Source organism: Perna viridis, chromosome 14, assembly GCF_037379345.1.
Source record: "Perna viridis isolate PV_CMFRI_1.1 ecotype Kerala chromosome 14, ASM3737934v1, whole genome shotgun sequence".
In the NCBI taxonomy this organism is placed as follows: Eukaryota; Metazoa; Mollusca; class Bivalvia; order Mytilida; family Mytilidae; genus Perna; species Perna viridis.
In genome coordinates, this window is record NC_142458.1 from 9,770,905 (window position 1) to 9,842,993 (window position 72,089).

General features: G+C 32.3%; 2 protein-coding genes and 1 pseudogene across 3 annotated transcripts in view; all 3 read left to right on the forward strand.

Annotated features, from left to right (window-relative positions):
• Positions 1-2,657: 2,657 nt before the first annotated feature.
• On the forward strand, positions 2,658-22,458 carry LOC148598154 (heat shock 70 kDa protein 12A-like; annotated as a pseudogene).
• A 6,960-nt stretch (positions 22,459-29,418) lies between these two features.
• LOC148598155 (signal transducing adapter molecule 2-like) lies at positions 29,419-51,647 on the forward strand. The gene is made up of 16 exons (XM_088560651.1): positions 29,419-29,558; positions 32,463-32,547; positions 33,518-33,593; positions 34,265-34,363; positions 35,124-35,209; positions 36,924-36,990; positions 39,194-39,269; positions 40,047-40,177; positions 41,560-41,645; positions 42,864-42,958; positions 43,204-43,289; positions 44,700-44,790; positions 46,653-46,707; positions 47,277-47,445; positions 48,202-48,377; positions 49,559-51,647. The coding sequence occupies exons 1-16, from the start codon at positions 29,516-29,518 to the stop codon at positions 49,734-49,736; spliced, it is 1,599 nt and encodes a 532-aa protein (XP_088416777.1). The 5' UTR covers positions 29,419-29,515; the 3' UTR covers positions 49,737-51,647.
• A 12,300-nt stretch (positions 51,648-63,947) lies between these two features.
• The window catches only part of LOC148598156 (heat shock 70 kDa protein 12B-like), an 8,322-nt gene continuing 180 nt past the window's right edge, over positions 63,948-72,089 (forward strand). The window contains exons 1-5 of one of the 2 annotated variants that reach the window (XM_088561677.1): positions 63,948-64,032; positions 67,002-67,339; positions 68,371-68,589; positions 69,117-69,270; positions 71,105-72,089. The exon at positions 71,105-72,089 is cut by the window's right edge and continues 180 nt beyond it. In XM_088561677.1, the coding sequence (XP_088417803.1) occupies positions 67,031-67,339; positions 68,371-68,589; positions 69,117-69,270; positions 71,105-72,089 (1,667 nt within the window). In that variant the 5' untranslated portion in view covers positions 63,948-64,032; positions 67,002-67,030. Of the gene's footprint in view, positions 64,033-67,001; positions 67,340-67,377; positions 67,891-68,370; positions 68,590-69,116; positions 69,271-71,104 lie in introns of those variants that run through there. The other variant, XM_088561678.1, reaches the window with a different exon arrangement.

The window sequence follows — 72,089 nt, forward strand, 5'->3', positions numbered from 1 at the left end:
TAGAAGCTTCCCACGTAGTCTCTTTGGAGAAATTCACACAATTGATGGAACAAGAAAATTCAAGTTACTAGAAATCCAGAAGACTCTTACTGGTTGTGCATGCAGAAAGTGCTCCAAAACCCTTATGATACTGGTATACCAAATTTAATATTAACCTCAGCTAATTGGGTTTTGACGTTGGCGGTGCAGTAACAGTACCATCACAGCTATCTGTAAATGTACTAAAAAAATTGTTTAAGTGTATTAGGTAAAAAAAAAACTTGTTAAAGACGTCTATTGTTGAATAGATATTAATATTTAGATATTAATCTGTAAGAATCAGATAGTAGATGAAACATGGTATGAAACAAACCCACCATTTTGATAGTTTCATTTGACTATTTTCACCATCAGAATCAAAGAAAACAGAAAAAGATGTTCCATATCACATGCTGAACCATTGAGTTACAATTTCATTGAAATGCGGATAACTCCGTACAAAACCTCATTTTTCTAGGATTCTATTGAAAGATTTCTGCGCAACGCCAGTGATGCAGATATCAAATAATGGTATTTTCATATAGAGAAATTTTCCTTGAGTGATATTACATTGTCAGATCGGTGGGGTTTTGACATGCATGTTTCTGATTTTTCCAATTTTACCTGATTCTTTCAAACACCTACACTTAATAAAAGACAAATATGTGAAGATGACAATTGTTTTATGGACAGACAAATAAGTTGCTTTACCTTGACCCGAACACTGCTTCTTTATGTGGCCTTTCAAACACAAAAAAAATGATGCACATCCCTCAACTGATTACCGACACAAATCGACTTTTGCTTATTATTTAGCTTATGTTCAAATACCATTTCCCTTTATATACGTATTTTGCCGGGATTGTTATTGGCATAAAAGTTCTGATAATGTTCTTTGATCTCTTGATCTCAATTATCATTCTACGTGAAAAACCAGGAAATATAGAAAATGTTAATTTCTACAGTATTCACAAACCCCAAAATTGTGATAGATTTCAAAAGTTTGTCTGTTTTAAAGGATGAAAGCATGTTCTATTGTCCTCTGTTCGTTTGCTTTAATATTAAAAAGGGAGATTGAAAAGCATAACAAATGTATAGAAGTCTATTTCTGTCATCGTGATAAATAAATGTTGCGAAGAATTATCTCGAAAAGTCGTGATAATTTGGGTATTTTGTCGACATAAATGACAATTTTATCTCAAGAAGTCACGATAATTTTTCGCAATGGTTAAGATAATTATGTCGACCGTTCGAGTTAATTATCACGACTTATAGAGAGTCATGCCAATATGTAGCCTCGACATAAATATTTTTGCGATAGCTTTTTACCAAAATCACGACATTACAACTAATTGTTGTGAAAAAATGGAGACAAGTTATCTCAACTTGTCGTGAACGTATTGATATCTGTCGAAATAAACTATCGCAATTTTATAGTTTAAAGTTATGAAAATGCCAAGCAGTGTCAGCTACAAAATGTATACACTGTGATAAATCATATTGACTTTTTTGTGAAATAACTTGAATTGTTGACGTAATATTTCGACGAACGTGAAATTTTGTGGTAAGTTATCGTAACTTACCACGAAAAACTAGCTTTTGTCGAGATATAAAGTCAATAAGCTAAGTTAATTCACGAAAAAGTCAACATAATATATCGCAACTCACATGTTTTGTTGTTGACACTACTTGGCATTTTTTCAACTTTAAATTCTCAGATTGCGATAGTTTATGTCGACAGATATCTTAGACATCATAACTTTTACGACCAGTTGAGATAATATATCACGATTTGTCATGATAATTAGCACATAAAGTCGTTGTATTAGTATACAGTTGTCTTAATTTATCGTGAAAATATTTTATGTCAAAGGCACAAGTTGTCGTCGGTTCCCGATCTCAACTATTACGAAAAATTATCGTGACTTTTTGAGATAAAATTGTCATTTATGTCGACAAAATACCCAAATTATCACGACTTTTCGAGATAATTTTTCGCGACGTTTATTTATCACGATGACAGAAATAGACTTCTATTTATTTGCCTTTGTTACTTTGTATGTATGAGTTTAGTTACTTGATGGATTACATTCTTTTGATCACCGCTATAACCTTGGTTCCTTGAATACTCTTAAAGACCTTTTGTTGTTGTATATACTATTTTGTAAAGGTTTAACGATGGTACATTTGTTGCGTTTCACCAAATCTGTTAAATGACAAAAATTTATGTAATGGATTTTTCACTACAAGGCAGTGTCCAAAGAATGAAAATATCACTATACGTAGTGTCTTTGCTGAAACCATTTTGTTTATAAGAAGAATTCACAAAAGTATAATTTAAACCTTCATTTTATATGCAGCGCAAGTTAAGAACATCAATACTGAACAATTACATATATTTACTTCCTTATGATCAACGATTAATTCATAAATTGGGTCAAATGATATCCTCTTGTCAACTTATAAAGGCTTCGGGTCGGTACTGTTCGATTCTCCATTGCATTACTGACTAGTTGCAAAAATGTTTAAATACATATTTTTTTACACATCTAATTGGATCTAAATGCTTGGATTCTTTGCCAACTATCAGATCATTAATATCGTTCATTTCAACTATTTCTTTTTATTTCCCATTAAGAATGGCTACAAAAGATTATACTCTTGTGGCAGCTTTTGATTTCGGGACTACATACAGTAGATACGCATTTTCGTTCTTGCACGATTACAAGATTGATCCTCTTAAAATACTGGAATTGTGGTGGAAAACAACTTTTATCCTTAAAAGCTCCGACTTCCCTACTATTAAACGAAAATAAAGAGTTTGTGGCTTTCGGATATGATGCTGAGAATAAGTATGCTGAAATTGCTGTGGAGGATGAACAAAGCAGCTTCTATTACTTCAACAGGTTTAAAATTAATCTCCATAACAACAAGGTACGTGCAGAAAAAATTTAGAAAGTTAGAGAATCAACTACAAGAAAGCATAAATATGCTTTACATCAGAAGCTGTTTAAAGTATGTTTGATTTCCCGTTTTAATCCCCATATTGCCATTTATTATACGGATGTTCCTTCTGACTATTCCTTTTGACTTTTGCCGTTATTTTATGTTCGGAAATTTTGTTATTACGATTTTTTTTTATATGACTTTTCAAAATTGAATACTGTCTTTGTTGTATGTTATATGCGCTTCATAGGCAGGGGGAAATATTAGTCCTCACCTTTTATTTTCATCCACATAACAATTACCTTGTAATGGATTGCCTTTAGATTGGTATTTTTTATCTTTTAACCATCATTATCTTCCTTAAATGGATTATTGTTATTATCAGGTCTACCAACAATCGAGTTGATCCTATTTTGTCTCTTTTCATATTTTCATAAGTCGTGATATTGTTCGAAATGACACTGGGAGAAGCTTTGTTTAAACATTAATTTTGATATATATGGGCATTGTTTGTATGGAAATGGCATAATATAAGAAGATGCATGTAGCTGGCGATGATCGTGAACATTTAATTGGTGAAAAGTTTTAGGACAAATCATTTGGCCGTTTTAATTAACATCAAAAACAATTAATAAACCGTGTGATTTTTATATTTACAAAAAAAAAAAAACGAATTTAAGTGTATTTTCTGTTAAAGAACTCAAATACAAATAATTAAGAAATTTTAAAATGTCTGCCAATTCAAATTTTCGTTTACTCAAAATGAAAAAAAATCATTTTTATACCATTTATATTTTTTTACAGTTAGAAAAATCCAATATCTTGGTTTACAGCTCAAGTGTAAATATTGAAGGTCACTTATGAAATAGTGGAGCCCAGGGTCCTGAAACTTGATTCGATTATTACAAAAAGTTAGTTCTATGTTCGGAGAAGTATTTGAAAATAACAATAATTGTTCTTACAGCCTTTAAATCTTTGTTCCCGATATGATAATTAGTCAAATATCAATGATTAATTTTAATGTTTCATATATATGCAGTTATCTATATTATACATATATTATAGAACATATCGTCTACAATGGTAATTGATGATATTAGTGGTAAGGGAGTTTCTGCTTTGGTTGTATTCAGTAAGTCAATAAAGGCCCTCCAAAAACATTTGACCGACCAGCTCAAATTACGAGGAACAAGTATCAAGGATAACGAGATATTCTGGGTATTGACAGTTCCCGCCATATGGAGTGACAATGCAAAACAGTTTATGAGAGCAAGTGCTGTGGGGGTATAACAAGTTATGAAATGTCATGGAATTAAAAATGATTTCGATCTGATTTTTTACAATTTGTAATAGATCAATACACCAATAATTTAAAAGCAAGTCTTTAATTTCTGGATGCCAATAAAATTTTGCTGTTTGAATTTCATCAAACTGCTTACAGGTAAGTTACATATTTAAGCAATCAAATGCATACTGTACAATCGAGGTACAAAATGTAGTCATATCACATGTTTACTCTAAACACCCGGAAAGTTGTGAATGGCGTCTAAAGTACAGAAAATTCAGTGTTTCAAAAAATGTGCCATATTTATTATTCAGGGCAACATATTATAGATGATTATATGTTCCTTTACCATTTCTGAGAGAAAATTGAACGATTGGACAAATGCTTTAAATAAAAATCAATTACTAAAAATTTATCGTCATAAAGCGGTCGTATAGCTAACTGAAGTGATTGACCCTTACAATAAAAGAGAAACCAAACTTTCCTCCACCTTTACATTGCAATATATGAACAACGCACAAATAATAAAATTAAAACAGATTTTTCGCCATTAAGTTATCAGAAACTCATGAAGCAAAACATGAACAACGTATTTCGTGTTAAGAGTAATTCTATGCAATCTTTATATCAAGGCTGGCAGTTTATTTATTCAAATCTGCCTGCTCTTAGGAGACAATCAACATTGAAAATCCAATAGATTCTATTGTATTTGAGTGTCACTTACAGAGTTATCGCCCTTAAGTTTGAAATATACAATGCATTCTATATAATTGTTATCTCCTACGAACATGGGCTATATGAAAAACTATTGTGTTATAGCATACCAGTTCCGGATTGTATGAGTAATTACATTGTACTTGTACAATTTTCTCATCGGAAATAGAATAACTTGTACAAGGGCATTAGTTTGGAGTTAGGTCTAGAATGTTTGCATCCCTTATCTACTTATTAAAAGACAATGCGTGTCTAGCATATAAACTAGTGATGTATGGCCAATTGCCTCAGAAGATCAAAATCGCATTTTCATTTTATAAGTCAAATTTAAATCATACAGAATACATATATGTGGAAATGGAAATTTACTAATCCTAAGTGAATGATATGGAAACTTAAGCTATTCTTTAAAAGTTATTTGTAGAGAAAACACATTAGGCAATACAAAAAAGATAAGTAAGCAAATTGCACTATCAATTTTCGAAGCATGTTCACTGGCAATACGTGTGTCATTGTTTTGAAGGTAGGGGTAGTTTTGGCGTATTTTAGTGGTCTTCCAAAACCGCCAGAATCTAACTCCGCCACATTTTACTCTGGGCTTAAGTACTCAATTTATCACTTAGCATCCCCCAAAATTAGCAACACCAAACTCTGTATACCTTTTTATCTTAAAATCTCAAATTTACACCTGAAAATACAAGCCATAATAGGTATGTGCATCAAATATTTTTTTCTCGTCACAGTTAACAACAGAACAGCATACATTCAATTCCGATAAATCCGAGGCATCGGCTATGGAATAAATATCTGAATATTTGTAAGATACTATTATGTAAATTTGTTTTACGATAAGTCACTTAGCCGATTACCATGTTAAGTTTCATACAAAGAAGCAAATAAGTGAATGATTAATATACGGTACAGTATATTACATGTTTAAACCGAAGTTCTCCAAACCTTTCTCACAGGTAAATGCAATCACCATTCCTTTTTGATCTGTCTTTGCTCTTTTCACGTATCTTGTATATAATTCCCACTATGAAAAAGAGCGGGAAAAAATTCAAGACAGGAATTCTTAGTTTATACTAGAACAAGTTATTACTATTTCCGCTGTAAAATTCAAATGGAAAAGATAATAACTTGGAAGATATCTTAATACTAGTAATTACATTTAATACAAGTTATAACTGTACAAAATAATAATATGTGCATAATATATTATATAAAGTGTTTTTGTATACATCTCGCCCAGAAACCGATAACATTGCAAGCTTTTTAAAGGCATAAAGACCTTTAAGTTTGTACATGTATGTGAAAAAACGTGATAGAAACCATCATCAGTGCATAATTGTTTTTCGAAGCAAGCTGTTTCAACGTAAATAAAATTACAGTGTTTTGATGCAAATTCAACTTAAATCTGTGAAAGTAATAGTTATCCTTCTGGTTTCCTTTAATTGCAAAATCTGAATACTTGTGCTCCGCTTCAAAGCCAAATGCAACAAACTCCTTGCTTTTATCTAATAGCAGACATGTTGGTGTTTTCATCGAAAAAAGTTGTCTTCTCCCAGCATTCCACGCTTGGTTTGCACATATAATTGGTTAGTCTTTTATTAAGTCATTTTTAAAAGTCCAAAAATCAATAGCCGCTACAACCCAGTGGTCTTTAGAACCCATATGTTTGTATATAAATTAAACAACAGAAAAAAAAAAAAAAAAAAAAAAAAAAAAACAATATGTAAACATTGTCATTCAGTATTCAGAAACCTTAATACATGCTAGCAAATATATGTGGAAAGTTTGAAGAAATTATGTTTAATTACTTCTGCGTCTAAGAAATAGGCAAAATGTGTATAAAGTGTGGCACATAAAGGATTTTATTGCATTAACCAAGTATTTATACCGATAACCTTCAGCAATAACGATTTTAGTGTTTGTAAAATTTGCCTTTTTAAGGCATTGATAGGTCAAATTTAGCTTAATTGCACTATGGAAAAATAGCGGTAAAACTTTCCCGAACTTTTTTCTTATATAAGCAGTAAACAAAATATCACCAATGCTTCAGGATAAATTTCAATAGCTTTATAATTTTTTCTACGTGTATTTGAATATGTTTAAGGCAAAAAAGACCAATTTGAGAAAAAATGATGTGCCACTCATTGCCTGATTCTTAAACAGAAGTTAATTTTTTGAGTAATCAACAATGGCTTTGTTTTTTTTTAAATCAGAGAATATACCGACAACATTTGCAGACGCATTTTTGTGAATAAATGTCCTGTCGTTTTGTACATATGATTTAAATGTTGACACAAATTATAATGCATAGCGAGCTGCTTCATTGGGTGTAATAACTAGCGAAGCGAATTTGATTGCAAAATTGGAAGGCAAATAATGTTGGCTATTCAAATTTGACGGGTTCTTACATTATTTATACAAAGAGCTAACCTCTCATCGGCAGCAAAAGAACTGTGCGCTCCTAATCTAAGATCCTGGATCCGCCCCTGATCTGTATTGCATATTATTTTTTGTAAAGTCTCAAACCAGCGTGTTTATATAAGAAGATTTGAATTTTTGTTAAATTCACAATATATCGTTATTTGTGTTAATTCTACAAATGTATGTCTAAAAAATAGCATTTCAAACTTTAAATACGCACGGGTATTTCTCACCCTTTGTTTTAAGGTAATATTCTACACAAATCACAGAAAGCTCGATACTCACCCAATAAGTAAATTAAACCGTTGAATAGGCTCACTCGTAAGGGATGTAGTTAATGTTGTCAAATTGTTAAAGATAGCATGTTTTGTATGGACATTAATTCCCCCATGTACTACTTGACTTTTTTTTTCAAGCTGGAACCTTGAATCTGAATGTGCCTTTATTTATTGTCAATATCTTCCAACAGAAAAACTTCTGGGATCAGAACCAGGGTTCACGATAGCAGGTGCTGGTACACATTATATGGTGGTAGATGTTGGTGGTACAAATTTAATCATTAAGCTAGTTTCGACGTATAAATGCGGACGGTTTCTTATCTAAAGATGTTAAAGTTGGGAATTTTTTATACAAATAACAAGGAAATAATAGATATGCATTTCGTAGTGCAGCTACAAATGAATCACAAGATGATATCAATCTGTTTTATTCGATACGTGTGTGTTTTACTTTTTTTCCTTTGAATTGTATTCAGATACATATGGTACAGGTGTGAAAAACAGTCATTTTGATGTTATAGTTTTCATGTTTAATTTGGTTATTTTCACGATGGAGTTTATACATGTATGTCTTTCATTCAAAAAATTTTTGATCTATTTCGATTATTTGTTGAACATGACTTAAGTTCATACTCAGTTGCTGACTTTACTTTGCCCAACCATTTCATCTGGACCTAATCAAAACTTTCGGACTTGACTTTTTATGAGCAACTTGGAGAGTATTTCTAGAAAAGCAAAGGACGCTTACCCTACCGGTGCACCTGTTCCATGCTCCAGGTTTTTAGTGGAGTCCGAGTTGCTCATTTGTTTTGGTTGCTTTGTTTGTATATTTTGTTTGCTTCATGGTCTTTGTTGTGTATGTCTGTTTTCCATGTCTGGTCTTTGTCCCTGGATTACATTCTTTTGATTACCTCTATAACCTTGGTTCCCTTGATTACTCTTTCGTTAGAATACTTTTATTCCCGCTTACAAATTGTAATGTTGTTCAGTAAGGACTTATGATTATCAACCCCTAAACCGATATCTGTATCCAGCAATTAGTTTTTAGCTTATATTTGAAACTATTGTAAGGACTGGGGAAAATTCCTCCGAAGCAGCTCATGCATCCACCTCATGTTGGTAGGATCGCAATATTTTGCAATAGGCAATAAATATCCCATGGAAATATAACATTTTTATTTAATGCATTAAAGGAAAGTTGATTTTGACTGCACTGTAGCCAAATGTAGGCTGCAGTTTTACTATAAACGTGATTCGTGTTTATCAAATACAATTAATTTATTTTTCCTGGAGCAGGGCAAAAATTAAAAAAAGATATATATAATTGAGTAGAGAGTATCATTATTGTTACGCGCAGTATATTTGTAAAGTTCGATGGATTAGCGTGTTTGTAGACAATAACTATCCCGATGCACATCAAACGTGCTTTTCTGACTGTATGGGTCTTTTAGTGAGACCTATACGGACAGTCGTCATGCAAGTTGGCACAGTCATTTTTTATTCAGCTATATTAGTGTTACTAAATAATAATATATTTCGTAAAAACAGTCGAACCACGGTGTGTCGAACTCGAAAGAGCCGAAATCTCTGATAAATTGAACTTATTGTAAAGTCCTAAAAAGTTCCCCTTACACCAATACAATTTTACCTCGGATGACTCAAATGAATCAATACACGTATAACACGAGTTTTTTGCAATCAGTCCCCTCGATAGAGCGTCGAGGTTAATTTCTCGAAGTGAACAAATTAGTCGGAAAACTAATTGTGTTTTTCACAAACCATGATTGAAGTGTATTTTTACAACAATTAGCATGGCTTTTGAAATTATTTGTTGATTTGTGTACTTAATTAATAAAAAAAAGAGTGTGTAGTAAAAAGAAACGACGTCATCCCACTTGTCAATCACGACGACGTTGTTGGCGGTCTAGGAAAGACAGTAGAAATGGACGAAAGCAAATTTAGAAAGAAAGTTGTTGGTGTATGGGTATTCGGTGGCATCAAACGTGAGTCCAAGAAGTGCTTTTTCAACTGTGTTGCCGACAGAACAGCAAATACTCTTGTGTCATAAAAGATCACATTAAACCAGGTACAACAATAATCAGCGACTGCTGGAAAGCTTATAATTCTCTTGATAAAGAAGGATTTCAAAATCTGACTGTAAATCACTCAGTAATTTCGTGAATCCGGTGCTCTTACGAATACCATTGAATCTATATAGCGTGCCTTGAAAAAATTCTTACAAACCTACGGTACTAAAAAAAACTCTGTGTTAGAAAACTGTATTTGTTAGACTCCCAAGACCCATTTCTAAAATTTCTAAAACTTGTAAAAGGCAATCTTTAATTCATGTGAAAGACGTATTCAACCCTGAAAACATAAAAAAACGGAATTAATAATTAATTAATCTCCATGACCTGTTTTGCATGGCGCTGCGCCATATGTTACTTTCTTTGCGCCAAGAATACAACACAAGCGCCATGTGTTAATTTGTTGTGCGCCATCTATTTAGATTTACATCAAGCATTGTATTTCCCAATTACTCTTGCCTATTAATCACCTATACCTGTCATAAATTAATATGTCTGTTTATTATGAATGGTAATACGGTGTTTTGATTGTTAATTTCCGGGGGTTAATATATCAGGGAGTGAAACGGTTGTGTAAACAAGTCTCGGATCTGTAAAATTTGCTGTTATCACCGTCGGCAAAATCAATAAGAATCAAATAACCTGAATTATTTCTACTGTTTTCATTCAAATGAATAAAATTGGTTAAATTTGTTTTAATGAAATATAGAAAATGTCAAGCTTTGAATTCAATTTGATCGATTTGATAGCACAGGAAGTAAGACGATCTTCAATTTATACAACAATGTCTTAACGATGTCGGCATTTATCGGACAAAGAAAAGCAATCAAAATATGCTTAACGTACTTGAAGGCTGATAGATCGACTAAAAAAAAAACTGTAAAAGATGGTTTCTAGAAAAGCAGAGGACGCTTACCCTACCGGTGCACCTGGTCCATGCTCCCAGTTTTTAGTGGAGTCCGAGTTGTTCATTATAGCGTAATCAAAAGAATATAATCCAGAGACAATGATCAGACATGGAAAAACAGACATACACAACAAAGAACATAAATAACTAAAATCATACATACATAGTAACAAAAGCAAATCAGCAACTCCATTTAAAGATTGAGAGCATGGACTAGGTGCACCGGTAGGGTAAGCGTCCTTTGCCTTTCTACAAACAACCGCAGAGTTGCTCATAAAAAGTAAAGTTCGGGGTAGACGAAAGAGGAAAGCCAAACTATGACAAATTGAAAAATCATTTTTTTATGGCGCAGATGGATACACCGTAACGATCCACGAGTTCATGATGACGACCATAAAACTTCTGTAGTGATGACTTTAATCTTGTAGCAACATAACCCTGTTCCAGAAGCCTATTTGTTAGAGTTCTACCGCGATACAAAAAGTATGCGTAGTTTCGGCAAGCTCTGGCATAACGTATGAGTTGTGATATGAACACTCCATAAGCAGGTGCTGAAGTGATGTTGCCACAGATGAAAGGAGAGTTGACAATTCTGAATGAAAAATCACGTTTGTCGGAAAGTTTGTTCAATAATATTCCTTTTCCGTCGATTTCTAAGTGCAGGTCAATATATATGAGGCTGACTTCACAGTGTCTGTAGAATCCTTTATCTCAAGTTCTTTGCGGTAGATGCGATGTATCAAATCCCCGAAATTGGGGTTGTTTAAAGATAATACATCTATATAGATCTACATAGCGGAAACTGAGATTAAAGTATCTAGCTGAACGATATTGTTTCTTCCGAATCAGATCAGCTATCTTTTGTTCTCATGTTATCCACTTTCCTGTGTAGTCCTCAACGGCATCCATAAAAACTTTAAAGTTATAATTCCAATTTACTGAGCCTGGTTCACGGTACTTGGAACATTTAGAAAGGATATTACACAGAGATTCGTTAGCGATGTTAGTTATATCCCCCGTAACTACGTGACCGGAAGAACCATATTTGAAATGAGAGTTGTTTCAAGAAAAGTCATGTGGTTTAGCCTTGAAATTCTCAATCTCTAGGTTCTGCAATAGCCTTTTATAATTTAAATTTTTGATGCAATGTGTGAAGTGTAGAAATATGAAATAATTGGTATGGATTTGTCTTTGAAATATGGTGGAATTTTGTCGGTAATTTTTTTTTGTGATGGATGATGTTAACCAAATTAATTGCATCTATACCTTTGTTGACTTAAATTCTCCGTAACGACGTGACCAGAAGGACCATATTTGAATGAAGAGTTTTTGCAAGAAAAGTCCGGTGGTTTAGCCATAAAGTCCTCAATCTCGAGGTTCAGCAATAGACTGAAACTTGCGTCTTATCCTTTTGTCCCTATATGAACAGTAACATATGTTTAAACTAAAACTAACAAACTTTTAAGCTTTTATGAGAGGCATTTGTGTTTATTTTGAGAAGTTTCAAAGTAAAGTAACGTTGGGTTTATAAATGAGATCTTTTTCTCTGAGATAATTAATCCCATATTCATAAAACATCGTACCATGTAACATAACATAAAAACGAGATTCAGTTTCGACAAGTTTCTTCGTATTTCTAGCACTTGTCAGAACTTTGATAACTTAGATGAATCTTCATTTTTTTCTGGCTGTTAAAAGAGGAAAACTCGGAGGAAATGGAGAAAATCGGTACTTTTTTATCTAGATATATACTGTTATTATTTGATATCAACGTGTCTTTGTTATGGCTCTGGTTCTGATTGAGCATGATACAAGTATCATATTGTCTTTGAATAATTTTATACAATTTTACTTACACGAGGGAACCTTTAAAGTCTCTTAATTACACCTGTGATCATGTCGAATCAACTTCCCATTTTTGCTCTTTTGTCCATTACTTCACGAAATGAAGTTATATTTTCTATGGCACGTGATGTACCTATTACTGTAAATGTATTATTGTATGGCTCAAACGTTCTAAATGCTGAACAAAGCGTAGAATTTTTCATTAAGTGCAGAAGTTTATTATAAAAAGTAAAAGGTTAATAAGTGCTTGACTTCCAAGTATTGCATCTCTTCACTAGTTTTTTAATTCCATATTATTTTCTATACGTTTGTCTTATTTACTAGTAAGTTAAGAAAATCATTCCACATGCATCTTATTTATCAGAATATTCTTGTAAGTTTACTCTTAAGGACACGGAACTTTGCATAAGCTATTTAGCTTCTTTCCGAATCCTACCATGAGTTTGTATGTAAATGTGTATACTATATTTGCTTGTGCTTATATACTTGAATAAATATGTTTAAACTAAGAGGGAACACATACTTGATATCACTTAGTTTTTTCCCGAAAAGAATGTAATAATCCCAATCGTATTCAACGGGTGTCGGTTTAGTATTTTAGTATTTTAGCAACATTTTGTATTCAAAAAAGGTTGGATGCTTAAGCTGTCTTATGTTATAACTAGAATGATGTTACTAAACAGTTTATGAGATTTTTTATTTCCTAAACATAATGCCGCTGACAAGTATTGTATGTACATGTACAAAACTATTAAGCCTTAAAATGTATGTGATAATTTAAAATTCACATAAATTATAAATGAGGTAATGAAGACTGAATAATATTGTTGCATAAACCGTTGGCACACACCTTGAATTATTTCGCTGGTTGCGTAAATCTGTGGCGGATTCAGAGGGTTTACAGGGGTTAGAACCAACCTTTTTTATTGCAATATCTGTTAATTTTGTACAATTGGTTACACACGCGCAAATTATTGCCTAAAAATTTCTTTTTTTTTTCAAAACGACTGGATTTCCCATGATAGATCGATTGTACCATTTCGTGTACCGTGTGATTTCCGTGTACCGTATCCATTCCATAAACGTGTTCCGTTTAATTGAGAATGTTGATTAAATCGGTGAGTGTAACAACGCCACCATTTCATCAGTCATCCTTTCATATGTACATTTGGTAATAGTCCCGCTGCTGTAGGGCATCAAAATTTTGTCTCTCAACATATACGCTTTTCAAGCTATCATTATTATCAATTATTTCGGGCAAGTAACATAAGTAGTCATGAAGACAAGTCGTTACTGAAAAAGTTTTCAGGTGGTCAAAATTTGTCTTTTTATAATTGGATTTTCACATAATTTTCTACCACTTTTGCATTCTTACTTTATTTGTATAATGATACTTTGCTGAATCGAATAATATCGCCCAAGTAGAAGTTGGCAACAATTTACCGACAGTGTATCAGCATTTTTATTAACAAGATCATTTAATCCTTTCTATAAAATTTGTACTCTTGTGAAACTATTCCAAACTACGAACAGTCCAATCCTAAGTAAAAACTTTCCTAAGAAAATAAAAGAATACTAGATACACAGACTATGAACCGCAAAACCGTTAGAGCTATTTTCTGTTTTATATTGGTCATCGCATACCTTTTATACAGTCCAAAGTCAAGATGAAAGAAAAAAAAAGATTTCTTCGATCTTGGTTTCCGTTATGAAGAGTCTGTCTTGTATATGTTTATACATCACATCTATACCAAAAAGGTTAACGATAAATGACACTACAGACATTGTGAATTATTCCTCATATCTTAGGCTCTTATTAGAGATCGATAGTACAAAATGTAAGAGAAATTTCATGAACAGACTATACGGCATATTGTCAACTTTATTTCATCTGTGGCAACATACCTCCAACACCTTCGTATGGACCTCTCATGTCACAATTCATGTTATGCCAGAGCTTGTTAAAAAATACGCAGACGTTTTGTACTACGCTAGAAGCCTTACATATAGGGCTCATGAAAAGAAATGTGTTGCTATAAGATTAAATTTATCATCAAATTAGTGTTATGGTCGGCATCATGAAGACGTGGACTGTTATGATGTATCAATCTGCACCATTAGAACTTATTGGTTTCCCGTGTCTTTAATTTCATTGTCTATCCCGTCTACCTAAAACGTGACATTTAAGGGGGAACTTGTATGGAAAAACAGAAGAAACTTATCGTAACATTGCAACGTGAACAGGCTTCCAGTTATATATGAAGTCCGGGATGTTCAATCACTTTTGTCTATATTTATGTTTTACGTTATTATTCATCTTCTATGTTTCTTCCCCTGTTAAATGGTTATCCTTGAATAAATTACTTGTGTAACATTCAAATCCTGGGTTATTTCCCTTGACAAAAAAAACTTCTCAACATTCCGTGATTATATTTAATGTAAAGATTATTAGAACAAAGTTGTTTTTTTATAGATTAATATCATAACTCTGATGACCTGATTAGCTGATGTCAACGGTTTATATCTCTAATATTCACCCTTTTTCAATGTACGAATAAAACAGATGTTTTGTATTTATGTTGTAATATAAAGAAAATATTAGCCTCTATTATATTTCTTAATTTACATTTTTCTTTTAGATGGCTTTGTCCAGTTTGTCTTACTCTTATATTTTTGTGATGTTTGACCTGCTATTTGTCTGCTGTCTTTTTTCGACTTGTTTTGCATTCGTTTGAAATTTTATTCTTATTGCTCTTTTATTTCCATCAGTGGACCATAGTCCTCGTACAAATGTTTATTGGTGGTATGCTTGATATTACAGTGTACGAGAAATATTCAGAAGAAGAAATAAAGGCATTGACCATCGCAACTGGAAATGGCTATGGGGGTACTTTTGTAGATAAGAGATTCCTTCATTACAAAATGATTATCCAGAAGATTATTTAAACTTATTGAGAGGATTTGAGTCGAAAAGAGAACTATTAAAAAAGATACAACCGGCTCTGTATCTTTATCTTTTCCGTCTTGGACATTTGAAGAAAATGTGCAACTTTCTAAACATAAAGTTAGAAGAATTAGCAAATTCACATAATGGCGTTTCAATTAAACGCGATATACTTGAATTATACGCTAGTCAGATGAAAAATCTTTACAAACCAACAATCAATGGCATAATAGATTGCATTAGGATTGTTCCTGGACGAAAAGAAGCATCTCAAGTGTCTATTATAGTAGTTGTTGGTGGGTTTGCAGAATGCTCTCTTTTGCAAGACGAAATTCGAGAAAATTTTAACAACAAAGGTTTATCATTCCAGAAGACACAACACTGGCCGTCGTAAGAGGAGCTCTTTTGTATGGTCATAACCCAATGCGTGTTAAGGCCAGAGTAATGCGGTTTACGTACGGACTTCAGTGTTTTGAAACATTTGATGAAAGAAAACATGACAAAAAATATTTGATTAAAATTGATAAGGTCAAAAAATGTGACAAAATATTCAGTCTCCTTGTTAAAAAAGGCGATTACGAGTATAGACAAACAATTTCAAAAGAGTTATACACAGTTGAAACGAATCAAATAATGATGTCGTTTCCGATTTATAGGACATCCATATGTACAGCAAAATTAACAGATGATGAAGGATGTGAGTTGCTTGGAAAAGGGTGTATATTCTTTAAAGAAGTGCAAAAAACAAGGTATTGTTAATGTTGACTTAATCTTCGGTACTACACAACTTCAGCTGAAGGCAACTGATCGTAGTACAGGGAAAAGCAAGGCAAGCCATTTTATCACAATTTTTTTTTAAAATGGGGCATCTCATTGATCAGTAGATACTTACCTCCAGGGGGGGGTCCAGACGTAAAAAGTGAAAAAGCTAGCCTAGATCTAATGTAAAAGCAAACATTAAGCACATTACCCCTATGTGAGTACAATCTTGAATGAGAATAGTTGGTATTTGATTCTTTTTCTTACGTCGAGTTTTTGAATTGGAAAAAGACACATTTAACAGCTGATCACGACGTATCCATGCGGCCAGTAATACGTTACAACGAAGTATGAAATATAGGTCGCCTGAAGTAAGTCACGGAAAAAAACAAATAACATGAAATAATCAATCGCTGGTTATTCTCGTTGAAGTTAATATGTTAACAGAATTTTCAAACGTATATTAAAAAAATGTGAGGGTACATTTTTTTTTTTATAATTGTGCCATTACGGGAAAGTGCACTTGTTCTGTCTCTACCTGTGAATTAGATAAGAAATATTGAGTTTCTATGTCTCATTAGTGGAAAAAAATGTGTTGTGCTCAAAATTGCAATGTTGAATAAAACTGCCTTTCCAATAGTGATGCTTTGCATATAGTTTATAACAGAACAAATCGTTTTTCATCTAGCGTTTATGGGTTTTTCTGTCATAGCTTTTGTTTTATTGGAAAGAGTTCATTTCAATTTAGTATACATACAACGGACATAATATGCCATTGACATAACCGTGTACTCTAATATTAAAAAGTAATTTCTAAAACTTTTATTTCTCTCTCTTTGTTAAGGAATATCTACAACATATGACCATGACGAATCTGTTTTATTATCTCCCCTGACAGTTTGACTTGTCAATTGATGGCGCAAGTTTCTTCAGTTAACAGACAAAACTTATTTAAAAAATATTTCTCCGTGTAGAATTTAAGTTAAATGTCATGACTTTTTGTCTGAACGTTTCTTGCAACAATCACATATACATAAAAAGTATGAAGCTTAAGTACTTATACTGGTTATATCCATTCTTAAGCGCGCACGAGACCTTAGATGTTCAAGGTCATCCGTGTTTGTATTTTTTTCAATGCGCAGAACTTCTATTCAGCTTGTGTCAAGTAAAACTGTGTTGACTTGCGCACTAAATTTGAAATCAATTCAATATATAGCAATTACAGAATAAAAGAAACATCTTGCCTAATTTAAAACACTATTTCTATATATTTTATTCGGTAAAATATTCGTTATAGAAGTCTCTTGTAGAAAGATGAATCTAATTTATTCAACAGGTCATAGTTTTCCTTTCCTCGTTTGCCTACCCCGGATTTGACTTTTTTATGAGCTACTCGGCGGGTGTTTCTAGAAAAGCAGAGGACGCTTTACCATACCGGTGCACCTGATCCATGCTCCCAGTTTTTAGTGGAGTCCGAGTTGATCATTTGTTTTTATTACTTTGTATGTATGATTTTAGTTACTTTATGTTCTTTGTGGCGTGTTTCTGTTTTCCATGTCTGGTCTCTGTCCCTGGATTACATTCTTTTGATTATCGCTATAACCTTGGTTCCCTTGATTACTTTTAATTTATCGGAACTCCCGAAACCTCAAACACATTCCAATGGTCCCTTGGAGTTCAAGCTACCGAGGTTTGACTGTATTTATATACATAATGTATAAATAAACTCCTATTTGTGTCCCATAGAAGTTTTTCATGGGTATGCACCATAATTTCATATATGTTTTTATCAACAAATATCAACAAAAAAAAATACCAAAGCGTCAACAGTGGGATAATTCACACATCTCAAAATTCAAATACATAGCCTGAACGTGAAATCAGGTAACAGAGACAATCTTCATACACAATGTATTGAACGAAATAAAATAGAGTACATAAAAAATGAAAATAAGGGAAATAAACGTCACACATAAACTGTACACAAGAAATATAAACTCCTAAAGAATTGAAGTGATATTAAGAGTTCGAAAAGATATATGACCTGCTCCGCCGGCGGCACTCGTTTAATGACAAATTCATTAAAATTTCATTGTTCCGAAAATATATAACGGTCAGATAAGTTTTTCAATACTCACTAGTTTGCATTGTGCATTAAGAATAATTCGTGTTTCTCTACTTAAAAAAAAACCAATGCTTTAGAAGCATTTTAGACTAGCTGCTGTGATTGGTTCCAGACGATTTAAACTATGTTTACCTCGAACCAATTGTTGATACAACAAAGATTCAGTTTCATAGTGAATTACCCTAAAGGTGGATTCAGCGAACCAGACCCATCATTCTTTCACTGGTCTCTAATAGTACCAGATTTTAAACAATGTTGCAATGCTTAGATATGGCCTTGGTTACGTTGAAATATTTCAATGATAAAAAAAAGAAACAAACAATACATTACACTTTTCGGTTATGAAAAAAATTGTAGTGATAAAGTAAAAAATCCATATCGGAAATAATTAGCGATTACTTAAGGTTCACAATGATTATATTATGACAGTAGAATTTTCATTTATCGAACAATACAGGTTTTAAAAAAAATAATTGGTTATCCATCGACAAACATATGACATCAGTCAGCAACATGCCAAAAACACAATGACAACATTGTGTGTAAACAGTATATTTTTTATGGTCAGTACATGTACCTACAAAAAAATTAAAGTTTATAATAAATTTTGCTTAAGGGTCACAATCTTTCAATAGAAAAAACGAAAAAAGAACAAATCCAACAATAACAAAGCATTTTGATTTGATTTATACACCGAGGTTTAATATTGTGTGAAGGTTAATATTATTTGTACTAGAACCAATGATGTTGTCTTAGAAAAGGTTACCTCTGCCAATTTATTGGGTGTTGCCATAGACGAATGTTTATCTTGGAAGACACATCTGAATATAATTTCAAAGAAAATATTTAAGAAAATTTGTTTACTTAGAAAATTTAAAACATTTATTTCAAATGAAGCGTTGCTTGAAGTTGAAAAGAGTATTATATTTTCACATTTTAACTACTGTTGTACTGTATGGTGTAGTACAAAAATAAATGTAATATTGACATAATTTTTAAGCTGCAAAAGGTGACTCCTAAACAATCAAGTTACATCATTAAAACAAATTGACCTGAGAACTGAAAGAAGAGGTCATGACTTTTCACTACCCAAAAAAGTGATTTTTTTAGGGAAAAGGGTACATTTCTCGGTCCCTTGTCAGGACAGAATTTATCTTGGCTGTTGTAGTTTGCCTGGAATCTTGATCAGAATAATGGCTGACATTTCTTTCTGTATGTCGACCCCGTGTATTGACTACTTCCAGTTTAAGATTAAACATATTCATTTCTTCACATGACCCTTCAGGGGACTCTGATCTCCCACTCTTACTGTAGTGAACCTTATTTTGCCTCAGTGGCTTTCACAGTGTTCAATATGTGAGATGAATGTGCTTTGGTTCTTGTTTTGCCCCTGTTGAACTCCACATGTAACACAAAAAGGGCCACAAATGAACAAAAATGACCACTTTCGAGTAACAGACCCAATAGTGTGAGACCCATTTTACCGCAGGAAAACTACGTTATAAATTTTATTTATTTTTTTAATAGGGAATGGAAATACATTCTAATATGATATCCTTAACAGGCTTTGAGACCACATCTGTAATATGTTTTGGATTATCATATGAGCAGTACTGGATGTGGCTTGTGTGTGTAAATTACTGTCCACTTTAATAATGTAAACAAACAAACGTAACATTCAGATATGTATCAGCTGTTTTCATATTTCTCAATTTGGTCTTTTTGCATTAAATATATTCAATACATCTAGAAAACAACTGAAAAGCTAATTAATTTTATCCTGATGCGTCTGTGACGTAGATATTTTTTGACTGCTTATATAAGGAAGAAGTGCGGGAAAATTTTCCCGCCATTTTTTCCATAGTGCATTTCAACTAAATTTGACCTATGAATATCTTAAAAAGGCAATCTTTACAAACACTTTGATGGTTATCTTTGGAGGTTATCGGGTATAAATACATGTTTAATGCAATAAAATCTCAATAAAATCTCTAAAATCCCTTCAAGTGCCACACTTTATACACATTTTGTCCGATTCTTAGACGGAGAGGTACTTAAACGTTATGTTTTAGAAACGTTATATTATATTACGGACAATTTACGTAAAAGTCATTCGCACACATACACGATGGCGCTCGCCACGTGCCACGGGCGCCGTCATGTATGAAAGCAAACAAGAAAAATCGTCAATGAATGAGACATAAGATTGTACCTGTCCATGTGTTCACACTGTTACCTTATAATGCAAACGACTATTGTCATATCTAACATTGATCAACTTAATTAGCACCTTCCTACATATAAAAAAGCAAGGTTTCAGTAGCGACAATTTCAACTAACATTGCAAGAGTAAAGTGTACAGCCGGATATGGACAAATATGGCGGGTCTAAGGTTGCCGTAATAGGTCACGAAAATGTAAAAAAAAGTACCGTTATTGTCCTATTCGTATGGAAATAAATCACGGAAAATCTATTTTATCTTTTTTTTTTACCACGGGCTGGCCATTTACGCGGCAAAATTGGTCAATAGGTAATTATGGGGAAAAAGAAGTCTATTTAAAACAAACACTTTACTTTATGCTTAAAACACGGCTTTTTGATACAATTTTTCATCAAAACCTACACCCCGATAATTACATGTAAATAATCTTGAAATGGGCCGATTTGAGCCGATTTACATTACCTTTCAATTTCAAAAGGGCCGCACAGGCGATTGACGTCGTCGTTACCTGCCACTTGGCCGATATGGGCCGATTTACGTGTATTTGTTTTGATTGTATTTTTCTTAGCAAGATTCATTTACCACCGAGATCTCGCTAACGTTCTCTCCAGTACATAAAGACTGAAGGGAAAACCATATGGAGTCAACCAGCAATTTCCTGAAGCTGTAGAACAAGACAGAAGAAGTCTATATAGTATCATGAAAGAAAAAAAGGCATTTTGTACATGAATGGTCTCGTTTATTATGCTGATGACGAAACCCCGGTAAAACCACCGGTTGCACAAACGAACAATCAATCTTATGCTACAGTTGCAACCCCAGACGAACAACAGAAGATCAAACGACGCCGCAATCAATCTGCACTACAGGACAACCGAGGAGATGTCACATCTGACTGTGAAAACAGTAGTAATAAAGATTTATGTTCCTGTGATATTAACCGTGAATTATTATCTGTAAACTGTTGTGGTGTTATACGAAAAATGAAATACCCTGAATTTATTACTTTAGTAAATAATCATGACCTTATTTGTCATAAATGTAAAGCCAGGTTATACTATTAAGATGAAACTCAAGAATACAATCACGCAGCATAGATTTTGGTTACAAATCAGATTATGAAAAATGTATTCAACCCACAGAATGAAACATACACTTGTTTCATGGTTAAAAATTTCTTCAGACTTAGGTAAAACTTCAGAAGATATTGTCATAGGAAACATTTATATCCCCCCCCCATGAAAATTCAGTTTACAAATTTACTGACGCCATAAATGAGCTAGAGGTTGAACTGTTTAGGCTATATATCAATTATAAAAATATTTTATTAAATGGCGATTTCAACAGCCGAACAGCCACTGACTCAGATTTTTGGGAAACTTTAGATAACAATCACCGTCCAGAAACAAACCTCATAAATTATGCTGAAACCCTTGATCAGTATGAAATATCAAACAAACGTAATAGCAAAGATAAAACGAAGAATAATTATGGAAATCGGTTGTTAGAATTTCGTAGATATCATAATTTATTTATACTAAATGGTAGGGTTAACCGTGATGGAGAAGTACTGTTTACTTGTAGACAATCAAGTGTTGTCAATTATTGTATATTGATTACCGCTATAACCTTGGTTCCCTTGATTACTCTTGTATATGTACACATGATTTATTATGTCATATAATTAGTCTTACTGTTTCAGAGTTTTCTTCACTTTATTCTGATGCTCACTTACCATTATCATTATACATGAATTTTAATCTTAACGCAGCTATTTTGAATGGTTCAAAAGTTATATCCGATAATGACAACTATGAAAAGATTAAGAAATGGTCTCCCAGAAAAGTAGAGGAGTTTAGAAATTGTATTGACATGAATAAGATCAGATGTGTATAGTATGAACTTAATCATGTTCAAATATATAACTTAACCAAAGATCAAGTTAATCATTTAGTGGAAAATGTAAATTCGATTTTGATTGATTCTGCTAAAACAGTTTTTGGAACTTTTGGAACACGGAATAAAAATAAAAATCAGAAGCCAGTTTGTACAGCCAATAAGCCATCGTTTATTGACAATCGTTGGCAAAAGAGAAAAACATTGCTTATTGCCAAACGACGATATGGAAATCATAATAACGTTGAAAATAAAAGTTTGCTGAAAGTCTCAGAGAACAACTATAAACGTGAGATGAATAAAGCAATCACTGAGCACAGACGCAATCTTAGAAAGAAATTAAATAATTTAAAGTGTACAAATACCAAGGAATTTTGGAATTTACTCAGAGAAAAACGTTCAAAAGTTAAACCAGAAGTACCAATTGATATCTTTCATGACAATTTTAAACATTTGAATTCTGGATTTGGTAATACAGACGACTTTATAGATATAACATTGCCGGAAAACCATGGGCTAAATGAAAATATTAATGGTGAGATAACTGAAAATGAAATTTTAAAATGTGTCTAGCAACTCAAAAATATATCAAAAGTACATGTCATACCTTGATGTCTGTACATCTAAAATTGTTTAATATAATATTTGATACTGTAAAAAAAATACCGGAAGCAAGGCTGACGGGGAATATAATGCCTTTTTACAAAAATAAGCGGGCTAATGATCCAAAAAATTAGACCAATAACAATTCTTAGCTGTATGGGCAAATTGTTCACGTCTATACTTAATTCAATACTGAATGATTTCTTGGAAAACTTCATCATTAAACGAAAATCAGTCAGGCTTTCGATGGGAGGTATCCCACAAATGACAGTATTTTTACGTTACATCTATTATTTGAATCATTATGATTTAAATTAAAGAAAAAAATTATATTGTGCCTTCATTGATTTGCGAAGGCTTTCGACACTGTTTAGCGACCTGGATTATGAAAAAAACTTCTGAAAACTTCAATAAATGGTAAAATGTTTGAAGTTATTGTTAACATTTATAACAATATCAAATCTCGAAGTTTTAATGAGACGGAATACTCTGATTTTTTCCCGTGTAATGTTGGGGTTAGGCAAGACGAACACCTCTCACCCGCGTTATTTCACTGTATGTAAATGACTTGGAAGATTTTTTTGAAAGTAAAAACACAATAGGTCTTACGACGTTGAATCAAAACTCAACCTCTTTTTACATTTATTTTGTCATATTATATGCTGACGACATAATTTTATTGTCGGAGTCAATTCGTAATTTACAAACGCAGCTTGATGCCTTATACATATATTGCCAAGTATGGAAGCTGAAAGTCAATGTTGACAAAAGCAAAATTGTTATTTTTTCAACAGGTAGACTGCCACATAACATGATATTCAAATACAACGATATTCCTCTTGACATTGTCAATAACTTTACTTACTTTGGTGTATTATGTTCTAGATATGGTAGTTTTTTTTCAAAAGCAAAGAAAGCGAACGCGGATAAGGCAACCCGTGCCATATTTGATATTGGGCGAAAATATTATCAGGAAAACAAGAAAAACTACCAGCAGTTCTGTATAAACTCGCTTTTAGAGAACATGGAAATGATGTTATGTGGCATGAACATATCAAACAAATTTTAGATGATTGTGGTATGTCTCATATTTGGAATGCGCAAAATGTTGACAATGTATCTTGGTTGTATGCAAATGTGAAACAAACACTAACTGATCAATTCAGGCAACATTGGATATCAGATATACAAAATTCCCCGAAATCACTTAACCATAGAATTTTGAAGAATGAATTCAAGATAGAAAACTATTTCAAACTTTTAGACAACAAAAATATCTATACTTTATGCAGATTCTGAACTCTGAATCATAAACTTCCAATTGAATCAGTAAGGTGGTAAACTACAGAATGAGAAGACAGGAAATGTCCTCTCTGTAATACTAATGTATTATACATTATACACTAACACATTATATTTTTACATGTTCCTTTTTGATGACGATAGGAAAAAGATTATTAAGAATACTCTACGAGATAAACCAAATATTCTTAAATTTCATGATTGTATGAATAATACGAATCCTACAGTTTTAAATAACTTGTGTAAATTCACACGAATCATCAACAAATGGTTTAATCTCCCATGTTTAACTTTATATGTATTTTGAACTGTACCTCCATGTGTTACTTTCTTGTTAATATCTATGTATTTATTTATTTGGTGAATGTTTTCTGTACCATTGTATTTTGGTTTTTGAGAAATAAAGATATATATGTGTATATTGATTTGGAAGACATTAATTGGTTCATTCCCATTTATCCAATTTTTTTGAAATTTCAAGTATTACAGGTAAAAAATAATAGTTGAATAAATGGGATCAAAGGTAATTAAGAACAAAAGGTTCTTAATTATAGCTTGGGTTAGGTGACTAATTGAAATGTTAAATGGTAGAAAGTTAAAATGGTTTTAAAAAGTTTAATATAATTTTTATTTTTATTTTAATAAAAAATATTCCTCATTTTCTTATATTATTAGAATTTAATTCATTTTCACTCAAAATTTATTTTGTAGGAAAATTTATAAACAGTAATTTTTCATATTTAATTCTCAGGTAAATTTTACCTGTAAAACTGATTAATTACTAATTATTGTAACAACATATTAGGCTATAACAACATCTATTGTTCTCTGCATGTTGGAATAGGTAGAATATGTAATTTCAAAATGTTGGAATAGCTAGGAGACACCATTGAAATATGACTACTTTAAAATAAAGCTTGGATATTTTTCCGGATATTTTTTTCTGTACATGAAGTAATTTTTGTTTCTTTTCTCAGATATTATTTTACTATTTTCAATACACGAGAGAACTAATTTTGTATGATATATTAAGCTGTTGTTTGTAAAGAAATTTTATGGTAAAGTTGTATTTTCTCTTTCATTTGTTGACTTTGAGCACTTGAATATATTGTCTTGTATGCTTGGATGGCTTAATGCAATAATAAGGAAGTGTAACGAAAGCATGGATTTGTTATGTGTGATTATCACACGGAATCATTGAAAATAATTGAAAGTGGCAATTTTTCACTCTGATTTTTCACCTAAACTTTAATTTCAAAAAAGATAATTAAAAGTTTAATTTGGCACAATTCCTCATTTTATTTTAAATCAGTTATCTGATTGAGAATAACAACTAATTCATTTTTAAAATAAAATATTGTACAAATGTTTTAAACTTAATTTTCATGAAATACTTTGTTTCAATTCCATTGTTTTTCTTAAGTTTAAAAAACTTCAGAAAGTTTGAAATTTTATTTTATTCAAATTTATCGAATTCTTTCTTTATTAAATATTATACGCACGTAATATATACATGTAAGTGTTTTATACCTCAATTTTCATAAACTATTTAGTTTTTATTTATTTGTTTCTAAATGAGAACAGACAATTTTCAAAAGTTGGATACATGGGAAGACACCCATTAATTTTGGTTTAGATTTTTTTTGTTAACTCTGAAGTCTTTTGATTTCGAAGACATTAATGTTAGTTTATAATTATTTGTCAACTCTGAAGACGTTTCAATTGATTCTTTACTGAATTAACATTTTGAACGAACTTATGACAGTTAAATGCTTATTTGAAATGAATCTTAAAGTCCCCTGATAAAAAAAAAGAAAAAAAAAAGAACTATGGTTCCATGTTACAAACTCATAGTATTCATACGTATTTATTATGCACTGTACAAGTTTTGGAGCCGTAAGTTCTACAGTGATGCTTTTTTTTACTAAAATTAGCACGTCCGGCTCACCCAATAGGGTATGTAAGTCTCGTCATATGACTCCATGCTTTCACGAGAATGGGTCCTAATCTACCATTCAAATACATAGAGATTTGTCATTTTCAGAGCGTTGGGTTCAGTATGTTAAAGCAAAACATAATATCGTGTAAGAATGCTAATTAAAATGACAAATACCTATTTCCACATGATAAAAGTGTGAAAAAAGGCGTAAAATAGAAGAGTTCGCATTGTAATACAGTATTTCGAAATCCCGGAAGTAAACGATAAAATGCAGACCGGTCTTTGGATTTCAATACGTTCTACGTAAGAAATTCCGGTAAGGAAAATGAAACTAGAACGAGACTTTCAGACCCTATACCTAAATACGTGTGACGGAAAACAAGTAGCGAACATTAACTCATTGCGTAAAGAATATTTTTAAAACCTTACAATTAATCATACGGATATATGCGTTCGCATTTTTTCTAAGATGCATATGCTTATATACACATACCCATAAGAACAAGCAAAGAAGTTACACGAATTTAGTTAGCTGTTTACTTGTATAATTATAAATATATTAGCCTTGGCCGACATGAACCTCAGTTTCCCAACTGATTGTTGTAAAATGTTTGCGGTTCGAACTGTTATTTCTTTTTCATCTTTTAAGTAGCTGTCTTTTTAAGAATCATGCAAAATCTGAAAAATGTGATACACCCCAAAAAAGGCTACATATTTTTATTTTTGTAATTAAGTTGTTTTATGGGTCTATACTATGAAATGAGTAATTATTCATTCAAATCTGCCTTCTCTTAGGAGACAATCAACATTGAAAATCCAATAGATTCTATTGTATTTGAGCGTCATTTACAGGGTTATCGCCCTTAATTTTGAAATCTAAAGTGCGTTCTATATATTTTTTATCTCCTAAAAGCACGGTTAATATGTAAAACCACATGTTATTTTCTGTTTACTATGAACATTTCAAACAAAATATCAAAAATTAAAATATGTAGGCTTTTTACCCATGAATCACGTTTTGCATGATCCTTAGCTGGAGTGCTACTTAAGATTGCAATTGAACTGTAATTTGATTTACCAAAGATGTATGTACTAAACAAACGTAATATATTAGGCCTGACCGGAAAATCACCGAGGAGAGGGGTCCACTTGCTATATACCAGTATATATACAGCATTGGTTTGTTTTTTTCTCGAGTTGAAATACATGATTGGGTCACTATGTCAATGGACTATCACTTCTGAGCTATACTATATCAATGGGCCATATATCAACAATTAAAATGTAAATTGTAAAGATAAACTTTCAAACAGACGTTTTTTGTTTAATATTTACGGAATGCAAGCTATTTGAGCAATTTTTTTCACACGTAACCCACCAACACCCGAAAACCTGGTTGCCGGTCTCATTGGAGAAAGGGAAAACATTAAACATTTTTCTTGAAAACATAAACTATTTTCACTTCGGTCAGTACCTGAATGGTTTGAAATAAGTTATTCAAAAGTATCCAAGTACTGACCGTCAGTCTTATAAATTGAAAATATAAATTTGAATTTTACTGATGAAATAGGTCACCACAAGAGAATTTGGTCGTCAATGCTGAAATACAAAGCTTAGTGATGTATCTTTTGAAACATGCGTGGAGGTACTACATTATACATGGCTCTGAAGACACACCAGGCACTCCTCAATTGATATCTACATGAGCATATAAATACAAGGAATATTAGCATAAAGCAGATGAACGAAACAAACTATCACGTCCAGGTTTTGATGCTTTCAAAAGTTTCTTATCGGTTTTATCTTTACAAATAACACATTTAATTCTCAAAATCAACCGTAAACCGCTTTCGTTTCGCATCGGAAGGAGCTAATTTCAAAGAGGTATCAAACTGTCCATCAATGTTATTGTACTCATCAAACGCATGAAATATACAAACACATCGAACAACAATGATAATCGATAAATTACCACTAAAACAACACGAAAAACAATACGGAACTATAGTATGAAAACAAATCAAGCGAATGAAAAATGCGTGTAAACTCGTACGTAGCGATTCGTCTACCAGCAATGGCAACATCGCCAGATTTGACCTTGAAAGTAAAATAAAATCGGATTTGGGAGAAGTATGTAAAATGTTCGGAAACACATTATGACAAATCGCACCACTTTTACAAAAAAAAAATCACTTCATGAATTATTGAAAAATCATTGTTTTATTTTAAATCGCGCATCGTTGCTTTCGCATTTGTATTCCCTCTTCAAATATCTCTGTCTGCACAGATGTCCTTAAAAACTATGGCAAGCCAAAGTGGACAAAAAAGCCTATTTATAAATATTTATAAATAAATATAAATATTTATAATTGAATTGTATTATAATATTAATAAATGAATTATAAATATTTATAATTATTTATAAATATTAAGAAATAGGCATATTTGTCCACTTTGGCTTGTCATAAAAAAAACCGACAGGTATAGTAAATTGCCAAAGCAAAAAGTTAATATATGAGCAAGACTATTTTACTATTTTTAAAAACTCCAGGTATTGTCAAGATGAGTAAATGGCACACAGAGATCCGTTTCATGGTGTTATATTTTTACTTTTCAGCTAATTATACAGTTAATTAATTTGAGGCTAAGAGTTCCTGTTCAGTGGCGAAATTTAAATTTAGGAAAAAATGAGCTTATAAAAGCCTAGTCAAAATAATTATGCCGTCAATTTTATTTTGCTTGATCGATATAAACGTGAGAATGTAATATAAGGGAATAAGCCCATTTGGTCTCGAATGCGTCAGGACCCACTTCCAAATATCTCTCGGTCAGTGCTGTCAAGACGAGTGAGATTTGGCTAAAGTTTGAAATATGCTGCCAAATCTACCTCAAAATGTGTGACTGTGAGTCTCACGCACGGAAAGCGGATCACATACCCTAAAGTTTGACTGAAAACAATTTCATAATTTTTACCAAAAATAAAAAAAAAATAATAACAGAAAATGGTAGAAATTGAATCCATTAATTTTGATATTCTACCATGCATAACAATGTGCTCAAAGACATGTGATTATGATCCGGAAGGTAAACAAACAATGATGTCATCAATGCGCATGAGCAAATGTAGACAATTTTATTTCCGGTCTATTATGATGACAGAAAAAATATAAGACGTTTAGGATTTTGCCAGAAAAAAATTAGAATTCCGACAAAATGCCTCTATTTACTAGTTCAACTCCGTTTGATCCCGATGTGGGTAAGTTAACAAAAAACTTACTTAATTTGTTGACAATAATTTATGACCAAATCCCAGAGAAATTCTTTGTAATTTCTTTATATTCAAGCACAGGAACAAGACCCAATCAGGTGTTATATATGTAGATATATTTTATTTTAAGGTAACTAACTTGCTGTACAATTGAAATTGGTATGTTCCATCACAGCTCTCTCAATTTTGTTCTATAATGTTGTCTATAATGTTAGACCGATACTTGAATATGCAGGAACTGTTTGGGACCCTAACAGTAAATACTTAGAAGAAGATTAGAAAAGGTGCTGCACGCTTTGTTTTGAATAATTACAGCTATGATGAAGGGTCAATGACTAAGATCATGGAAGAACGAAAATGGAAATAATTAAAGAGCAACTGAGATGTGTGCCCCAGGTGGTAGAATGGGGTTCCCCTGGTGTGCTACATTTGTGCATGCTGGGGTTGTCAGGCTATAATACAGAAAACCTGATTGCAAACCATAGTGGTGCATCGTGTTGGGAAAGGTGCTACGTTCCTTGCACGTTAAAGAACCCTGCTGTGGTATTCAATAGGAGTAGGAACCTTTGCGCTCCGCCACAGGGGGCTAAATTGCCCGACCTTACCCATCCCTCCCTTTTTCTAGTGGCAATCGGAATGTGTCAACCCTATTATCCTTGTGTCCCATCCCTTCATCACCATTTCATGTTGATGTTATCATCCAATTTCATGTTCATCTGAATATAGCTGAAATATTGCTGCTAGGGTTTTAAACCCCAACAATCAATCAATCAATCATGGAAATCATTAAAATGTCGTAGAAAAGAAAACCGACTTATATTATTTCATAAAGGTCTTAATTGAGTAGCAAACATACCAACCAATGACATTAGACATAACATCAGAACCAATCGTAACAGACATGATCAACAGTTTTACATACCATATGCTCGTACTGATGTTCTAAAAAACAGCTTTATTCCGAACACAATCCATGATTGGAACAGTCTGAACCCATCAATACTAGAAACAACCGCCACCTCTAAAGACGCAACCAGCACTTTTTCAGAACTTATTCGATCCCAACATTTAGACTAAAATACACTTGACTCATGGGCAGTGCAAAAATGTCCTTGGATGTAGTACCTGATTTTATTAAGAAGATGAAGAAGAAGTCTATTTTGACAAGTCACCCATTGGTTGCTGCAGGAGTTGAACCTGGGACCTCTCATGCTATAGCCAGCACTTTAACCAACTGAGAGAAGAGTAAACTCCCTTGCATAGCTGATTAAGGCTGGCTAAAAACCTTGCCAAATCATTACAACTGCAGTGGTTAGGGTAAGGTGGCCATACGTCATTTGACATCTGTTGATAGTTGTAATTAGGTTGGTGTAATAAAATTGTCACTTTCGCCACTTGAACCAATGTTGGGCTTACAGTTCTTCATGTTTTTAGTACTTTCAAAGATACCAGGTGAGGAAATGAGACTAGATTATTTTCGTCATTCTGAAAAGTCTTTCGTCATTGGCGAAAATGATGAGCTCTAGAAAAATCATTGTTTTTCAGTCTACATATATGCTATACTTTCACTAACGATAATCATTTCTGCATTTTTTTTTAGAAAATCTTACGTTTATGTTCCACTAAAATCAACCAAATGAAACCATATCAAGAATGATAACTCTTGAAAAGTGCCAATTTCATGTACAATCTATATTATAAGTTTTATCTGAAAAGCGAAATAACGAAATGAAAAACTAAAACTTGATTATGTGATCAGTAACTGTTTCTGAACAAGAAATAGAACTGAATTTGGTGGGTTTTTGACATGCATGAATCGCCTTTTTTCTGATCTTTTAGGATAAAAACTGTTACATGTACTTGAATAAAAAATGAAGGTTTTACTGCAGATGGCATATTGATACTGTCTTAGAAATCAGACTTTCAAAGTCGTGGTCACTTTTTAGCCAATTTTGTAATGGTAGCCATCGTTTAAGGTGAAATTAAGTCAAGGAAGTCATTGTTAAAAGGGTTAAGTGCTGTAGTAAATGTGGGATCCAGGTGTGGAATTAAAGCCACAGCTATATGTATGGTATTACTAATACACATCGTCATTTGTCCACAATATCGCAGTATGTATTGTTGTAGCCCTGTCAAATACCATTTCTGGATTTTCTTCCTGTTCTGTCGGTGCTTTTGTAAATTTTAATGCTTCTTTATGTTGTATCCATCTGCACTATGAAAACTGATTTGTTCAGTGCAGCATAGTTTTCCTTTCCTCTTTCGTCTACCCTGGACTTGACTTTTTATCAGCAACTTGGCGGATGTTTCTAGAAAAGCAGAGGAGGCTTACCTACCAGTGCATCTGGTCCATGCTCCCAGGTTTTAGAGGAGTTTGAGGTCCATGTAACTACTTTACAATTAAGGGTTTTCTGTCATTGCAAATATATCCTTGTGGTACCAATACTTGTTTGAAGTATTTCCAAAGTTTTTAATTTACAATGTAGGTAAAAACATGCATGTAAAATGTACTTTCAAATGGATGTTATGGCCCATAACTTATGGCTGATGTGACAATATGTATGTGTACATGTATATAGAAAACTTATATTTTGTTATCAGGTGTTCTTAAAAGAGGTGGTCCAAGGTCAGGGACCCTCATTTTCTGATTGATGACCTTTGAAGCATCATTTACCTAGATCCTGGACCTTCAAACTTTTTTATTATCACTATGTTTTGGCTTTTTTTATGTGGACCATTCATTTCAAAATTGGTAAGTTGCAGGGCATTCCACCAGTCTTGGCAGTAAATTTGAACTCCTTGCTATGGTGAATTGATTTACATTTAAAGTGCTCCTACAGACTTACATTGTAAAAGGAGAATCATACTTATTACATGTTAATGTACTTTCAGAGAAAGCCACTAGTGAGCTGAACACAACAGAAGACTGGGGTGTTATTATGGACATCATTGATAAAATCTCATCTACTACAAATGGGTAGGTACAGAATCATAATACAGGGAATATTAGTTCTTGCTCAGCTACAAAAAAAATGTAAGCTATGATTGTGTTCTTATCAGGCCAACAAAATAATATGTCTGTTTCCTGCTACACTACCTACCCTATTCTTTGTGCCTACCCTAAAAACTTAATGGACATTTTGGGTAAAACACCATTAAAGTGTAGTTTGAATTCCCATTGACTTAATGTAAAATGTTTTTGAAAAGGAAAGAACAATTCCCTATTTTTTTGTTGCTGGTAGGAGGAAACAAGGATATTTATTTTTTAGGTCGCTTTTTACTAAGGACTTTTTGAAAATTACATGTAGGTTTTGATGGGGAGGTTTCCAATGATATTGAACTCTCCCACAAAATATGTCTGTCTAAATTTCTGGCTGTTGGAAGTGTCTATCTAAATTTAAAATATTGCAGTAAGTATTTGATAAGGGAGACTAATTGAAATGTTAAAATATGCCACTTACTGATCAAAAACTGTGTGGTATCTTCAATCTGGTTTTCTGTTTTACTTTTGTTCCAAAGCTATAAGCCATTAATACAATGTATATACAAAAGAGCAAATGTACAAATGGTGAATGCCTTTGCTCCTTTTGCAGACAAGATTACAATAAAGAGGACCTTTGGCTTCCTACAAAAATTACTAAATAAATAGACTGTTCATACAAGGCATTATGGCTAGTATTTTATGATGAATTTTCCGCCTCGTTCTGGATCCGAATTTCAGGGAAAATAACTCAATTTTATCTGGGAAAGTTTGATTGTGAAAAGGCTCTATTTGTACATACATGTATGCTATTATTCTATCCCTTCAAAGTATTATGATACAAAAATATCCATGTTTATATACTATCGTTAACTATCTGTATGATATTTAAATGTAGCTATATACCAAATTTAGATATATGGAAAGATTGAAGAGCTCCACATTGATAAAAAGTTTCTCTTTTCAGACCAAGAGATTGTTTAAGGTCTATAGTGAAAAGACTAAACCACAAAGTTCCCTTTGTCTCCATGCAAGCTCTCACTGTAAGTAAATAGATAAATATACTTCCAGAAAAGCCTCACTTTGAACTCAAAATGGGCTAATTCTCTTGTACTTGGATACAGTGAAACTTATCTGAACCAAACACTTTTTAAAGTTCCTTTTCTTTAATTTCATTGTATTTTGAACCTTGGAAACCAAACACCTGTCTAAACCAATCAAATTTTCAAGCCCAAAAGGGGTGGTTCAGACTGGTTTCTCCGTAACTAGGTGTAAAACTTTAAAATTTATGAATGACGGTACAATCCAAAGTTTCTTTTGCTCCCTTCTTCAAAAGAAAAGATTGATTGATTAATTGTTAGGGTTTTAAGCCCAAGTGATTTCTCCCATCTGCCAGTATTTTATTGCCTTTTTGGGAGTATTTTGGAGTCACTCCAAGTATTTTATTACCTTGTGTATTGTAATCCTGTTCACCTGACATGCAAGACTGGATGTAGGTGGTACTTCAAAGGATGATCAGGGCAATAAAAAAACTCCCATCTGGGAGAATTTTATTGCCTTTTGGAGAAAGTATGCCAAGATCACTTCAGGATTTTTTAGGCATTTTTTGGAATTTCCTGGAGTCGCTCCAAAGAGTGACTCCGAAATGGGAGTTCGAAAATCTATTCTGCATAAACTAAGGATAAATTTATCATAACTATTTTGGTACTTACAGTTGTTAGATGCCTGTGTCAATAATTGTGGGAAACAGTTCCATTTAGAGATAGCATCAAGAGATTTCATCTCAGAAGCAAGAACCCTGATTAGCCAGAAGGTATTTATTTTTATATGCCCTTCTTTTAGGACAGGATGTATTATGGTATACAAATGTCTGTCCATCCATTGTTCACACTTCACACAATAATTGGAAAATAGTGTGCAGTAAAATATAAAAATGCTTTACACTTACAATATACCTGAAGACTATTAAGAGGATATCAGTTCAAAAACTAGGCAGTGGGTTGCACTTGACAATTTTATTTTCAAAACATTTTCGTCCATTTTTTATCACAGTTGATCCTTTCTAAAAGTCAGGTGTTTATCTTTGATTGACTGAAATGGTTAAAGAAAATAAAATTAATAGAAAGCATTTAAGTTCGTTGCCAAAGAGATATAACTCATTTTGCACATTTGGTTGCTTTGTAAGGAAACTTAAATATCATTTTCCGAGCCATCCATTGTTGCTTTAAAAAAATCTTTTTTTTATTATTTTACATATATACATATGGTATAAAAATTACATTGGAACAAAAAATTCAGTGAAATAAAATTTACGGTTTGCCAATTGTATCATAGGTACAACCTGGTTTCTAAATGGACAGTCTCTTAAAAGAAAGTTTAACATTAACTTAAGACCAGTCATTACATGTACATGTATTAATAGTGACTTGTTGTTGATTTCAGGTAGAATACATGTACATTTTACCAGTTTCATTTTCCTGAAATTGTTATAGATTGAGGACCATGTAGTCATAATTTTATAGTGGAGAAAAGACATATTTTAAAATGATTTTAGAATGTTATTTCTATTTTAGGCACATCCAAAAGTGGCACAGAGGATGAAATATATGGTGAAAAAATGGACAGAAATGAAAGAATTTAAAGATGATCCATCACTGAAGTATGGCTCTTTTAATTACTAGTCTGTATAAATATACGTCAGAATGTCAAAAACCATGAAAATTCACTTTACTTTTTAATTCTGAAACAGTTACAGACCACATAACCAGTTGGTCACTTTTGAGATAAAATCTATATAGATTATTTAAGAAATTGGCAATTTGCAAGAGTTATGGTTCTTGATTTGGTTGATATGGTGGAGATGAATGTATAGTCTCCAAAGTACAGTTCTGTGTGGAGCATCCAATATATTCTGTCAAAATCTGTATCACATGCTGTATCAACCCAAGACTTCTATATGACCCAAGGGCCCAAGCGGTGATATAGGTCGAGGGTTGATACAGCATGTGATACAGATCTTAACATGTCATGTTCATTTTATCGTATATTTTAACTATATTTCAAGTATGGTCTGTGTAGATGTGTGATATAGGGTATGCGATATAGGTTTAGGGTTGTGATATAGGGTATGCGATATAGGTCTAGAGGTGAGATATAAGGTATGTGATATAGGGTAGTCAATATAGGGTTTAAACAAACATTTACATGTACCAAAAATTTATATTTTAATCTTAACATATGATATAGTTATGTAAATATACATTTATGGATATTTAACATCAAACTAATGACACTTTTCTGTTTATCATATTATGTAAACAGAAAAAAGGGTCAATTTGTTGGTGGGGTTTTCTACCATTGACCATATGCACATTCAAAAGTTAAGGACATTGTAAATGATTTTTTTTTACATTTTAAAAAATGATACATATATATAATTCCTCCATTTATATTTCTACATTATTTAAAAGAGGTAAGTTTAGCACCGGACTGGTCTTGTTTGATTTATTTTTGACTGCATGAATGGTTGCCTTGAGATATCTTAACCTTTTTTTTTATTAGAAATTACTATTTTGAACAAAGATTTATTCTGAAGTTTTTGCTTTAATATGACAAAGCCATTACTTAAGTACCAAGAGTGAATATCTTTTGTTTGTCATGAAGTTCGGCAAATATCTGTTTGTATTTTCAGCTACTAAGTATAGTAGAAATATACAACAGTCCTTTCATTCAAAATTCTCAACAACTAGCCCAAATAATAGAGGACTGTGTAGGATTCAACTAGCCTGAAACAAGAAAAGTACACATCATTTCACTAGCCCAAATATACTTTTACTACCCATGGGCATTGGACTAGTGGCTAAAGGCGAGCACTGTTCAGTTTCTCCACAGTATTTGCAAGCTTTTCCTAAATATTATATAGTAAATGAAGCATCATCTTTAAGTGTAAGTGTCTGTAAGAATCAGGCAGAATGGGAAAAATCAGAAACTTGCATGTCAAAACCCCACCAATCTGACAATGTAATATCACTCTAGGATACTTTCTCCATGTGAATAGACCATTATTTGATTTCTGCATCATTGTCTTGCTCAGAAATGTTTTCAATAGAATCATAGAAAAATGAGGTTTTTGACAGCGTTATCTGCCCTTGAAATGTAAATTTTCAGTGCATTTCAATGAAATTGTAACTCAATGGTCCAGCATGATATGGAAAATCTTGTCTGTTTTCCTTAATTCTGATGGTGCAAATAGTCAAATTGCACTATCAAAATGATGGGTTTTTTCATACCATGTTTCACCTACAGCCTGATTTTTACAGGGACTGACACTTTAAAATTTTCTAAACTGTTGTTTTTTGGTTTTCTATTTCTAGTTTGATTCCATCATTTTATGACAGTCTGAAAAAAGAAGGAGCTGATTTCTCGGATCCTGACGCTACGGTATGTCTAAAAATAAACTGTAACACCAATGGTTCCAGTGATGCATTGTAATCATTCAATGTTCATTTAAAATCTATGAAATTGAAACTTAATGAAATTCATTTGAGGTTTGTTTTTGGGTTTTTGATCCTTCAGGATCAAAATACCTTATGTCGCCGGTCCATCACTGGAAGTTCCCTACTATTTCTGAACACTACACAAAAATATGGTTCAAATGTAATTCTTTTTATATCATTCAATACCTCTTTTATAACCAGGAAATACGTCTCTTGCAATTATTCTGCTTAATAATATTTTATTATTTCTGCAAATAAAATCAAGATCTAGTCTTCAAATCAAATGAAGATTTTAGGGACTCCTTTTTGGCCTTGAAAGATATTAAGTAATAAATTTGCATGTAGGGGAATTTAGGTCTTGCAGAAATGTTTACACTTCCTAAAGTTGGTTATAAAAGAATAACTTAAAATATATATAGTAAAATATTAAAAATAATTCTAAAAATTTCATTTCTAATCAATTCCGGTACAAATTAATTAGCTGTCTTCGTTATTATCTACATCCCAAAAAAAGGCTACACATTTTTATTTTTGTTTTATGAGTTTAAATCATAAAATGTAAAATAATTCATTCCAATTTGTCTGTTTTTAGTAGATAATTCGGACTGAAAATCCAGTAAGGGTCATTTACAGTTACATGTATCTCTTTTAACTTTGAATTCTTCAATACATTCCATTATATGGAATAGGCATTGCCTATAAGTGAGCACATAGTTCTTTTTGACCAGTATTAGGTTTCACTCTAATTGGCAAATGAGCATTACTTGGTCACTTAAGAATTTTAATACGTGTATTTAAAATAAAATTATCGATTGGGACTAAATTGAAAGGGACGACATTGATTTCAATGTGAAGTTCTCATAATGTATATGCTTCCAATCTTCTTTTTCTATTTAAATAGCACTCCAGCTAAGAATCATGCAAAATGTGATTCATGGGTTAAAAGCCTACATATTTTTATTTTTGATATTTTGTTTGAAATGCCATAGTAAACAGAAATAAACATTCAATTTTTCATTTATTCTGTGTTCTTAGGAGACAAAAATTATATTGTATTTTTATGATACAGAATAATTATGAAAGCGTTGGATTTATTTTCAAAACCATACGTAAAGAGAAATCTCCTATTCTTTGATTTCGGAATAACGCTATGCACGCTTTCCGTTGAATAAAAATTGTGCCCATCATCATGTTTGAATTGTCATAGTAAACAGAAACTAACATTCAGTTTTTCATATAACCCGTGTTCTTAGGAGATAAAAATTATATAGAATGCACAGTGTATTTCAAAATTAAGGGAGATAACTCTGTAAATGACACTCAAATACAATAGAATCTATTGGATTTTCAATGTTGATTGTCTCCTAAGAGCAGGCAGATTTGAATGAAAATTACACGTCATAGTATAGGGTGTATCACATTTTTCAGATTTTGCATGATTCTTACAAACACAGCTACTTAAGTTTAATTTTAAGATGTTCAAGAAATTGTTTTAATAATTGTTTGGGACACTTTTTGTTATTTGCATTCTCTCCATGACATATCATTCCAGATGATGAATTTTTGTTCTCATCATTCTGCACTAAGCTAACTTGTTCTTGCATGTTGCTGTAGAGCTCTCAGCTCTTGCTGCTGCTTAGCTTCAGCTTGAGCAGTGCTCGCTATAATTTATATCTCCTAAGAACAAGGGTTATTTGAAAAACCACTTGTAATGTTCTGCTTACTATAACTGTTTTGTAACTATGAATCACATTTTGCATGATTCTTAGCTGGAGTGCTACTTGTGATCTGATCCTCAAACAAAATGTTAAATGTATGAGTTGTTAATTGAGGACTGATAGACATTGATGACGCAATACTACTAAGTTAGTTTGTACAAAATAAACTTTATTCTCAAAGAGAACCAACCTATCTCATTAATTATTACAAATCAAATTGAATTATTTTAAAATATTTATAGAGCAAACAGATTGGAATGAATAATTACACATTTCATAATATAGACCCATAAAACATTTAATTGCAAAAATAAAATATGTAGCCTTTTTGGGGGGTGTATCACATTTTTAAGATTTTGCATGATTCTTAGAAAGACTACTACACAAATTGTAGAACAAGTGCATGATTTCTTCTTCTTTTTTTTTCAGCCCAAAAAAACAGTAACCTACAGTAGTGATCCAAATGTGGCACAGACCCGGGAGGAAGAAGATGATCTAGCTAAAGGTGGGAAATGGATTCATATATTTTTTTCTAACCATAAATTAACTTTATGCCATGATCAGTTTCTCCTCTAAAACTAGTTAACCTCTCAAGGAGCAGTTTTCTTTTTCAGTGTATTTGATACTTTGACCTCATAAAATATCAAGTTGTAGTTCATGGGTAAAAAAATTTTCTTTACAAAATATTCATATCATGTGTACACATTATAGTCTGTTTTCTGTCCTTCGGTACTACTCATCTCAAGTTAATATTTGTTTTGAAGTTTTTGGCACAAAGATGTATTAAGACAAAAATAATATTTCAAATATGTGTATGAAAAACATGTTTAAGGCTACTTAATTAATTCACACAAAAAAAATATGTATTTACATGTATATATTTTCCATGGAATTTCATATAAAAGAGTATTGTTTTCAAATAAGTTTAATTTCACATATACACAAGCAAATTTGCCACACATGAGAATCACATGGTTTGCATCAGATGATTATCATATAAATCGAGCACCATATGATAGTCATGTTTTCAAGCCAAAATTGACATATGAAATTCATATGATAATCATATGACTATCATATTTAAATATCATATGATTGTCATATGATTACCATATGATTATCATATGAATTGAGCTCCATATGGTAATCATATGTGGCACATTTGCTTGTGTATTTTGAATGCACAAAAACATATAATTTCAAAGTTGGTCCCTTAAGTGTTTCCATATCTTTTAGAAATTTTGCTGTATGTGTAAATGCTGTTTTATTCCTTTGTCTTTAGCTATCCAGTTATCATTACAAGAATCACAGAAATCACAAGTGAAAACACAAAGTCTGTACCCAACAGGGATGTCAAATGTCTATCCTACAGATATATATGCTACTAGTAGTAAACCTAAGGAAGTCAGAAAGGTAAGCTCTAATTTATTTCACAAACAGACAGATGGACATAGTGTCAGCAGAAAATTCTTTCTGTTTGAACAGACAGCCAGACTCAGAATGCGTATCCAGCAGGGTTGTCAAATGTCTATCTAACAAATTTATATGTCACTAGTAGTAAGCCTAAGGAAGTCAGAAAAGTAAACTCTAATTTATTTCACAAACAGACAGACAGACATACCGTCAGCAGAAAAGTCTTTCTGATTGTACAAACAGTCAGACTCAGAATGCGTATCCAGCAGGGGTGTCAAGTGTCTATCTTACAGATTAATATGTGACTAGTGGTAAACCTAGGGAAGTCAAGTTATTAAGTAGCAGTATTTATTAATATCAGGCAGGAGATGATTCATGCGTGTCCGAAACCTACCAAATTCAAATTTATTCTTACATTTGTATTTAGAAACAGTTACAGACCTCATTACAAGTCTTCTGAAATAAACATTATATATTATCATGGATCGTTATGGTGTATCTGTCTGTACCATGAAAACTGATTTATTCAACGGGTCATAGTTTTCCTTTCCTCGTTTGTCTACCCCGGACTTGACTTTTTATGAGCAACTCGACTGGTGTTTCTTGAAAAGCAGAAGATGCTTACCCTACCGGTGCACCTGGTCCATGCTCCCAGTTTTTAGTGGAGTCTGAGTTGCTCATTTGCTTTTGTTACTTTGTATGTATTAATTTAGTTACTTTATGTTCTTTGTTGTGTGTGTCTGTTTTCCATGTCGGGTCTTTGTCCCTGGATTTTACTTTGTATGTATTAATTTAGTTACTTTATGTTCTTTGTTGTGTGTGTCTGTTTTCCATGTCTGTTCTTTGTCCCTGGATTTTACTTTGTATGTATTAATTTAGTTACATTATGTTCTTTGTTATGTATGTCTGTATTCCATGTCTGGTCTTTGTCCCTGGATTACATTCTTTTGATTACCGCTATAGCCTTGGTTCCCTTGATTACTCTATTGTATATGGAATTGGCACTTTTAAAGAGTTATTGTTCTTGATTTGGTTGATTAAAGTGGGAGATGAATCCATATTGTCCCCAAAATACTGATTTGTATGTGGAAATTACTTCTTAAGGAATACATGTACATCTCCAACATTCCCCTTAACTGTGAATGTGATGTAATTTTGCCTCAGCACAAATTGCCTTTGACTCATTTTTTTTCTTCAAAATTTTCACTGTTTTAGCTTGATATAAATGATAACCTGGCATAATATCTCTGGTAAGAACAGTTAATGTGCATTCATCTTCCATAATGATTTGAGATTTCCAGAAGAATTGAAAATCTTATTTGTTAAAAATAGGAACCATAACAAGCAATTTCTAGTAACTAAAATATGTTACTTTATTTCAGGTAAAAGCTTTGTATGACTTTGAAGCAGCAGAAGATAATGAATTGACCTTCAAAGCAGGAGAGCTCATTAGTGTTATTGATGATAGGTATGTTTTTTATTTATTTTATATGAAATCTGATGTTTATATATAAAAATTGGTGTGTAGTCCTGTGCATATGTAGCCTGAAATATGTTAAACTTCTAAGTAATAACATTTCCATTTGTGCATATCACTGATCAGTTTTTTTATACTCCCCCTCTTTAAAATGGGCAGTATATGGTGGTCATGGTGTTTGTCCATTTGTCTTTTGACATTTTCTTTGCCATATTTCCTGTTTGACGACTTATTTTGACCATGTAGGAAGTGGGGTAGGGGTATCCAAACTGTGAGGTTTGTTACTGAAAAGATAGCTGTAATATAATTTCCTTTCTTTTCAAAGAAATCCGTAATGCACGTGGGTTATATTTATTTCACTATGCATACAAATGTAGAATGTATAATGTTGATTTTGGACCAACTGCAACCTGCCCTATTTTGTCGTTCATTGAAGACTCATGGATGGCCTTGAGGTGACATTTTTCATCTCAGTAAGGTTTTTGTCTCCTTTACATATTCACCATATCTATTCTCATTATAAATGTAGAAAAATATTGAAGCCAGGCACTTAAGTAATAAATGTCACGGCAAGAACAGGATTTGGATAGGCAGGGGCCATTAGACATAGGTATACTGAATCTGAAAATGTCCCTTTTATGTTGCACAATTTTCTTTCGATTGTTTATAAAATAGCCCATTAAAATCTTGAATATTTGTGAAAAATGCTGAAAATGGCCCATTTGAAAAAATTCTTTTTCAACCACTGCAAGATTTGATTAAGAATTTACTAATTTTTTTTTTATAGGAAACATTGAATTATTATATCAATTTATTTAGAAATCAATCTTCGCATATATGTGCTGTTATAAAATTCCAGCTCAGCCTCTTTGATTAGTACAAAATGGAAATAAAAGTAGCCAGATTTGAAAACACAATTAAAATGAACATAATTCAATACAACGACAAAACAAAAAACATGAAATAACCAACGTAACATGCACATAGAAACAAAAGTAAATAAGCAACCCAGACTACACAAAAAACTCTGAGTATGAACCAGGTGCGCTGGTAGGGTAAATACCCTCTGCTTTCTATAAGGGTTTGTTTGATTTATCAAAGATTTGTTTCCTGAAATGCATTAAATATGTCATAAATATTCTTATAAGATGAAGTACAATCACTAAAATTTTTCATGTGTATATATGAACCAATATGGTGTTGTTTCAGTGACCCTAATTGGTGGAAGGGATTTAACCATAGAGGAGAAGGTTTATTTCCTGCTAACTTTGCTACCGCAGACCTTACCGTGGAACCGGAGGAGCGTAAGTCATATTTCAATTTCATGAAGTTTCACATCTTGTCATCTGTGTTGAACTTTTTTATAAGATATTAGGCCTGGTTGCATTTTCATCAATTTTGGTGCGTGTACAGTTGTATTTCATATAGCCCATCATTTTATGGAATCGTCTATATGTCTAAAGATTGTTTGAATATGTATGCTTTTACGTTAATCTATTTTTGAGAACCTGATAATCCTATTATTATAAAACTATGTGACCTATTCCAGCGGAACATTTGAAGAAAGTACATTTTAACGAAGAAGTAGAAGTGAAAACAGTGGAAACAGCTCCAGAAGATGTTGAAATCGATGAGGTAATGTGACAGTCATGTGACTGAAAAATAATAAGGGAAAAAAGAATGGTTATGGAGAAATGCAATAAATGCACCCATGTGTAACCTAAATACAAAATAGGAGAGATGTATTGTTTTTGTCGTATCCATCAATCTGTCATGCTTTTATGAGCATAACTCCTCTTAAAATACTGAACTGATTTTCATGAAATTTTGTGGGAAGTAAGGACATGATTTTTAATAGTGCATTGTAAAAAAGGAGTAATGTTAGTGTATCCACAGTGTTCTAGAATTTGTTTGTCAACTTGACTTACACGGTTAAGTGGCCTCCAAAAAATGACTTACCCAGACTTAAAATGAACTTACCCACATTGAAAGTAACATTTCAAAGACAAAATACGAATCGAATGATTTGATAAAAAGTGCAATCATTTCTAAGAAGCAGAGAATGTGATGTATTTTTACTGTCTGATTCTTATAAATGAATACACTTAGATAACAAGGCAATAACAATTTTGAATTTCCCACCATTCAGACATTTAGTATTATATTTAAAAAACATAGCTGGACATAAATGTGAATAAATTTTGTATGAGAACTTTTACATTTTTACCCTTTAGACCCCTTTCTCAGACTCAGGTGCCCCCTCTCTCCCCTCAATACATTTCATATTTATTTGCAAACAAATATATATTGATGAAAGAAACTAACCATCTGTTCAAAATTATGAATTTTGAAATCAGGATTTTCGTATGTTTTCGGATTGTAAATTATTGTTTTTTGCATCACGATTGTGTTTGACTTCAATGGAAGAAAAGAGATCTAATTACAAGGGCCAATAGGATCATGATGAATAAAAAAGGAAATATCAAATTTTAAATATGAAATCATATGTTCTCGGCGGGTGTTTCTAGAAGAGCAGAGGATGCTTACCCTAACGGTGCATCTGGTCCATGCTCCTAGTTTTTAGTGGAGTCCGAGTTTTGCATTTACTTTTGTTACTTTGTATGTATGATTTTAGTTACTTTATGTTCTTTGTTGTGTATGTCTGTTTTCCATGTCGGGTCTTTGTCCCTAGATTACATTCTTTTGATTACCGCTATAACCTTGGTTCCCTTGATTACTCTTTTAACGTACAAAAACTTTTAAATTGACTTCCCCATGGGTAACCAAAGGCTCCCAAAGGACTTTCTCGACCTGAAAACACAATTACCATGGATAATGGGAATCCTAGAACACTGATCCAGAGATGCAGCATCATTTTATAAAAATTTGATATATACTTCATGTTTACTCGATAAGATATAATTTTCTTCTGCTTTCACAAATCTAGAATTTACTGTTACGATTTTTTTTACTGTATATTTACTTTCAATTTTGACAATTTCTGCTTTTTTGGTTGGCTCTATATTTGTCATATTAATTTTTTAGGAGAAGATAGACAAAGTATTACAGTTGATACAGAATGCAGATCCTACAGGGGAGACACAACCAGATACTCAAGAAATGTTACAGTTGGAGGGTAAGTGGTGCAGAATAATGGCAATATCTTCTTCATGGGCACTGAAATGACCCATTTATGGAATATAATATTTTAATTCATTGCTAGTTGTACTCTATTCAGAATGAAATTAATAAGTAATCAGGATTACATGGTATTTGGAAAAAGTAGTTAATTAAATTAAATTAAATTACATGTTATCGTAGTTTTAGATGATTGATGATAACTATGATTACATGTAAAAATGTAATTGATTACAGGTTATAACTGATTACAATTACAATAACCCCATCTCGGATAGGCAACATTGAACAATTGTACATACGAAACTTATATGGATCAAACTTCACATAAAATGTTAACAAACATGACATGAGCTTTGTATGATTTCATATGGAATATACTAATTGTAAGTTTTTCTAAGAATCAGGCAAAGTGTGAAAAATCAAAAACATGCATATCAATATGATCATTGATCTCTGCATCACTGGCATTGCCCAGAAATTTTTCTGTAGAATGTAAGAAAAATGAGGTTTTTGACAGAGTTATCTGTCTCTGAAATGATCATTTTCAGTGCATTTCATAGAAATTGTAACTCAATTTACCAAAATGATATGGAAAATATTGTCTTTTTACCTTGATTAGTTAAAATTAGACTTTCAAAATGGTTAGATTTTTAATACCATGTTTCACCCACTGCCTGATTCTTACATATGATGACATTTAACATGAATTATATGTTAAATTTTTATGAAACTCATGTGAAAGCTCATTGTGCACGAATTCTGATGAATTTATTTGCCCTCTTATGGTGATAATCATGAAATTCATGTTAAATTAATTCATCTATGTAAGTTCAGGTTCATCTAAGAATCATGCAGAGGTGAACAAATCCAAATTTTATGTAAACCTTTTTCATTTCTCAGTGATATTTTTATCTTTATTTTACCAATTTTCAGTCTACAGTCTATTATTTATGGATTTCCAATTGTTATTGGTCTGAGTAATTCAGTCATCATTTTTAAAATGTACCTTTCTTCAAAGATTTAGGTAGTTTAGAAAGTTCACATAAAGTTTAGAATTATCTCCATTTTTTTATTTGCATGATTTTTGGTTGAACTTGTAGGACTAAATTCTCCAAGTTGTTTTCCACTTTAACAATTATTATATGTAGTGTCACCTTCAGTAATGAGTGGTTTGAATTATTTCTGCAAGGTGGTAAAATTAAGACTTCCAATGTTGGAGCTTAGCAAGCATGTTAAAATCATTATTTTATCAAGAGTGAAAAAAAAATGATTTAAGGAGGTAGGGGACATAACTCTTGAAATCAGTGATATGTTTGGATCATATTCAATTTCAACAAAGCCTTTCAAGCTTTCCCTTGAAACAGAATGAAATCAGTCCAAGTTACTTTGATGCTTACATGAGATTGATGTAATACGGTGAATACAAACGTTCCAGTGATTTGTAAAAGTTGTGTCCCTTATCCTAGGTCTACCTCCTTAAATCAAGAATAGGTCTCGGGAGAAATGGGTTTCTTCCATGATATCTGTAGAAATTATGGAAATATAAAATGGCAAGAAAACTCTCGCAGAAACTTAATCACCTTGTATTTAAAAAAAGTCATATAAAAGGTTTTTTTTAATCACCAGCTTAGAATTAGGAGAAACTGTAATAAATCATTTCCATTATGTATATTTACTTCTGATTTTTGTTTCCCATTCGTTTATCTTATCTCATCCTTTTTTTCAGAATCTCATCCTTAGTCTCCAATCAGTTTACTTTTGTTTTCAGAACTTCTTGGATTAAATTTAAGCAATTTAAATATTTCCTGTAGTTTGTATTATTACACAATATTTTGATTCATTATCTTCTATTTTCAGAACAATGTAAAGCAATGGGGCCATTAATAGATGCTGAGTTAGAGAAAATTGACAAGTAAGATTTAAACACATGCACCCTTTTTTGAATGGAGGAGTAGACTACAGAGACCTTCTGGGCCTCTAAGGATATCCATATCCTTCAACCTTATTTTTCTTTGTTATTTAGAATGAACCAGATAGTTAATTTAAATAAGTAAAATCAACGGAAAAGTTCAAATTGATATTAATGACCAATATTTAACATCTCATTTTTTTTTTTTCATTTGAAAGATTTTTATGTCTAAGATTATTTTCACTTCACTGCTTCTGATGACAATGATATTCTTGCACTACATACAACTTAATATGTGTTTTGTATTATTTATTTATTTGGGTCAGGTCAAAGTTCACTGATGACACTGGGCCATATCCAGTATTAAGAAAATAAACAAACATGTTGTTGCTCAACTATTTTTACTCAACTGAACTCATTACTGAAAGTGGATGAAAAATGAAAATTCTATCTTTTAAGATTATATAATGAATATTGAATTTTGTGCTTACTTTAAAAAAAACATGGTTCTTTACTAGATACATGAAATGTGTCTTAAACTTCTCCTTAATGAATTATGCTTGAAATTGCAGAAAACATGCAAGTTTATGTGAAATGAACACAAAGATAATGGAGTCCTTACAGATGTACCACAACTTGATGAAGGAGACGCCCTCCCCATACAATTATAAACCAGGCATGCCTTCTGGGCAGTACTCAATGCCAATGACAATGCCCCTGCCCCAAGATTTCTCTAGTCAAGTGAGTAAAAAGCTTAATATCATCTGGGTAGTATTTAAAGCCCATTATGATATTTGTGTAGCAAAGTGAGTATACAGGTTATGCCATCAAGACACTTCTACTTGACCGTAACCATGCCTTTGTATAAAAATTTCTAAAATCAAGTGTAATACACAGGATATGTCATCTTGGCAATACATTGAGTTCATAACCATGCCTTTGCCTGGAGAACTTTCTAGTTGTATACTCAGTTTCCATTTGGTGGAACAGTTCATGCCCATAACATTGCCCTTGCCTGGAGATTTTTCCTGTCATATTATGCCTATTGGACTGTTCTCCAAATTACAATGATAAAATGGGAAGTAAACTAATTTAGTCATGAATCTGTTTATGGAAAAGGTTGCAACATTTTAAAGTTTATGATAAAGAATTTGTTAGTATAAACCATGAAAATACTGTCTGACAGTATAAAATTTGAAATTAGCAAGCTCTCCCATCAAGATACACGATACAGGTGCGCCTGGTCCATGCTCCTAGTTTTTAGTGGAGTCCGAGTTGCTCATTTACTTTTGTTACTTTGTATGTATGATTTTGGTTGCTTTATGTTCTTTGTTGTGTATGTCTGTGTTCCATGTCTGGTCTTTGTCCCTGGAATGCATTCTTTTGATTACCGCTATAGCCTTGGTTCCCTTGATTACTCATGTACATAAATCATATGGGTCTGGAGAAAATGTCAACTAAAATCTTGATTTACCTATTTCACTGCTTAACTTTCAGATGTACAATGGTCAGCCTCAGTTCATTCCACAGATCAATGCACAGGTAGGAGGTCAAATGTCTACACAAGGTCAAGGTCAGATACCACAAATGACTGTACCACAAGTTCAAGGACAAATACCACAGATGTCACAGGCTAACCAGAGTTACATAGCACAGAACCCCAATTACTCAAAGTAAATTATTGTGTTCTTATTTGTTTTTGTTTATTCGGCTGCAGTAAAATAATGCTATCATTAACCTTCTTCAAAGCCAGATATATACAATGAAATCACCAAGTTAATCTTCTTGTAGGTAGATCATTGTACTCATGCTGTCATGGAAGTACAAAGGCTTATATATCAACTTGTCGACGTATGTTTGTTCCATATAACAAATGTTCTTTAAATAATTATATCATAATTGAATCCATAATCAATATGGATATGTTCAACATTCTTATGTGCTACTTAACCATCAAAAATGTTACATTCAATTCTTATATTTGACATTATTTTATTTTATTGCAATCAAATATCAGATGTAAGTAGAAAGTAGGCGACACACAGTGATCAATAAAAGAAGTCCACTTAATTGTGGGTGTGGCCTCTATAAATAGTTCGAAGATTTGTTTCATTATCTCATGAAATATCAGGCGTAAAGCTGGTTATCCAATCAGATTAGTGTATTTTATAAAAATGGACAGTTAATTGAATGAATATCTTATACATGTAATATTTATTCCGTAATATTTTCCCCATTATTGGGAAATATCTGATTCATGAAAATGAATGACCTCAGCTTGTGTGCAAGTACTGAATATTCTCTCTTTAACTGACATTGGCCTGCAAGGAAGCTCTATTAGGAAGAGAATGTGGCTTTCATTTGAAACTATTAGATTAACACATTTGTTAGAATTGTGATTTAATCAATTTCATTACACAACAATAGAGAGTTATTTATGGTAATTTTCACATTAATTTTCATAGTTTTAATATTGAGGCTTACCAAGTTATTAAAACTATGTTACTTTATTTCTCAAGATGTGAGAAATATCATTGACAAGCTAAGGTTGTAGATTCTGTTTCTTTCAATTTTTCAAAACATAAACTTTGGTGTCAATCTGCATCTCTGTCATGGTGGAAATTCTAGCTATTGTTTGTCTAGGATGTCAACAGTTCAAATGAAATCGGTCAAAAGCAACATGAAAAATGTCACATCGCTTTTAATCAATAAGTAGAATCTCTGTTAAGACAAGAACTATATTTCTCACACAGTAAAAAAGTGTGAAAATCAAGTAAAAGTTAGAACAAATATTTTTATTTTGAGCTAGCTTTATAATAATAACATGATTTAAAAAAAAACATTTTTCTTGCAGCAATGCCACTGATCCACAACACATGTATAGTCAGCAACCAGAGGTTTCTAGTGTTCAATCCCATAATCCTCCACAGAACAGCATCCAGTCACAGCCTGTGTTACAAAATACTTATAGTGTTCAACCAGGACAGCAACAATTTTATCAACCAATGCCCCAGCAACAACCATTATTATAATACAGGTGTAGATCGGTTCTATTTTAACAATATATGTATTGTTCATATACACGTAACTACTTTTGATAACAGTAAATTGGGTAATCTATTGAAAGAGACTGGGCTGAGTTTTACGAAAGAGGTTTGGACTTATGATTGTTTGAACCATATCCTGTTTTTGTGAGTAAGAAGTTGGGACAAAACTTATTGCAACTTGTGTGTGTGTGTGTTTGGAAAAAGAAAAGTATATTGATTTGAAATGTAAATGTATGGCATGCAAATAAGTCATAAGGCTAAATTTCAGTACCATCCATGAACAAATGTTTCATAGTTTTGTAAACACCTTGAGAATAATGTAATGACTTAATTTACCTAAAAAATGATTCATCTGATGTTAAATTACATGTAAAATTCTCTTCTGTTATGAAATACTTGTTTCTTATGAATTTTAGTTAATCTTGTTAAATCTTTTGCGACTACATGAATATAGTATTTTTCTACCTTTTAAGAAGTTTTCTTCATATAATATGCAGACTTTGGAATGGACTCGTGAGCAAGGTCTCTATGTCTTAGTAAGGTCAATCATCGGTAATATCATGGTTGTCATGACAAACGAATGAGACTGAATGACATTTGCTTTTGTTTTGTAAGAGTGATGTATGGGGCTTTTTACATTGCTATGTAAGAAAATTGTATTTTTTTTTTTTTTTTTTTTTTTTTTTTTTTTTTCTATTAACGATACACAAGTATGTACGTATGTGAAATAAGGTATCCTAAAAGGAGATGATGTGGGGCCCAAGAACCGGAAAATTATATTTATAATCTTCTGATAAATATGCTGAAACAGAACAATATCCTAAGTTTGGTATTGAATTACACAATATCCCCCATTGTGTATTGAGTAGAGATATAAACTATTAATATTAATTTTATTGAGTGCAATTGTGTGAAATTGTGACAGTTTGTAATATATTTTTGTGTTGAATAAGTCAGTTTTCAGTCTAAGGAATTAGAGATTGACAGCTTGGAAAGTGAAACCAAAGCAGTCTAAATTAAGATGGAAACTGAACCTGTTGATTTTATATGAAATGAGTTTTGGGTTTCAATATCTTTTTGTTTATTTTTTTTTAGCTGTAATTAATACATAACATATTCCTTTATTTAATTACAAAAGGTGAAATGTTTAATTGTGCCACAAAACTTTAATTTGGTTTATAGTGAAAATTAGGGCTAATTTATGGTAGTATCCAAATATTTTTATTTACAAACAGCTCTTTATTTAACTCTTTACCCTTCACTCATAAACTACAAAATAATTTGTGGGTTTTAGTTGATAAATGTAAAACCGTTGAAATTCCAAAAGAGAAAAAAATTATATTTTTGTAATTTGAAACAAGTGAAATCAGAAATGGTCCCAAAGAAAATTGCAAATCCATACTTCTTGAATAATCTAACAGTTGCTTGGTGTGATCAGGTCAGTGTGACTTTTCACATGTTTCCTTGCCCGACATGATATTGTGGGAGTTTGGAAACAATTTAAACATGTTACATGCCAAAACCCCTTTTCTGCCATTTCACAGAATTTTTTTTTGGCCTATAGTTATTTAATTTTTAAGGCTTTTCAAATTCTCTACCAATGAGCAGTTCTGCTTATAGGTTTTGTGTAATTTACAGGAATAAGCTTTGTCTCATCATACACATGTATTTGTATTTTTTTGTATTAGATGATTGGAAAACAATGAGTAGATGGATCTAGAAGCATTTTATGTCAGAAGAGGTTTTATATTCTAAGTTAAAAGTTGAGTTTCTGTAGAATCGAAGTTAATGCTACTTATTGTGTTAATATTTAAGTCAAAGAAGTCACAGAGGAAAATAATTAATGTTTAAACTTGTAAAGTGTGTTTTAAACAACAAAATGAAGATCAAACAGTTTTATTTTATTATTATATTTTCATATCAGTTTTCTTGAAGTTCTTTCAGAAAATGATGGAAAAAACAGTCCACATAATATCAAAAAATAGTCCTTTCTTGACCTAAAATGTTTTTGTATGTCAATACCAACATGGCACTTGATTTTAACAAGAGTTTCGGTTATTACACCAAGTATGCTCTGGATCAAAATCGGAATTCTGGTCCAGCAAAAAACAAGTTTCTTCTTGCCTTTTTGGAATAATGTCAGTTTTATGATGGACCTAAAGACTTAGTGAAGACTGTCACATTACAGTTCATGCAGTAGAGTTAAGTTTTACTTAGATTGAATGATGATCACTAATGAATAGCCTTGGGTAATTAACTGAACAATTTAAAAAGAGATTTTAACTATCTTTCAGACATAGATTTAAAATTTAAAAAAAAGAGATGTGGTAGGATTAGTTATGAGACAGTCATCCTCCAAAAGTCAAACAACAAAAATTAAACTTCCATAGGTCATCACAAGGTTTTCAATGATGGACAAAACCCAGCCTTTGGAATTATACTTATCTCTTATAAATTGCCCAGTTAAAACAGTTCATCATGTGATTGACATTTGATCATGAGGTAAGGCCAATTCGATTCCCTAAACTTCATCAATTTAGTATCATAAAAATGTGTCATTAAATCTAGTTATCGTGGATCTTATATACATGTAAGTCTCAAGTCTGTGAAATATGATTACAAGTGTCTGTTGACAAATTGATCTAGGTTTCTGCTATAACACATTCTCATTATGTTATCAGTTATTTCTTTAAATGCTGTATCATATTGTTATATGTGTACTTGTTGAAATTTACTTAGAATATCATAAAAATTACCAAACTACATCACTCTGCATCTAAGGAAACCGGTTTTTGGCCGGTTTGCATATCGTTTTCTGGTTGCACTTGTGCAAATTGTTTGCTGGGTTTTACTCCTGCAAATTGGCATATTGAATGGGGTATGTAGAGCAGGTGGTTAAAATATTTTTGTAACATTTTTCTCAGCAACTGTGAATGACAGCCACTCGATATTTGGTATACAACTTCAGTGTGGGCTCATATTGTGGGATACAATTTCAGGTCAGTTGCATTTCTACTTCCTGTTCACAACACCCAAGCCTTTACTGTTTGACCTTTTTATACATAACTGTTGTTAAAAGTTGATACAATGACATGTATGCTATTGTCAATAGAAGCAGGATCATATTATCTACAGAGGGAATGGCTCAGTCGTACACAGGCAAATATTTTTTACGTGAAATTCATGTTAATCGAGCTTCACATGAAATTCATGTGAAATTCACATGAAATTAACATGATTTTCATGTGAAATTCACTAAATACGAATTTCATGTTAACATTTCGTGTGAATTTCACGTGAAGGCTCCATTCACCCGAATTTCATGTGAACTCTGTCACTTAGTTTATTTGCTCAATTCTTGTGAAAATCATGTGAAATAATTTTGCCTGTGTAGAATTTTAGATGTCACCATTTTTACCATGAAAATTTCAACCTTCCAAACGAAGAGAATTAAGTTGCAAGGAATTAAGAAATGAATTATTGTTGTGCTTGTTATTCCTTTAATAATTTATATTTCCTTGCATAATAGAACTGTCAGAAATGGTGTTATCTTATTCACATATTCAGATTTAAGCAGTATTTATCAAATATTTATTTTAAAAGTCACAATACCTGACAAGGAGTTACTGTTTGATTTTTTTTTCAATTATTGGTACACAAACAATACAATAACTTCATAGAGTGTGAAGATCGGTTGTGAATTACTGTAGTTGACTGTAGCAGCAGTTTGTTTGAGAGTTAGCTTTTGCAGTGATATACATGTAAATGTACTATTTATGTAGTAATTTTTGACATGGACAAAATGCACTATATCTCATTTTTCACTTATTAAACATTTTTTGTATGGAAGTGTCTTTCGGAATGCCCCAGAAAAATGACTATAGTACACTGTTTCATTTTCAGTTCATCACATAACATGAAGCTTACAGTATTGTAAAGCATTTATATTATATATGTGTTGGGGGAAGTTAATGTGCTATGCACATATGCCATAGGAGAAGTATATCATGTTATTTATTCATGTAATTTTGTTAAACCATAATTATTGGTATGTTTTTATGTGATATGTTGTAAATTTAATGTACTGTAAATAATCCAGAATAAATCATGAATTATTACCATGTTTAAGTTTTATGTTAACTTAGTCTAATACTATTACCGGTTTGATTGATTGATTGATTGAGCATATTTTCTGTCATCTGACATGTTTTTCATGGATTTCAGGAAAACGATGTTTGACCAATAAAAATCACCTTGCTTTTTACTAATCTGACATGCTTAACACATTATTCTGGGTTATAACATTTTTTTTACCCTCAGTCCATTATACAATATGTTTTACAGAATAGCAGTGACTACTTGTGTGTGTGAAATATCAGTGCATAGCAGCTGTATCTTGTATCACATTTTGTACCACAGATTATATACTAGTATTTGTAGAATCATACATTTGAATCCCCTTCAACACTGAGGCTTCATTACATGTATAACATATGATGGAACTTCAATATGATATAGTTTGAGTATGTTTTGTTAACTACGCTTTGATTGGGTCTGAAGTTGCTTAAAGAGGTTACTATTTGAAATACGTGTCAAAGAGTAATCAAGGGAACCAAGATTATAGCGGAAATCGAAAGAATGTAAGCCAGGGGACAATACCTGACATGGAAAACAGACATACACAACAAAGAACATAAAGTAACTAAAATACTACATGCAAAGTAACAAAAGTAATTGAGCAACTCGGACTGCAATAAAAACTGGGAGCATGGACCAGGTGCACTGGTAGAATAAACGTCCTCTGCTTTTCTAGAAATAGAAACACCCGCCGAGTTGTTCATGAAAAGTCAAGTTGACGAAAGAGGAAAGGAAAGCTGACACGTTGAACAAATTAGTTTTAATAGTGCAGATTGATACACCGTAACGATCCACGAGTTCATTTTGATGACCATTTTGATTTCCGCTACAGTCTTGGTTCCCTTGATTACTATTTATACTATCACAGATCACCATAGGGCTTCAACAAGTGAAAAAGCTCTGGAAGGCCCCGATGACAAAAGTAATCAGATCCGAGGTAAAGAATGATGACATTTCTTCAAAATTAAACTTACAAGTAATATAACAATACAAAGACACATTAGAAACATTATTGACGAACAACTGCTGACTTATTTCATTAAGCTTTAACTACCCTTCTTTAATGTAAGGCCAAAGAAACTCACCATAAAGTTTGCTCAATAGACCCTTTTGTGCTAACTGTGGGATACTCGATGAGTATGCTTAGAGCATACTCAATATATACTTCTGCAAGGAAAATTCTTTTGTTATACCTAAGCTTACCTCACGGAAGTGTATATTGAGCATGCTAAAAAACTTATCACAAAAGGGTCTTTAATACAACATGAAATACCCCAACATATACCAAACAAAGTGGGATATCCACATATATAACGCTCGCAGTTACTTAAAGCTTAATCACACACTAAACAATAGCAATACCATCAAATCTACCAAAAGTAATCAGTCACTACAATTCTAGTGGATTGAATTTGGATAAGTAACGTCAAATACTAAATACTTAGAAATACTTTGCGTTTACGTAGGGATACCGTAAAGGTTCGAAAGTCTCTTTTTGAAAACAGAGTTCAAAGTGCAAATCGTATCCTTTACCAATAGATCTGTTATGGCAGTTGATAAATTATTTGGTCCAAACTTTGTCGAAAGATGTTAAATGTTTAACAATGATTTTTTTGTTTTAAATAAGAGGAGGTTTGATCACAATATAGTGAATTCTATAAAACATGACATTATTTATTGCTACGTATTTGTGTATATATTCTAGGAAATTAGAATTTTATATAGTTCGTATTAAGATAAATTTAATTAATTTCCAATTCCAGAGTTGTTCATCGTCACATAAATGTTTTTTTAATGCATTTATTTTAGAAATGCTGTAACTTTTGAAAAAAGTCTAATTATTCACTATAACGTTTTTAGTAGAATTTAGATGCAAGCGATATAAAAAAAATGTTTAAAAAACATCAACATGAACAAAAACACATCGTTGGCCCTATGGTAAAAATCTAGAATTGAAGGAGGCCAAATAGAATATGTAATGGAAGAGATGCAGATAAAAGGTGAGTATCCATACATAAAAGACATTTGACCTACCAAAACTTTCAAATCAAAATCAAAATTAAAAGTGGGAAAACCAGGATAAAACCCTTCTGTTTCCTGATGGGTGTTTTATCTCTTTACTGCCTTGAACGCCATAAATATCTGCGTAATAGACTCCTGAATTGGGATTATAAGGGAATGCGTCTTAAAAGGTCTTTTACAATATGTCATTTAGATATCAGTCCTTGGTTGAAAAATACTCAGTTTCTCTAAAATGAGTAATAATTGTTTTTTTTTGCATTTGTTTTGTGCTGATGTGACCGCTGATTTTCCGATTATTACGCAATATCATTCAAATGATATTTAAACATCACTGATATATTCACACCGCAATGGAAGAGGGAGGTTTAGCGCGCTGTAAAATTTAGATGTAACCCACTATTTCGTTTGAAATGCCTGTAACAAGTCATGACCATTGCGGTACCGGCTGCTCTGGTGGTGTAATATCTATTTTGCCAGATTTATTTTTGACTTGACTTGATTATGAACCGGATTAGTGTTCTATATTTTATTGTTACTCTTACTTATTAACTGCTCCGATGGTGTAATATCTATTTTGCCATATTTATTTTGGACGACTTAATTATACATGTAGATGAGATTAAGTTTGGCAATGTTGTTATTACCCTTATTGAAGACTCAGAAAAACATGATTATACTAGTTGAAAATCATTTTAAATATGTACCATATTAATTGTTTTTCTTGTATTCAACACCACTATTATTTTTTAAGAAATTATTTCATTTATTTCGTATATTTTACGGAAAGGAGTTCAAACTTTTATTTAACTTTTTTACAGGCGCTTTCTTTAAAATGAATGTTTATTTTTATTGCTAAGGGCGACTTGCCCTTTTCAGTCTTTCAAGTGCTGTCTTCCGATTGAGTTATTGAGTTATAGGTCTTTTGTAAAAAAATTGGCCTTCGACGTTACCTCAAGCAAATATGATCTGCTTTGCTTTAGTAGTAAATCCACAATTTGTACGAATTTCCAGAATTGTATTATCAGTTGATTAACATGGATTACATTTTTATGAGAAGCGCACTTTTGTAATGAATTAAATTACTTTGTTTCTGATGTAAAAGACGTACTTTCTTATTTCATGAAACATTGACCCCATTCCAAGTAAAAAGCTACTTAAACTATTCATTTTATTAATTCAGCGCTAATAAGGTACCGACCATTTTTATACTTAAGGGGAAGGGTTGGGCTGGGATTATTAAAAACAAATATTTGAAATATGAGCTATACTTTTTTACTCAGTCATGGACAGGAAACATACCGAACATACTTGTCTTGTCTGTTTATTTGTTTATCCATGCGTTTGAACCAATCTGCATCCTTGAGTAATTTTCAAGTCCATCTTCTTTTTGGTTCCATTTACAGAAAGTAAATATTTTGCTGTTAGTTTTCGACGCTTGACGAGCATTTTAAAAGTATGTCCCTCGAGCGTTAAAAACATGCATCAAATTATAAATTTTGTTCAGAAAGTGTCCATTATAAGCCACGTCCTATGAGCTTTTGAAAGATCTCAATGCTACATTTAAAGGTATGACGTGTTCTTACGAAAGTTTTTCCTTTTCAGACAAGCAATGATAAAATTTACACCCGCTTCGTTCGGTGTTGATCCTTCCGTCAAGAAGGCAAAGGAAATTATTGAATACAGTTAATGCGTGCAAAAATAATTCGGAGTTTCTAACCCATGTAGAATAATCAACCTTGTATTGCACAAATGCTTAACAATGTTGGGGGTTAGATTTGACATCGTGCATGGCTGACTTCGTAATACTGAATATGATTTAGCAATACCACATGTTTGGCGAATAATAGATGAAACCATTGTAGACAACATTTCTGTAGAAAGACAGAGGAAGATGCTGTTCAGTTTGCATTGAAAACAATGTATATTAATACCTGCGGCCGAGATTTTCAAGGAGTTTTTCTCGGGGATCATGAAATCAACGAATTCGTAGAGAACCACAATATTGACGGTTTCGAATGGATGCTTTCACATCCGGACGAAATGTTTTCTCTATGCAGAAACATTGCACACCTCGCTCGATGTAGACCGAATGACTATTCACATGAAAATTAAGTACAGAACCAAGTTAATCTCGATGAAATTCCAAATCAATATTAGAACTGTTCAATTTCGGAAAACAAAGTCTCTAATAGTTTGTAAGGATTGCGAAATCGCACATTTTTGTGACAGGAAATGTCAGAAAGTAGAACGAAAAGAACACAAGTATGTTTGTATAGCGCCTGCAACTTCTTAATGCCACCGAACTCCTTTTAGTTATATTATACGGTACACTGTAGCTGTACTTAGCTATTGCTTCTAAAATATCACGTATATATTCTCAATTTGGAGGGAATGGTTGAAAGTTTTTTCTATATAATTAGCAAAACGTTTAGTATCGCGGACGGATAACAAAATTGAATTGACCTTAGCTAAGAGAGATCTTATTTTATATTGAAGACAAAAATACTGCAAAAACAGTCGTGGAAATTTCATTACAGTCGGTGATAACATAGTCACAGTAAAATGGAGAAGTAACGTTCTTTAATGATGCGTACGTGTATTTTACAAAGTTTCTTGTGCATTTGTCGTTGAAATATTTGATTTCCTGTTAAGCCACATGATTGTGCCTAAAGTGATAAAGATTGTACTGGTTTATATCACGTTTAAAGAAACATATTTCATTAGGAACTGCATTTGTTTTTTATCTTACTTTAAACGTGGCTCCATTAATGTCCTATCATAAACCTCTACAATTCTATGACGAGACAAATGTCTTGTTTCTTTGAAAATGTTATTAAGTATACCAGTCGTCTACTTTAGTTTTTTTTTACATAACAAGCAGTCAAACATATTGTTTGTCTCAACTGCATTGTCTTCAACAAAAACGACATCGAAAACTGAACTATGTGTCTAATCTTGCTGTTGAATTGGGTTCTTCAGTGTGCTCAGTTCATTTAGTACTTCGTTATTATAAACTTCGGCTTGAAAAGAGGATGATATATAATGATGATATTGCCCGTCCGTTCGTCTGCCCAACGTTTTCATTCTAAACCATAAACCTGTGAGTGTTATTTGACGAAACTTTACTTATTTTATCACATGATGCCATTATACGCCTTATACTCCATTTTTCATCTGTATGTCTTTTGGTCTGATGCAAATCATAAACTTGGTTGACAAAAAGGGATCGTCATCGAATCCACAAACCTCTTAAATCGGAGAACATAATTCAATGAAATTTGCATCCATTCTTTATCACACGATACCATTGTGTACACCTTATTTTGTTTTCTATCTGAATAAGTTTTAGTTGGCTATTTGGTTTCTAATGAAGTTAGTAGTGTATCTCCAAATTAGCTTTGTTCACATTTTGACGGGTTTGTTTCTAGTTTTTGATGTTATTTTAGGATTAACACTGGTTTTTTCCAGAACTTTTCGATGTTTAAAACCGGACCATTCAATCAGAAAACAAATAAAAGTCCCAATCAAGGACTTAGGAATTATCATTCAATATATTGTTATTACAATGTAAGGTAATAACAAGATTACCGAACTGATAGACCCAAACGGATATGCTCTTGGAGTTCCCATTAATTATTTTGTCCACAGATTTCCCCATGTTTGTACATTCAGAATTGATTCTCCTTGTCGAACATAAATTCAAGCATGTGCTTCATTCAATTAATCAATGTTGGTGATTGTAGAGAACGCTTAACGCAATGGTGCATTTGTTACATGCTTCCACGTTTCCTGGAGAATTCATTCAATATTTTTTTTCTCTTTTGCCTTAATGTTTTAAAAAGAGAAGTCAGTATGACAATATAATGGTAAAAACCTTAAAGTTGGAAACAATTGCAATGAATCTGACAATTGAAATCATAGTAATGTTTAGTTTCTACTAGCATATACTTTTACATGACTGTTATATTTCAATAAAATATCTTTACTCAACAGAAGATGGCGTCTTCAGAATATGTGGTTGTTGCAGCTATTGATATCGGAACAATTAACGTACAGCAGGTACATTTGTTTGTTTGCATTTTTACACAATCATGGATACAAAATTGACCCTTTTATAATTCACGCGAACGGTACCCGGAGTGCAGGCGGGAAGCCATTCCTGGAGCTGTTAGCTTTTAGATATGAATCAGAGAACAATTATGCAGCCATCGTCATTGAAGGCGACTAGAATAACTACTTCTGCTTCGAAAGATTCAAAATTAATATACACGAGGTATGTTAATGGAATGTGCCCGAAATAAAAGCATCAACACATTGGTATACTGATTACAAATTTGACAATATTAAAGTCACCTTTCTTTTATGTGTTTTCCGATATTTCATTCATTATTTTAGAACCATTATGTGTAAGAATCAGGCAATGAGTGGCACATCATTTACCAAAGTTTAGTCATTTTTGCCTAAAATATATTCAGTACATCTCGAAAAAAACCCCAAAAACATAAACAAAAACAAAAAAGCTATTTAAGTTTGTCCTGAAGCATCTGTGATGTAGATATATACTTTGACTGCTTATTTAAGGAAAGATTGCTGGAAAATTTTCCCGCCATTTTTCCGTAGTGCATTTCCAATAAATTTGATCTACATGTATCAATGTCTTATAAAGGCAAATTTTACAAACTCTTTGATGGTTATTACTGTAGGTTATCGGGTACAAATACTTGGTTAATGCAATAAAATCTGTGAGTTTTTTCCCTTCATGTGCCACACCTTAAACAAATTTGCCCGATTCTTGGACGAAGAAATACTTAAAAAAAATTATACAAATTGGTTTATTGCTCATTCAATAGTTCTGGCGATATAACATTTTACCACACTATAACCTCATCTATTTTTACTGTTTTGGATTGTAAAATATTGTACGTAGGTTAGTAGTTACCTGTGATATTTAGGAGTACTTGATTTAAAAATGCCTTTGAATGTACACAATGCTTCATGGCAGCATTAATCCTTGAGTATTGAAATAATTGTTACCTTAGTATCATTTTTTTTTGTGTAGAACAGAAACTTGCTAGAGGACATGTTGCAGCAGGGCATTTCTCAAGCCCCATATTACTCTCTCTTGTACACAAAAAAAAAAAAATAAAACTACAGCTTTGAACTGTTTGAATTAATTGCCAGTCTCTATAAGAATCAGGCAGTCGCTGAAAAAAGGTACACCACCATTTTGAAAGTTTAATTTGACTACTTGCACCATCAGAATCAACGAAAAAAAAACAAGATTTTCAATATCATTTAAGTAAATATAGTTATAATTTCTTCAAAATCATTGAAAATGAACAGATAACTCTGTCAAAACCTTATTTTCTATTGAGAAATTAATTTCTGTGCAATGCTGTGATGCAATGATTAAGTAGTGGTCTTTTCAAATAGAGAAAGCATCTTTATATTGCCAGATTCGTGGGTTTTAACATGCATGTTTCTGATTTTACCAATTTCGTCCGACTCTTACAAATACTTTCACTTTATTGCCCACTACCCCATTTCAGACAAAGTGCGTATATTATTAATTTGTTTATGTTTATCACAAAACAACCATTAAACTTATTTCAGAGGTACATAGGAATAAAATGCTTATGTTTTTTTTAATAGAAATGACATTATGCCAGACACGGATGCTTTTATTTTTCATCTAATTGCAGTTAATACGTTACGAATTTCCTTAAAAAAACGACATTTTCTTTTACCGTTTGTGGTGGAAAAAAGTATATGTGAATTTGTGCCCTTCATTCATGTTTTGTTAAACTAAAACGTATCAAATCTTTCATTTTTGCTCACTTTTAGCATGCATTTCATCGGAGAGAAGCAACATTTTTAAAAAATGACCACTTAAAAATGATCTTGTGGCCTACCTTAACTCTAGGTACCACTGGAATACTGCATTCATATCACAGCAAACAGGTGGATATGTGTTTCAAATATAGATATCTATAAAAAAAATTTCGGCGAGCGGAGCGAGGCGACAAACTTTTTGAGGTTAATTTTCTAAAATTTTCTTCTAGAATGGGTGCAATGTAGATATCTTTTGTGGTAAAATTACCGAGAAATTACAGTTTCAACCTAAAACCCCCTACATCTACCCCAACAACCCATGCTTTGAAAAGTTTATGGGGGAGGGCACGCCCGCCACGCTCCCGCCTGTATCCGCCCCTGCATATCATAAAATGTTTTTATTACTAAGGTCGTGGTTAGTTTGGACCAAACTAAATTTTGTGTGGGATACACGAGACCACAACAAATGCGCACATATAATTGATTGATATCAACCTCCGTTCTCGTGAGTTTATCGTAGAAATTATCTAGTATTATATTTGTAAATTGGATTATAAAATCAATGATTTTTCTTTTATCAAAATGGATGAATCAAGAAAACTTCAAGACTACCAATGAAAATCGAGGAGTTTTCTTCCAATGATAGTTTTCAATGTGGTTGTTAAAATCTTACATACTGATAGATGTAGAACTGACGACATACGTGTGCATTTCTTCGGGAAAAATGATTGAGTTAAATATTGTTTTCGCTTAGTTATATGAATACGAAATAAGTGCTTGCATACCCATATATTTAATTGTAAATGATAGTTATTTCAATGTTCTATGAAATCTGAACATCAATCAAAATTAACATTTTAGAACTAAAAAATATGTTTCGCTCGGTAGCATAGTGTAATTTAACACCAAATTATATATAATATTTTTAGATTTGATTTAAATTGTGTATTTGGCACTTTGACAATGTCATTGAATAACCAAAATTTACCGTCATAATTATTTTTTGTAGGTCTGCTTTGTTTTCTCTGGGTCTTAACCGGATTAGACGCAATGATAAATGAATATTACAAAACAATTCAATGCACGAGGTTCTACATATAAATCTGACATTTTACATATCAAAGTTTACTTTGCATATCACCAATAAAACAATATTCCAATGTCAATCCGTTCCTTAACTTGTGCTGTCCTTTTTGAAAACAAAATATCAACATCATCTAATTATTATTTTAAGTAATTCAATTGTCTGGCAATTCCTCACTTTTTTTTACACTGAATACATGTTTTTTTTTATAATATAGTCACGCATTGCTGCTGTTAGCAGCCTGTTAATTTTATAATGCTTCAAATTTTCTTTATTGTGAGGGCAACGTGTTTTTATAAACATATACATGGTAAACATCTTATATCTTAGTGAAAAAGTCATTGATATAGGTATCAATGAGAGACCTGTAGGGAGAGTCAAAGACGTCAAATATCCAGTAGTAATGGTATTGATGTTGTACGAGCAAGATTCGTAATGGTGTATGTATGTCATTGCACCTTTATATGGAACTTATGAAATGAGGAAATGGAGGATGAGGGAATCAAGTATGAATTCGAACATATTGTTTTGACTTTCGCGCTGTATTTCTTTTCATTCTCGGCTTACATGATAAATCTTGATTCGGGCGGTTTTTGAAAACAATCGGTCATCAAACCGTATCAATATGACCTTTGATTGAAGTATTGACGACAGTATAATATTTAGGGATAAGGTCTTAATCAGTAAAGTGCAAAAATAAAATAACTGCGAAATGTTCAGGGTCTTCGGTATAGATATAGTATCAAAAAATGACTGCAATAAAATCAAAACATGGAAGTTAATTTGTATATAATCTGTAAACAATATGATGAGTGGAAATCGGTAATGTCATGTGAAAAGAAAAGGAATGATGTGAAACACAGACTTAGAGAATGGAGAATGAGAATGGGTGGTGGCAATTGTATAATGACGAACAGACATTGGTTGGAGGATAAATACGATTACTAAAACACCAAGCAAAAATAGATAGAAGAAATCGTATGAGAGAAGGAGAGATATAGGGGGACTAACATCAGGTTGTCAGTCAAATAATAAAACAGAAAGATTGAATTTAAATTAAATTGACTTGTATATCATTTGATAATGTTTTTAAAAAATCTATACAAAATGTGTCAGGATCAGTTTAAATGTACAGGTAAACACAACGACCGTATTAAGTTCTTGTGTAAAAAAAATACCTCACATTTACAGCGACAGCAGATAAACGTAAGTTGCCTTTTTAAAAGGTACATTTCAACAAATGTTAATGTATTTACTAAATTGCATTTTTCGTCTAAAATATAGTGAAAAACTTCTATAAATGTTTAAAAAAGTGGTAAGAATGTAAATAATATTTGAATAAACAATTTTACGAATTACCATTTTGGGATTTTTCTGTTATCCTTTCCGTATTAATTTTCAGAATACAAAATTTGTAAGCGAAGTTGGTTGCAACACGTTAAAACTCGTTGTATGCATGAAATTTCGCTGTCATGTAAATATATGTTGCACAACATGGCACAATAATTATTATTATATTATATTAATCATTTAAACATTTAAATGTCATTTCACGTTCGGGTTTGTTAAGTTTTTTATTTTGTGTGCAATTTCCATTTGGAGTCCTCCCAAAGTAACTATGTTCCCTCATGTACATCTACACATGATGCCCAACCTTCCTATACAATTGGAAAATCTCTTGAGAGTCCCCCAATAGTAACTCTATTATTTCCTGCACATGTGATGCCCTACCTTTCTATAAACTTTCATTAAGCGGTTCAGGAGGAGTTGCTCTGACTAGAAATGTGGACAGACGGACGGACGGAAAGACCGACAGGGGGGTGATTCCTATGTTCCCCAAATTTTGTTAGCGGGGATGTGGATTATGGGGTTAAAAAAACGCACGTGCTTTCAGCAAAACGCAGTTTAAATTTATAAAAGGAAACTGAACCGTTGCTCACTTAAAGCATATTCAAAATAGCTTTCGTGTATAGACTATAACACTTTGTATGTGTATAAATTGATATTGGTTACTACGCGTATAACTTTGTCATTGTATTTAAAATCAAACTGATTATCGTTTGGCATTTTTATTGAACAATTACGTGCTACAATTGTATTGTTGAGACATTTATGTACCATTCTGTGTAAGTATTAGGCATTTGGTTGCACATGATACTTCTAAATGTGGTCTTTTTTGCCTCTAATGTATTCAATACATCTAGAAAACAACTGAAAAGCTACTCCAATTTAATATGAAGTATCTGTAACGTAGATGTTTTTTTATTGCTTATTTAATAAAAAGACAGTGTGGGCTATTTTCCTGCCATTTTTCAATAGTGCATTTTAACTAAATTTGACCTATCAATATCTTAAAAAGGCAAATTTTACAAACACATTTTTCCTTCATGTGCCACACCTTATAACATTTTCCCCCGATTCCTAGAGGAGAAGCACTTAATCCTTTTCTTTTATTTCTTAACATTACCTACCACATAAAGTTTATAATATGTTACTGAACTATTTTGCTTTCTAAATATACAACACTGTGCTGTTTTAAATTAGGTATATGCACACATTTTAAGGTTATTGGATTTAATTATAAATAGTAAATCTATCTTTAAGTGTTTATAACTGAATATCATTTTTTGTTGTTGAATTTGTTAAAAATTCGATTGGCAAAAGATAAACAAAATCAAAAATAGATATTTGGTCAAAATATGTTTTAAAAACTGTAGAAGGACTAAAAAGCGTAAAATAATATTTAGACTATTCAAATCTGAAATAAAAATGAATGAACTTGTTGCCATTTACCAACGAAAAATGATTGACATAAAACGACGTCTCCCTTAAATTTATATAGTTCAACGCCGATGACATGCCATTCTGCCTCTCAATGTTTCAAAACTTTTGAAATTGCCGTTACCAACAAAATATACTTGACCGCAAAATATATATCCCCTCTGAAATTCTTTTGAATGCAATTGGTACTACAAAATGTTTGTTTATATCTGAAAATTAATTATTAAGGGTTGAAAGATTTGATTGTGAGTTTGGAAACTTGAATCCATAACAAATGAAAAAGCATACAACCTTTTTGTTTCTAAAATGATTCTTGCCTTGCATTAAAAGGACATTGAATGAATTGCTAGATATTCTGTCAATTTTGTACTTTTTGATCATTTTCTGGTAACATTTTAGAAAAGGAAATGGTGCCCACACCAAGAAACAACTTAATATTTTGTAAATACCTTTATTATTACATTGCTTATTGTACGTTAAAATATATAACTTTGTTTAGTGTGTGTGGATGTAAATATGTCAGAAGAAAACCAACACAATTTAAACTTCTCAGGTTTTTTTTCTAAAAAAAACGTATAATTGTAATACCAAAATGACGTCATTACAATGTACTAATGCCACAAATATTCTTATTCTTATATTTACTCGTGTGTTATGAACAATTTTTAATGTTACTAAAAAAAACTTGATATTTTTGGGCAAAACGCATAGCCTAATGTAACTACATCTTTGCAAGAAATAACAATTACCGTTTCGTCAGCATAGAATTTGAAAAATGTGATGATTTGTATTGGTGAATATATCTAGGGAACCAGATTCAATGCAATTCGGCATAACTAATAGACATATAAAGTATAGACACACTGAACAAAGAATAAAAGGGTAATAACAAAATTACCGAACACTAATCCGATCCATAATCAAGTCAAGTCCAAAATAAATCTGGCAAAATAGATATTATATGGTACTGCAATGGTTCTGACTTGGTACAGGCATTTTATACGAACTGTTGGGTTAATCTAGATTTTACAGCGCGCTGTGAATTAAACAAAATAACACATACAAAGATACAAATGTATTGGTAAGGTAAGAGTCGTGGCTGTAGATACTCCAGCCGATATGCACATGAAAATTCCCTAATGGTGTAGACGAACGAGGAACGGAAAAGAGGAACGGATAACAATGAGTAGAATCACGATTTAAATCATAAATAGGAGGAATCGGTGTATCCGGTGAATTTTGTAGAAAATGTGGAAATGTAAAATGGCGAGAAACCCGTCTCAGAAAATTAATCACAGTTCGGTGGTAAAACAAATCATGTGGATTTGTAATCACTCGACGGCTGAAAGTGGAAGACATTTTTATTCGTTATTTACATATTCTATATCTTCCAGGTATGTAACAGTTTGCTGACTGGTATAAAATGGCATCTAAAGACCACTTAGTAATAGCCGCCATTGATTTTGGAACAACCTATAGTGGATATGCATTTTCCTGGAAACATGACTTTAAAACTGATCCTTTAAAAATACATGCTAATCAAGCCTGGACAGCAGGAGGGAGACAACTATTGTCATTGAAGGCACCAACGTGTTTACTGCTTAATGGCAAACAGGAAATTGAAGCCTTCGGATATGACGCCGAAAACCGCTATGCAGACCTACTTGACGATGACGAAAATAAAGTCTACTACTTCTTTCACCGATTCAAAATGAGCCTGCATAATAACAAGGTACAAGGAAATTATGTTCATAAATACTTACATGTTTGAATAATTACAAGGTACTATACCAAAATCATTTATTTCATCCACAATACTTTACAACCATTATCTTTGTAAGACAGTGCCTTATGATGTTAGTCACCAACAATTTATATTCCTTGACGTAACCGATCAAATTATGATATGACGCACTACTTTTACTTTCGTTTTAGTTTGGTTCTTATTTTCATAAAACACAGCTCTTTTTTTTATTACAACACACATTAACATTAACCTTGTAGAACGAGACGATTATGCACACCATTAAGATCCACGTGTGTATGGCAACTACTATTTAACATTTGTAGTGGTGACTCTAATTGTGTAGGAACAAAACCTATTTCGAAAGCCTCAATGTAAGATATCTAGCAATTTACAAAAAGTCCGCTAAATTTTGGCAAGCTCTGGCATAACATATAAATTGTGATACGAAAATGACACACGTAGGTGCTGTAGAATTTTATTAGATATGAATGGCTATTGACAATACAAAACAAGAAATCATCGCATCCGGTGTAAAGGTAAGCCATAAGTTTCCCTTCCATTGATCTTTTGGAATAGGTCAAGTCATTAGATTGGTTTCATTTTATTCGTATTATCCCTAATCACAAGGTTTTTGGTGTGGATGCGATGTGCCTTTCCCCAACAAAACGTTATCTATTAAGCGAAAAATAATATCAAGGGACCTGGCTAAACGAGTTTTGTTCGCTCAGATAAGATACCAAATAAAGTCACAAGAGCAAATGAATATGTCAAGAAGCGAGAAGCGGAGCACAATTTGTTCACATTTGTATGCCAATCGTCTGCTGAAAAACACACCAGGTTACACATATACATGAGTCTATCTCTTATAATTGCAGGGCACATTTGATTTTAAAAAAATCAAGCAACATCTTCTTACAATTTTTTAAAAGCTATTTGTATATCAATGTTCATGTATTGGGTTTTATATCCTTTCTAATTGCTTATTGTTTTGATGCAATAATTCATCTATTTTTTAGGATATATCTTCTGAAATGGTAATTGAAGACGTGAGTGGAAAACCGGTTTCTGCAATGGTAGTTTTTAGTACTTTGATTAAAGCTTTAAAAAATCATTTACTTGACCATCTTAAATCGAGCGGAAAAGTATTAACAATGAAAGATGTATTTTGGGTTTTGACAGTTCCCGCCATTTGGAGTGACAAAGCAAAGCAATTTATGAGAAAAAGTGCAGAAGAGGTATTTATAGATTATAGATGCGAAACAGCGAATCAACATGATCACATTAGTGTTGAAAAAAGGTCAAAATAAAAATAAATAATATCCTAGCGTTTTGGCACGAGTTCATTCATTGTTGTTGTCAAATACATTTTAAAATCTGTGGTTAGTAAATAGATATACTAAATTACTGACGACTTCAAACATATGTGTTATTATTCATATTAGAGGCAAAAGAAAATACCGAATCGTCAGCAGTTGGATGGTTCAACTACGTCAAAATTAAAAACATGGCCTAAATTTGAAACAGAGACAACCTACATATATAATCTGTTGGACATAAAAACGCTTTTTTAATTCCATTTTTGCAATACTTTTCCATTTAAATAAAGACAAAATATAATGGAGACAATGTGCTCTATAATAACGTATAACGACAAAGTTCCCGAAACAAATCATAAACCAGATTGTCTGATATTAATTTTAACTAAATTTGAGAAAACAAAGTGTAAAGGACTTACATGAATGTATTTGTTTGAATAATGCAGGCTGGGATACCAAGAAAAGACCTGTTAATATCCCTTGAACCAGAGGCAGCGTCTGTGTGTTGCCAGTATCTCCCGACAGAAAAACTGCAGGAATCTGATGCAGGTTTTGTGATGTTCGGAACAGGAACAAAGTACATGGTAGCGGATATTGGAGGTAACAATTATAAGATGGTAATACAAAGACATGTAACATATCAATGTTGAATTTATCCTAGTCAAGCATTCAAAGCCAAGTAGGATGCAAATACAAAAAAATATGGTGTGCACCCTTGCAAAACGGTATAAAAAAGATCGAAACTAATAATCCATAATGAATTTAAGAAGCAGGAAAAACAAATCAGGTGTAGGATACAGCGAGCCATTTGTCCTCGTAAAATATACATTGTGTTCAAATGTTCAATTATAAATAGAAATAGAACTTGTAAGAATGGCATTTGAATCGATAAACAAAATGAAATTAATATTCGATATAGAGAAAACTAGACAAAACAAAAAACAAACAAACGAATAAAAAGCAGAACAGTAACATCCACCCTAAGATATACATCCAGCATATTACTCACAAAGTCGAACGTTGATATGAATAAGAAACTTCCATTACTTCGCTATATGGGTATAATATAATAAAAAATGAGTATTGTATAGTTAGTATTGTACATTGATAAAAAAAAGCATGGGTTATTCTCGGATATTCATTAGTCCAAATGTTTTATGAACAATGTATGTAAAGGTTGAAAAAAAAATCATTTATAGCTAACACCAAAACTTTTATCTAGTTTTATCTCGAACATAGAACTGCGTTAAGAGGGTGTCAATGGGTGGTACATGCCAAATTTTGTTTCCAATAATTTTCGTTGTTTACATCTAACGAACTCATGCGCATGCTCCAAGTTTTTAGTGGAGTCCGAGTTGCTCATTTACATTTGTTACTTTCTATGTATTACTTTCGTCATTTTATGTCCTTTGTTGTGTATGTCTGTTTTCCATGTTTGGTCTTTGTCCCTGGATTGTATTCTTTGGATGTCCGCTAGAATATTGGTTTCCTTGATTACTTATTTCTAAAAAAAATGTTGCTTTGTAATTTACTAAAATAGTAAGAAGGGAATAAATTATGCACAAAGCAGTGCAAATTTGAAATAAAGGTAAATAACCCAATGATCTGTTCAAAATTCTCTTGATTTGTACACATTCTGAGTCATCCACTTTCTGTTTAAAAAGATCCATGTTCTTTTTGATGTCATAGTAAGTTTACAATGTAACAATACATAAGAACAAAACATTTGATAAAATAAAAATTACCATTTGCCCTCAATATCACATGATCTGCCTGGTTCGTAGATATACAGTCTCTGAATAAGTTTTGCCTTCCAAGAAGATTTTTGTGTATGTTTATCAAAATTTAATATAACTGTAATATTACAATAGATTAAGATGGTACTGAACGTTACTCAAAATTTCGTAATAAAAACTTTCGCCCTGACATGTTTTATACCTCACTTGTCTGACCCCGAATTATATTAGATTTCATTCATCATATTTATCAATTCTTTGTATTATACATGATATAACGTCTCAGTATTGGAATAAGGAGGTAGACCTAGGGTATGGGACACAACTCATTGGAACGTTTGTATTCAGCATTTTACATCAATCTCATGTAAGCAAAGTAACTTGAACTGTTTTCATTCTGTTTCAAACGAAAGCTTGATAGGCTTCGGCAAAATTGAATATGATACAAGCATATCACTGATTTCAAGAGTTGTGTCCCTTACCCTAGGTCTACCTCCTTAAGCTTCCCTTTTCGAGATTTTGTTTTTTGAGTACTTTTTAACCTTGGTTCCCTTGATTACTCTTTCTACATAATATTTTGGGATGAGATCTTCCCATGCATCTAATTATAGTGTTGCTGATGAAAGATAACTCCTTGAAACACGTGTATAGCATATCGAATTTATATAATTGATATTTTTTTGTATTTTAACGTGTAGGTGGAACACTAGATGTAACAGTTCACGAAAAGTTAGCTAATGGAAACCTTAGAGAACTTACATCTGCTACTGGAAATGATTGTGGTGGAACGTCGGTGGATGATAGATTCTTTCAGTTTTTAGTCAGCATATTCGGATGTCCGCTACTAATGGATCTAAAGAAAGAACAGACAGGTGCTTACCTTGATTTGTTTAGGGAATTCGAAACAGTTAAGCGAACCATAACTACCACAAGAGAGGGAAAAGTCAGTATAACCGTACCGTATGTAGCGATCAACGAATTGTGCAAAAAACATTATCCCGGAGAGGAGCTACCTGATATAGTTGCATCGTCCAGCAAAAAGGACTGGATAGGTATGAAAGGAGATAAGTTAAGAATCGATTCGTTAGAGATGAAAAATCTTTTCAAACCTACTATCGAAGGTATTATTGGATGCATTCAGAAAGTTTTGGAAAGAAAGGAAGCAAGAGGAATAACACATATATTAGTTGTTGGCGGTTTTGCTGATTGCTCAATAGTAAAAGAGGCAATGATGCAGAACTTCAAAGACAAAAAAGTATTGATTCCTGAAGACGCTGGGTTAGCAGTTTTAAAAGGAGCTGTCATTTTTGGTCACAACCCATATTGCATCAAATCTCGAGTTATGCAATGCACTTACGGTGTGGAGCGTATTTGCAATTTTGATCACAGGGTTCACAAGGAGGCATATAAGGTTAAAAGGAATGGAATAGAAAAATGCACAAAAATATTTGACACAATTGTACAGAAAGGTCAGTCTTTAGAATGCACAAAGAAGATCGTTAGAGTTTTCACAACATCAATTAGGAATCAGGAATTAGCGATAATTTCCGTGTTTGTCACATCAGGAGGTCCTCCACAATATACAGACGATGAGGGTTGCGCTCTCCTCGGCAATGTAATAATAAACTTTTCTAAAACAACACGAGCTAAGCGACAAATAGAAATAGAGTTCGAATTCGGTCA

What these genes read in the sequence shown, in the direction of transcription:
- LOC148598155 (XM_088560651.1), top strand. Translation starts at nt 29,516, where the DNA reads ATGCCTCTATTTACTAGTTCAACTCCGTTTGATCCCGATGTGG. An exon ending in AGAAGATGATCTAGCTAAAG is followed by an intron (nt 39,270 to 40,046) that starts GTGGGAAATGGA and finishes CTTTGTCTTTAG; the next exon opens with CTATCCAGTTATCATTACAA. An exon ending in AACCTAAGGAAGTCAGAAAG is followed by an intron (nt 40,178 to 41,559) that starts GTAAGCTCTAAT and finishes ACTTTATTTCAG; the next exon opens with GTAAAAGCTTTGTATGACTT.